The sequence below is a fragment of the Tauraco erythrolophus genome, chromosome 6, assembly GCF_009769465.1.
Source record: "Tauraco erythrolophus isolate bTauEry1 chromosome 6, bTauEry1.pri, whole genome shotgun sequence".
In the NCBI taxonomy this organism is placed as follows: Eukaryota; Metazoa; Chordata; class Aves; order Musophagiformes; family Musophagidae; genus Tauraco; species Tauraco erythrolophus.
Genome location: NC_141470.1, coordinates 28,934,148 through 29,005,086, shown reverse-complemented (window position 1 = coordinate 29,005,086; position 70,939 = coordinate 28,934,148). Strand labels below are relative to the sequence as shown.

The 70,939-nt window shown below is 49.6% G+C and overlaps 1 protein-coding gene across 1 annotated transcript; it reads left to right on the top strand.

Moving 5' to 3' along the window:
- Window positions 1-24,500: 24,500 nt before the first annotated feature.
- On the top strand, window positions 24,501-69,989 carry CREB3L1 (cAMP responsive element binding protein 3 like 1). The gene is given in 14 exon segments (XM_086613713.1): window positions 24,501-24,608; window positions 49,098-49,131; window positions 49,134-49,198; window positions 49,200-49,326; window positions 54,096-54,256; window positions 55,927-56,005; window positions 58,206-58,366; window positions 58,984-59,133; window positions 59,935-59,993; window positions 61,876-61,944; window positions 64,296-64,395; window positions 68,726-68,846; window positions 69,306-69,552; window positions 69,953-69,989. Coding segments are annotated over 14 exon segments (1,518 nt in total).
- Window positions 69,990-70,939: the final 950 nt, after the last annotated feature.

Sequence of the window (70,939 nt, the reverse complement as noted above, 5' to 3'; positions counted from 1 at the left end):
CGTGGCTCGGTGGGCAGAGGGCTGGATGGGCAGCTAATGAGAGCTGGGACTAATCGGACTTGCTGCATGACACTTGGGAAACTGTTTCACCTGTTCCAGTGCCACATCATCTCCAACTATAAAATGAGATAATAAGCCTGACTTTTCCTTATAAATAACTTAAACTAACTTTCCTTATGAATCACTTCCCTTATAAATAACCTGCCTTATAAATAGCTTACATGGCAAATACTACACAGGACATAACAGGCTCTGTGGCATTTTTTGTAATAAACACATTTCAGAACCCAAATAGCTCAGTAAAACAGTTGCAGATGCTATTTTTCTTAAGGGAAACATGTGATTTCAAAATGTGCTGTTAGTATAAAAAAACAATTCATTGAGCTGATTTAAATGTATTAGCCAGCATCTAACCTGCAGTAATTTAATTGCAAAAATTTAATTGCAAAATTAAAACAATTAGCATGGCAGCCCTCAACATTCATGATACTACATCTATTTTACACAGAAATTGATAGTATGTGAAGCATCCTATAAAGTAAACAAAATAATCACTAACAAAAGATGGGTTTTTTTGCAGACCTGTTGGTTTAGAGTTAAAACAAGTAACTTTACTCATTAGTCACAGAGTGGCTGCTTACTTGAGCTGGAAGCCAGTCCATGCCAGCATTCACTGGATCAAAACCACATGCTACAGCCCAGCATAGCAGAGATTCCCCCAAGTGACAGTGACTAACGGAGCAAAGAAGTGTCTTGTGATCCCAGTTAATGTGCATGGAGGGCAAGATCCACACCTTCCAACAGTTAATACGATAAACACAATGAAAGCACAGACAGAGCTGGTTCACCCAAGAAACTGCTTAGCTTAAAAGACCTCGTCCACTCTCCTTTCTTGAAACATTCTCGCCAGTAAGTGGCTTCTCGTATGGTGAGGCGTCCCTTCTACTTGCAGGTTGAAGTTTATACACTGGCCAACGCTTGTTGGTGGCCTCAACACACTGCGACTTGTAGGAGAAGACAGAAAACATTGGATGTTTTACTTTCTGCCCATGCCCAGACCATGGTGATTAGTTGGGGAACGTTTGATTTGGCATTGGCAGCTCAGCGCCTCTTTGCAGGATGGCTGATTTGGGTTTCATCCCGACTTTGGCTAAGGCTTCAGAAACCAAGTTTACGCCATGGCTGGTGGGCCTGGGGCTTTGTTGCCATTGTCTTCCATGAACCGCTTTTCACTTCTGAGAATTACCGAGATTGCCAGCTGAGTTGGTTTCTGGTGGAGCAGGCAGAGTGGATGAACTTGACCTGGTTAGCAGGAAGATACTGATCTTGTCAAATATTTCTGACAAAGTATCCGATAGTTTCACTTCAGTTAGGGTCAAAAAAACTTCACTTCCACAAGGTGAAAATGTCTCATTTAAATTAGCTTAAGGAGGCAACCGGGAAGTTCAGTTCTCCAGCCTTGTCAAAAGAAGGGTGTTCAACCAGACTGCTGCTGGGCCTCCTGGCATCACCATACCGATGGGACTATTTCTCTGTACAGGCAGTTGTTTCTGAAACTCAGTTTAGCCATTTCACAACACTCTCTTAGCACTTTCCAAGAGCCATTAGCACTTAGCACAGTAAGCAATATGTGGCCAAGGAGATGGGAATAGAAGAGGCATATAATCGGGCCAACTGCTGTTTGAGGGAATTTGCTTATTAAAGCAGACAATAATATCAGAAACAGTAATCAGGTACTGTGTTAGACAGGAAAAAAAAAACTTCCAGGACTAAATATCTCCAGACTCTTGTTCTGCCTACTTTTTAACCAAATCAAAATCTGCAGTCACTAGAATCTCAGTGGAATCTAAGTCTTTATTCAATATGTAATTTGTTTGAACTTAGTTGACATCTCTTGAAGAACTGGCTGATCATCCAGATATTTCCCCCTTAAAAGAAGCATGCGTTACATGAGAGAGAGAAAGTACCCACGGAATATCTGGTAAAAGGGATAAGATGTTTGGTGAACTGTTCCAGTATAATAGCTGCTCCTGAGCAGCTTCCTGGTCCTTTTTTTCACATCATCAGCTCACATGTCCATGATTTGGACTTCAGACTGAAATCTTCCATGCCTGATACTCCACTTGCTGCACTTCACTGCAGTCTCAGCAGTGCCTTGTGGCTGGGAAAGCCTGCCCATGCCCTCCATGGGGCAGACAGCTCAGCCCTAGAATGCCTGTTATTATCCTTTACATTTCTGTGCTTTCAGTCCACGGACAATTATTTTCTGTATCATTTCCTACCAAATGCAATACACAAACAGCATGCTCAGCTTTGCTGGCACATTTTGAACCCCTTTATCTAGCAGATCTTTCATAAGTTAGCATCTCTTTATAGATTTTCCACTGATTTCCACTCCTGTTTCTGTGGATGTTCCTTCCTCCGCGTGACCCGGAGACAGCTTGGCAGCCCAAGGCAGCCTAAGGAGCTGCTTCTATGCAGAAACCGCAGGTCCTAGAGTGTGCTGAGCCAACATCAAAGATAAAACATTAAAGATACTGACACAGCAATGGCACTGGCAATCAGCTCTTGCACGTGTGAAGAATCTGTAAGGATGTCCTTCTTCTATCCATCTGATTAAGGTGATCTGCTACTGTTTACATCACTTTGCCAAATGTGTATATGTTTGTCAGTTCAGTCTGCTGTCACCAAGAATATTAAGGTCTGTGAAAGTTTCCATGTTCTTACAATTATTCACTGCCTTTTACAAGTTTGATCACTTCTTGAACATAGATTTTTCCCATTAGTCAAGCGCTATCAACCCCTTATAAATCCTAGTTTTTACAAGGGCACGGAGCTAACCTGGGTTAACTCTGCATTTACCTTTTGTTTCCTAGCTTTGTTTGGATTTAGTTTTAAATACTAGGTGGTTTTGCAAAAGGTAGATATTTGATGCGATTCAGAACATGAATCAAAAAGCTGCAAAAGTGGAAAGAACGAATTCCTCACTTATCCCATGCTTCTGCACTGCAACCCCAGCCTCCTGCAGGGAACGGATGACATGACACTATCAACGTACTGGCACACAGCACACAGGAGCTCTCTCACTGCACAGCCACCTTGCTGCCAGTGCACTGGAGGCAGACTAGAGCCAGCTGCCAGCTCGCAGCTTCTACTAGTATAGCCATAGCTACTGGGGCTTCACTGCCCAGGTCTTTCCCCAGCCTCTCAGCGAGTTTGTAGGTGGCACGCTGCTCACAACATAGGATCAATCACAGAATCATAGAATGGTTTGGATTGGAAGGGACCTTAAAGATCATCTAGTTCCAACCCCCCTGCCATGGGCAGGGACACTTTACACTGCAGCATCAGGCTGCTCAAAGCCTCATCCAACCTGGCCTTGAACACTTCCGGGGATGGGGCATCCACAACTTTTCTGGGCAACCTGTTCCAGTGCCTCACCACCTTCACAGTGAAGAATTTCTTTCTTAGATCTCATCTAAATCTCCCCTCTTTCAGTTTAAAGCCATTGACCCTTGTCCTATCAATACATGCCCTCGTAAGAAGTCCCTCTCCAGCTTTGCTGTAGGCCCTCTTTAAGTACTGGAAGGTTGCAGTAAGATCACCCCGGAGCCTTCTCTTCTCCAGGCTGAACAACCCCAACTCTCTCAGCCTGTCTTCATAGGAGACGTGCTCCAAGCCCTTTGTTGCCTTCTTCTGGACTTGCTCCAACAGCTCCATGTCCTTGTGATGTTGGGGGCCCCAGAGCTGAATGCAGGACTCCAGGTGGGGTCTCACGACATCAGAGAAGAGGGGCAGGATCACCTTGGCTTTCTGGGCTGCAAGTGTGCATTGCTGGCTCATGTTGGGCTTCTTCTCATCAACCAACACCTCCAAGCCCTTTCCTCAGGGCTGCTCTCAATCTGTTATCCACCCAGACTATATGTGTGCTTGGGACTGCCCCGACCCACATGCAGGACCTTGCACTTGGCCTTGTTGAACTTCATGAGGTTCACACAGGCCCACCTTTCAAGCCTGTCAAAGTTCCTCTGGATGGGATCCTTTCCCTCCAGCACGTTGCCCACACCACACAGCTCGGTGTCATCAGCAAACTTGCTGAGAGTGCACTCGATCCCACTGCCCATGTCACCAACAAAGATGTTAGAACAGCACCAGACCCAATACCAACTCCTGAGGAACACTGCTCGTCACTGGCTCCACCTGGACATCAAGCTGTTGGCTGCAACTAACATACTGGTTAGTAGCCAAGCTGTCAGTGAAAACCAGCTATACCATATGAACCGCTGTTACACTTGAGTTATGGTCAGCTTTATTCAGTAGGAAACAGCCAGCTTGGACAGTTAATGTACATCCTCGGTTCTCTCTTCCTTCAAGATCTTCCTCCATGCTCACATCTTGGACCCGTCTGGTCGTTCAGGCGAGGCTGGTGCTCAGATCTCAGTGCAGTGATACAAAGACGTATGGCATCCCCTACGCAAAAAAGACCTCTTGCTACGAGACGCAGCTTTAGCAATCACCTCCGTCCTACGTCCCCCGAGGAAAGTTTCCCTCTTGGATGGCCAATGCTTTTCCAGCTGGAGACCAAGAGCGGGTCTCTAAGCCCGAGTAAGCTTCTGAGGACTTTTCTACAGCACAGCAGTGACGGGAAACCCACCCGACCCCCTTCTCTACCGTAGGAGCGAACACCGAGGACGATGCGGCACCGGCTCATGGCGGCGGCCGCCGGTCCGCCCTCTTCCGCCGTGGCCGCGGCGGCGGCGCCCCCTGGCGCCGCCGCCGCGGCCACGGCGGCAGAGGGCGGACCCGGCGGCCGCCCCGCTCTCGAGTTTGTGAGCACCTCCTGGGTGCTGAATGAAATGACGTTAAATACCAGCAGGTTTGGTGTTTTTGTTTTTTTGTTGTGTTTTTTTTTTTTTTTCTGTAAATTGCGCAAACTTTCAAAAAAAAAAAAAAAATCACCGATATCGTTTGGGGAAACGTGAAATAAATTGGAGGAGGGAATGTTTCGCTTTCCTTTTACAACGCAGGGAAGCGAGCCCTCCGCGCAGGTTTATTTACCGAAACAACCTGGCTCAGCGCCCGCTGCTCGGCGCGGACACGGACACGGACACGGACACGGACGCGGACACGGACGCGGACATGGACGCGGACACGGACGCGGCAGCAGCGCCGCCCGCCCGCCGCCAGGGGGCAGTGCCGGGCGATGCGCGCGCGGCTTCTCCACGCAGCGTCAGCGCGTGAGGGGAGGGGGCGGCGCGTCGCTTCATGGCGGCCCGGCGTGGGGGTGGGGGGGCGGCTGAGGGAGCCGGCGGGAGAGGAAGGTGCCGGCTCTGCGGCGGCTGCGGAGGGGCGGGCGGGGGGTCTTCGGCGAACGGCTCGCTAGAGACGGCCCCCGGCGAGGCGAGGCGGTGAGGAGAAGGGGTGGCGGCCTGGAGCTGCGTCGCGGTGCGCCCGGCGGCGCGCGCTGTCCTCGCTTGCCCCCTGTGATAACTTCCACCCAGCGTAACGCAAATATTTGGCAGGTGGGGCGGGAGGGGTTTGCCCGTTCCCTGGTTTGCACCCCTGGGACGGGGAGAACAGGTGCCTGGTGCGGAGGTGGGCGAGGGCGGCAAGCCAAGATGGATCCTGCCTTCCCTCACCCGAGCGCCCAGACCTGTGAGCTGAGCCTGGCCCTCAGTGCTTGCCTCTGCCAACCTCTCCAGTGGTTGCCTCTGCCAGCATTAGGAGAGCAGCACCATCTGTCTTCTGTTTTCTTTTTTCCAAAACCTAGATGCTTCACAGATTGCCTGCATTCACACACTCCATACAGTGTAATTTGCTTTTTTGTTGTTTTTTTTTTCCTTTTTCCACTGCTGTGTTGCTGTTCTCTCCACTATGAGGAGCAGCAAAGAATGAGTGGAGTTGGGGTCCAAGAGAGAAGATCAGATCACTTCAAAGGGAGGAGGGAGTGAGAAAAAATGTAACTTCTCAGCTCTCTTCCCCATTTTTCATATAAAAAGGTTAATAGATGTAGGATATGCAAGGCTCTGGCCCACACGCTTCACCAGCACAGGAGCTGGCAGGTTTCAGTACTAGAGCAGCCATAAGTAGGTTCCAGCATGGCAAGTTCTGTGTTCCTTTGATTAAGAGATTGGGTGCAAAGGGCCAACCAGCCAGTCGATTTTGGGGAAAAAATGCAGAAACAAAAAGGAATTGAAGCAATGCGTTCCTTTTGGAAGATAAAGGTGAGGTGGCACAAATGTCATCCAAATTGCTGAGCATCTCTATATTGCCTGCGTGACGTTCACAGGTCAAATGCAGTATGAAGGCAATGTGAAAATCTTAACTGCCAAGGCATCTGGGCTGTGTCAGAACGACTTGCTGCTCTCTGCTTTCTTGGAGCTAAAAGAAAATTCAGTATGTTGCTGTGTTGAATGCTTCATCCTCCTCCCTCACAAGCTTCTGGAGGTGACAGATGTTTCCTTGGGGCCTGTTATTTTAGACACGTCCATGATTTATATATCTCTGCAAGCCTGGTGGGTGGAATTGGATGTCACAGGCGAGCTGAAAATAACTCGTATACTCAGCCTCTGATATCTACTGTCCCATGTAGAAAAATTCAATCAAATTGAATCGCATTATATGTGCCTGGCAGATGCATCGAGATGAGCAGATGGAGCAATGGCAGGTTAAAGTGAAGTTAAAATGTTCTGTGGAGAGCACTGGCAAGGACTCTGCAATAACACTGCACAGCAGAACCCCCGTGGCTCATAATTGTTTTGCTAAGATCTGCAGTAGCATACAGTGGAAAACTTCATATTTAGAAAAATATGTTATTCCCTGTGTGATCGTGACGTAGAACTGGACGGAATGCCTTTGGCCTCTGTGTGAGAAGTTCGGGAAGACACCTGGACACATGGCCCTGTAGAGCTGCGCTTGGGTGTGCCCAAAGTAAGGCCAAGGGGCTTCAAACCTGCTTCAGGGTCCTTCTCACTGGAAGCAATACTTGGCGGGAAAATACTGATGCGGGACCTTGGAGTCTCAAGCTTTAATGCTTGAGACTCCAAGGTATTTTGGGATAGTCTAGTGGAAGAGGCAGACAAATAGATACGCTGCATCCACATGTGCCTAGCACTCCGAAAACATAAATTAGGGGGCACTGTGGCACATAGGCAGGTACCAGGTTGAAAGTACAGAGTCAGGGCTAAAATGTAAAGGAATGTTCTCAGGCGAACTTCTCAAAAGCCGAGGTCTCTGTTTCTCTTCATGCGTAGAGCCCAGGGAGTTTCACCCAGCCATTCATTATGGATCCTAGTTTTCCCAAGTGCAGTCTGGCCTCCTTCGGGTACAGCTCAGAACCAGCATTCTCTGGGAGATGATAGTCTTTTCCAAGGCTGGGCCATTCGTTCATGCCAACTTCTGGAGGATGTGGAGAAGCTGTGCAGGAAGGGCCCGGGCACACTCGGTCACACCCTGTAGCCAGCGGTAGGACGTTCACAGCCTGCCAAGGTAAACTTCGTGAGCGGTGCACCTCGATTTACATCCAGATCTCTGGAGCAAAAGCAGTGAGTGAAGAGTGGCAGAACTTTTAACTCCTTGTGAGGAGTTGAAGACAGAACTCGCAGCAGAGGACCCCAAACTTGTGGAGGATGTTCCCACCTCCAGGGAGCACGTATCTCACCGGCTTTCCCATCAGAGTTGCTGCTGCTGTGGCACAGCATTGGCACATGTCATCTGTCCATTTAAAGCCTTCCCTGCTCTCCACGCCCTGCCCCCCCCCACCCATGACCTTCAGGTAATTGTTTTCACTTACCTGAGTGCTTCCCAAACACTGGGTTTAACCTCACTGCTGTCTATAGTCCCCTTTGAGCACTAATGTGTGATGACTCAGATTTCCTGAGGCCTAACCCAGTGCTTTCATCCAGGAATCCTTCAGTCTGCCTCTTTAATTCATTGGAGAATATTTGGCTTCAGCATGTGCTCTTTTCCCTTTCTTCAAGGCTGCGCATGATTTCCCCTCTTTCCTTGCATCTTCCAACCTTTCTGTCCCCATAGTCGTTTGCTATTTCTTTTCCTGCTTGTGAGTCTCTCTGCCACAAAGTGTTGCACAAAGTGATACTTCTGGATGTACAGTGGAGGGGACGGGACATTAATCCTACTCTCAGAGGTTTCTTTAGAAAAAGCATTCTTTAAACACCCACAAAGATTTAAGCCAAAAGATTTTCATTTTTAAGCTGATGAACAAATAATTTGTACAGAGTCAAAATATTGGTGCTGATAATGGTGCCATTCGCTATGGGAATTCATTTGCCTATTTTAAATTACTGGACTTTCCTGCGTGCAGATATCTCAGTCCAGAGATATCCCATGTTGCATCCTGGCCTAAGACTTGCAGCCCTGCTTATGCAGGAGGAAAATGCTGCCTCTTTGGAAAGCTTAGGTGAAATTTTAAGTGGCACTGCAGGTGTAGAGCCCAAGGCCTTCTGCTGGTTCACTGTTAGCCAGCACATTTTGGACGCGTCTGTCCAAAACTTTGGATGATGTCAGTGGGATAAGTGGTATAAAATTGCCGTTCTGTCTGGGAGGATGTTAGATCTGTTTGCTCTCACTGTGTCCTGGTGCGTGTGGCCATACAGCAGTGTGACAGCAACTCCTCTGATCTTCAGCCTATTGTTGTAGTAGAAAAAATAACATAAAAATATCATTTAATTGTGTTTTTTTTAATAGGTGGGGTTTTTTTAAAAAAAAAAAAACCAACAAGGAAAAGGCCTCCCAATTCTCCTGTCACTAGTTGCAGTCCAGGAAACTCTGTGTTTATTAAGCACTGTGTAAATTTGCAGCTCTCTATAAATGTAAAATCAATAACAATGGTAACAGCAGCAAAGTGCTTAGTCCAGCTCTGGTAAGAACCTGAGACTGCTAACTTCTTGATAAGGTCACTTGCTTTACACAGGCACCTCCTCTCCATGTGAAAACTGGGAGCAGGACAGAAGATACTTGTGTTCCCTGACAAGAAAGGAAACACTGAAAACATGTAATTTCCAGCAGGTGATGATGGCAGGCAACAAGCTAAAGGACTCTGTTAAAATCTATTTGAGGGGGCCTTAGCCCACTCACTGAGGGATGCAAACACATAGTTCCCTTCTAGGAAATTAAAATCTTAACAAACATCCTCCTCATTAATGGTGTCCTTTTTTCAGCTCCTGTTCTCACAAATACACAAGAAAGGGGAATCCCCAGTAACCTGACGGAGTGAGCAAAATGGCATTTCGGAGGATGAACAGAGTGACGAGATGATGGCTTCTGTGGCTGACCCCTCTGAGCTCTGCCTCCATCAGTGATACCACCACTCAGCTGCTTTTGGTAGGGCACAGCCTGGGCAGTTTCTGGGTTCACAGCAGGAGTCACCAAGGTGTTTGTTGGGACCATGCTTCCACCTCTGCCTGGGTGTCCTGCAGCTCCACTTCCACCTCTACCTTCCACTGTGGTGATTCCCTTAAGGGTGGAACTGCGGCAGGCAGCTGTGTTTGGCTCCACGCAGTCTGCTCCTCTTCCACCAGGTCCCCTTCAATCTAGTTCAGGGTTCCCAGATGGGTTACTGCCATCCGTCCAGCCTCCACCATGACCTCTCCAAGGAGTTCACTGACAGATGCAAGACCTAGAAGTAATCTCCTCCCTCCTCCCTGCCCACCTCTGCCAGTGAGCCTGGCCTCATCTTGCTCAGTGGTAGGTCTACAGCCAGCTTTGGGCTTTGCCTTTGCCATGCTTCTGCAGTAAATTGAGTCCATCTGCACATCAGTTCCCTTCTGTTTTCTTCTCCCCAGACCTCTGCCTGCTAACCTATCCCTAGCTCCAATGAACTTCAGCGGAGGAAGAATCCTCCTTAAGCGCCTATCCCAAAGGCAACACTCCCACTGTTAAATAATCATCATACAGTAATGATCACCAGAGGGCTGGCAGGGACTTCAGGAAGTCTCTGAAGCCATCCCCCTCCTCTCCGAGGGGGAGTCACCCCGGAGCAGTGCCTGACGCGTGCGTGAAATGCTTCTAGCGATCGGGATGCTGCAGCCTCCCCAGCAGCCCCCTGCGGCCCAGGAGACCTTCCTGGAAGAAAGCACCTTCCTGAGTGCAGCCCAAACCTTTCCTCCTGCAAATCAGGCTGATTTTTTCTTGTTCTTCTGGTGGATCTGGAGAAGAACAGCCTGCGTTTATAGCAACCTTTTATATAATAGCAAGACAGCTTTTAGAGTAACCGAAAAAGAGGCGTTTGCTCACTTGCAAAGTCAGGAAATTCCCTGCCAATGGACATTCTTTGTCGAGGATCCTTTGCCAGCATAGGCCTGAGCGCTAAGCCCCACAATCTGCATTTTCCTTTTGAATGACTCCCACAAAATAAACCAAATATCACATCTAAGTAGATTTATTACATCCCTTCCAAGGGCAAAGCATTCTTCAGCTACATTCCACTTCTGTCTTTTGTGCTTAGGAAAGGGGAAAAAAAATCTCTGTGATGCCTCTGGATCCCACCCCTCGAGGGCTTCTGTCGTTAATAAAGCCGAGCAGCTGGAGCCAGATTTGTCAGACTAGCCCTGAATGGCTGGCTCGCTCCTCCTGCAAGAGCAGCACCAGCGGAGCAGCCCTAGGATTCTGCCTCTGCTAGAAGATTAATAACTTGTGGCACCACGTTTCCTCAGTAAAAACACCTTTTGTTGTTCCCAGTGACACCCTATCCCCGTGGCAGCAGCTGCCAGAGTGGATCTTCTCACTTTCTAGCTGCCCTGGCTTCTCCTGCCTCTGCATGATGCAAGAGTTTGCAATGCTTTTTGGGAGCTCAGACGTGCTCTCGGGGACTCTCTGCTTGAAGCAATTGCTCTCTCCGGGCTTTGCATCGAAGCTTTTATCCAGATGTGTAAAGAAGGATGTGTACACAGGGAGGGCAAGGGGGTAAAACCTCTGTTGTGTTATCTGAGCTTAATTAAGCTTCTCCCTAGGCAGTCGCTAATTGATTGACCCCACGACTGCAAAAGGGAGCAAATTTACTGGAGCTCATTAAAAGAGCAGAGTTTGGAATTTGATTTTTTTTTTTTTCTCCGAGATTAATACCTGTGATGGTGTCTTGCTGACTGATACCAGTGAAACAAATGCTACTCAGCAGACCTTGGTAAGTGAATCTGGCTTTTTAAACTCTAAATGAGAGAAGAGGTGAGTCCTGCTTATCATCATCATCTCCCTTGCCACCATTTATAGCTATCACTTAACTGGAGCTCGATACTACTTTCTACCCCAACCTGGGCTGTGCTAACCAGTCTGTAGTCCTCTTCCAGCAGGTATCAAATCCATTTCAGTTTCACAGGCTTCAAAAAACATTTCACAAAATTGACCGAAAAAACCCTCCTCAAACCAAAAATCAGTTCACCCGCCATAAAACGCAGCCACTGCAGGCATGGGGTGAGGCCAGCTCTGCGACAGCACAGGGCAACACCCCAAACACAACTGCGTAGAATGTGGAAAAAGGGAAAGCATATTGTGTCCAAGGGGAGCTGCAGGAGGAATGAAGGGAAGAGGACCGTCCCCTGCCAAACAACTGGGACATTGAGTTTACCGAAAATGCTGAGATCAGTTCCAGTCTGGTGGTGTTCAGATCTGTTTTACACAATTGAACCCCCACCCAGAGGCACATACAGCGCAGAGCAGGGGTGGGCTCACGCTGAGTGACAGGTGCCTCTTCTCAAATACCTGCAGCTTGGGGCACTGTTTGCAGGTCTCCTCTGCAAGTACTACCCTTAGTGTCTTTTGACATGATGAAAGCTTGCCCTGTCAGGACTGGGACACAGCCAGTGTGCAGGAGAGGCTACGGGAAGTTAAGGTGTGCAGAACAGTGTGGAAGATATGCATGCCTAAAGATGAAGGAGACCATCGCAAGGACAAGGTGGCTGGAGAAGCAGCCACTGGCCAGGTAACATAAGGCTGTTAAAAGACCAGCTTTCACAACTAGCCCAGCCAAAGCTCCTTGTATCACTTGGAGCCAATTCACTGGCTCCAACTTAAGGCTCAAATCAGCCTTAAAACCATTTCAGCTGAGCTTTAAAGCTATTCATAGTATGGAGGGAAAGCTCTAGTGTGTAGCAAACTGACAAAGTTGTGTGAGCACCCTGGATGTGAGATGTTGCTGCAGATTTGAAATTTCTCCTGTCAGCCTGTGAGTTGCTTCTCTTTTTTTTCCTTGCTAGGACAGGCTGGTGTCCTATTCCCTCCTACTCCCCATCCTTGAAAAACATGCTCATTTCTCCTCTTCTGAAGAGGTTTCTGTGCATTCTGTGAAGTTTTGCAGGAATTCGATGGAACTGTCAGCTGAGCAGCAACATGGACAGGTGACACCTACGCTACCTGATTTTCACTGTGAACACGTCTCTGCAGTCAGTCTGCCTATTGCTGTCCTAGGCCTGCTCACCTTTAGGCCCTTCAGAGTGCTTCAAAATTGCCTTTCTGTCTCTTCTGTTTAGATGTTTAACATTGAGTGTTTACAGGAAAGTTGTGATTTTCACACCATGTTTGAAGGACACTGGTTTGTTGGGTCTCTGGGTTCAGGTAGTGGCTGCAAGAGTAAGTGCCTAGGTGTAACTATGAGGAAGAGGGACTGCCACTGCCTCTGCGGTGAAATAACATTTTTCAGCAGCGAGAACTGACCCTCAAGAAGATGATGCTGCTGAGGAAAGAGAGGAAGCCAAGTGTCTTGTCTCTGAAGCACATGGAGACTTCCCTGTCCTGAGGAGGACACTTGTGACCCTTACAACTCTCCTTCCTCCTGCTTTCTCTGTCTGCTTCTTTCTCTTTCTTCTTTTTCTCTTTCCTCAACCACACCCACTATTTAACCATTTAGGTATAAAAATAAAAAATAAAAAAACACCCAACCCACTAGACAGAGGGTTTGCTAAAGAAGGGTAATTTTAAAAGCAAGTCTTTGAGGTCAGTGTGTAATTGTAACATTGGGACTATGTGATCCAAGACAAAATAATTCACTGGGTATCTGGTCAAGCAGGAGAGGACAGCAGCCTGCAGTGAAGGAAGAGTGACTTACATGGAATTGATGAGATGGAAAAAGATCAGGCAAAACTACTCACTGGCACCAGGACTAATATTTGTGCAGGATACTGCAAGAGTTTCTGTCTGTGATGGAACAGACGTGTCTGTCTCTCTCTCAGGGGCTGGTACTGGGTGCTTCCTGGGAATTTAATGGTCTTCTGCAGAAATACAGATATGATGTGAAGTATGGTTATCTATTAACCTGCTCATGAGAAACATTTTTGGTTTGGTCTGGAGTTTAGGGTGCTGAGGCTTTTTAATGGTTCTCCATTTTCAATTCCCTGCTTTGGGTACTTTATAAAAACCTGTCTTCTTCAAAGGGTTCATGGAGCTGCAAGCCATGCCCTTTCCTTGCCGTGGTATAATGGAGGACGTTTTCACCCCTATAAATGTCAGATGCTTTCCTCACAATTCCTTCTCAGTTATATCTGACAGCAATAAGTTATGTGGGTCAATCATGTAATGTATTTCACCAGTATTTCCTCTAGTGAATTTTAAATGAAGAAGTGAGCCTCATAGGTGCCCGAATATCTCTGCTGTCTGCTAGCCCTAAGAGTACAATACAGGGGGTAGGAGGACCATGCCACAGCGCGGGTTTTGTTTATCATTCTGGCGAGAGACAGTGGCAGCCCCCATCACTTGGGAATAATGGTGCTAATTCTTGTACTGGGGCAAAGCACCAGCTGTCCACAGAGGACCGTGATTTTCCTGGCTCCAGAGGCGGCATGGGTAGGACACCAAGCAGCCTTTCATCTCTGTCATTCTAAGAGTGAGTTGCTTTCACGTTTGCTCCCAGATGAAAACACCATACAAATCAGGTTTACTGTGAAAGAAGTTAAGTGTACGAGGAGGAGCATGCCTGGACGTTGATGCCAATGGCTGGGGATATAGAGCCGTACCTGAATTGATGCTGCTTGTGTTTCCATTTCAAGATGTCCAGCCATCAACTCTCCAAGCTTTCACCACAGTTTAGTATTTCCCCTTCTCAAACCACTGTCTGTGCATGAAAGGGATTTATTTTTAATCGGAGGCCAGCACTGGTTGTAGGGGTCTTTACTTTGTGACCATCAATTCTGTTTCTAGGAGGAGACAGTGGGTTTCAGTACCTCCTTGCTGTGGCTGTTTCTGGGTCAGCCCTTCCCAGAACAGATGCCACTGATTCAGGAGGGCTTGCTGCCTCCCCTTTATTTAAGTGCTGGTTACACAGCTCTGCCAGGGCAGTCGTAAACCACGCTCGAGGGATGAGCAATTTAGGGTTTGGAGTCACTGTGGACCAGCCCTTCAGACCTCATGCAATTGTTTTCATCTCTCTTACACCCACGGTTTTGCTAGATTAGAGTTACTGCAGAACCCAGAGAGTTTCTGACTTGAATTCGAGTTGGGAAAGACACACAAAAGAAAGGAATTTGTGTTGTAAATTAGATTTCTCAGATTTCAATGATTTGTCATGGAAATGTGGCTCTATCTATGCAGTCATAAAAACGTTTCACGTATTCAAACTCTTCTCATGCTATTAACTTTCCTGATGTGGCAGAGTACAGTGACTGTAGGAGGTAAGGTTAGTTTCAAATCAGCTGTGGTAGAAAAATGACTTGGCACCCCAGCTGGAGAAGCATTAAACCTACAAAATTATGGTTAACCTAGAAATCGTTCCCCAATCCTAGTGATCTATGTGACAAGACTGGATTCGTGGCTCAAGATGTTTTCTGCCCCTTCCAAAGTGTCCAACGGGGTATATGCTGCCTCTTGGTGCAGCTCAGGTCAGTGGGAGAGCACCCAAGTACCTCTCCGTGCGCGTTGTGCTCCCCTGCAATCCAAAACGAAAACCATAATTCAGAGCTCAGTCAATGGGAGTGGTCTAAAAATAATAGGATTGAAACCAGTAAATGATGGTTTCTTAGGTTTTCCCACCTGTGTCGTTGCCAGAGGGGTGCATTTTCAGCCTGTTCCCTGCAACCATCAGAAGTCATCTAAAACTAAGCAGGCGAGGTGAGAAGCTTTCACGTTCTCAGGACTCCAGGTGCTCAGGCTTTAAGAAAACCACTAAATGCCCCAAGATGCCTGGAGAAGGAAAGATCTGGCAATGCTGTTAGCCCTGTTTACCACACAAACCAGAATCTCTCATTTCTCTGTACATCAATGGACGTTGGAGATGCAAGCGCAGTGCTGCGGGCAGTGAGTTATTGAGCACTTCAAAGAGCCTTTTCCTTAGTGCTGCTGCTTATAGGTATGTTTCATGCTTCATGTTTTGGGCTGCTGCCATACTCAGCCTCTCAATGAATCAAAAGCTGTACAGGACACGGCAGCACCAAAGGGACCATGCTTAGCATGCCAGGGAGACAGGTACTCTGGGACAGAGGATCCAGGGACTCTACTGCCTTGCCTTGCCTTGCCTTGCCAAACTTATCTACCCCCCAGTCAGCTGGAGAAACCACATCTCTCTGCATTTCTGTTTCCTTGCTGGGTATCTATCTAGTGAGCATGAGGGGTTTGCTCAGTGGGGCTTCTGGAAGGCAGCTGATAATTTTTATCTCTTTATTTTGGAGCTTGATCAGTGCGTGAAGAAGGTTGCATTACACGCTTGGCTGCAGCTGTATGAGACTTGTTGACTCAGGAAGTGCCTCTCTTCCTTTCTGCAGGTTGAAAAAGACGCACTAGGGCTTTTCAGTCTGGAAACGCCAATCAGCAAGGAGCTCTGCAAACCCCGCTTCCCAGGGCTTCCCCCAAAGCGGTTCTTGCCCAGCGAGAGGGCAGCTGGCTGGCTCAGGTGATCTCTACTGAGGCTGGGAGAGCAGCAAGGCCAGCACTGGGCTGCTCCCAAACAGTGCGTGCCCAAGTGGCATGGGCAGTGCCAGCTCCGTGCTGCCTTCCTGCTGCCAGGCCTAGCCCCATGCGGTGCTTGGGCAGGGAGAGCCGGGCAGGGGAGTTCACTACTGAGAGGGACATTTCTGCGTGTGCCTGACAGCATCTGTTGCCATGGCAATGCGTATTTGAGCCTGAGCTGAGCTGCATCTTCCCTGAAGTTGTGAATTGAGCTTAGCTTTATTTATTTAAAACCAGCCATAACGAGTGATAGAAAGAGAAGAGACACGTTACAAATCCCCTTGTGCAGGCTGTAGCCAAATGAGTCAGAGGCACTGCAGGCTTTAATCAGCCCACCTGACGTCAAACCTCTCCATCAGAGGAAAGTGCCGCCTGGAAATGTCAACATGCCCAAATGGAAAGGCCAGAAGGTAAATCTTTTCCTGTGCTCACTCACCGAGTAGGAAAGAACAATTAAAATTCAGCTAGCTCCCCAGACACATCTTAATAGCAATCTGATTGAATGCTTTTCTCCTCCCGGTCCTTTCCCCTCCCTGCCGTTAGCTGCCTGGGGACAAGGCCTCTAGGTTTAAAGGATCTTTCCAATGCAGCATCAAACTTCAGATCCTGCAAGAACAAGGTCTTACCACTGGCAGCAAAAATGGGCTCTGCAGGAAAACTCTGCCACTGAAATTTGCTCTCCCATAAACACTGAGCTGATCGTGCCATGATAGTGGTTCCCAGTTTCACATGTGTGAATGCCCGGGGGTAAGAACAGCAGCTTAGCTGGGATCTACATCACTTGCAGACAGAAAGTTGGGATGAGTAAGAAAGCAGCAGGGATGAGGCTGTGTTTGCCAGAGAAGGTGTCAGCCATCTGTGGCAGGTCAACGTCAACCCTGAGAGATGGCCCCAGCAATGGAAACGGTCCTGGGCTGTCACAGGGGAGTGTCCTACTGGGAAGAAAAACCCTTCTTCATCCTTCCTAACAGAGCTCAAACTTTGGGCTCCCATGATACAGATAAGGTGAGAAGGAGCCCCCGGCTTTGGATACAAGAAGCCTGTTCTTTAGCATCTATCCTAATTAGGTGTGCAAAGGGGAGAGGACTCAGCCAAGGACATACAGCTTTATCTGCCCTTCATGGAACATCAAGCTAGGAAGCCTAGGGAAACCATTCCTTCCCAGCCCACTGGTGTTTGCCAGGGCCGACGAAGGGACACACGCAGACATCAGGGGACATGAGCATGTGGAGAAGGAGGAAGGAAGGAATAATGTAAGATGCAAACCGCACCACTTAAAACCAGGGCACCTTTCCAGTTCTTCCAAAGTGCTCCCCACACCCAGCACTGTACAGCAGCCAACCCCGTGGGCTTCTGATCTTCCCAAATCATTTAACACTTCTCCCCCTTTTATTTTTGTCCTAAATGTAAGTGTTTTGCTTTGGTGGCTGATCCTGGCAAAGTGCCTCAGACATTACACTGGGGTTGCTTTTGCTCTAGGAGATAAGCCTGTAATGAAAGTTTCCTCCACCGTGTCTCTCTTTTCCCCTGTAGTGAAAGTCTGTAATTACCAGTGAGGGGCGAGGCAGACAGCACTGAAACAATGTCATTTGAACAGGGGTGAGACATGCCTGAATTGCTGGCTTGTGGTTTTCTCCTCGGCAGGACTGCTTGTGGATCCGGACCTTGCTTTTAACCCTTGGCAGGGCAGGGAACGCTGTCCCCCCACTCTCCTGACCAGCCTGTGTGCGCCAGATCTGCTTGGCTCCAATCGGGGCAGATCCTGTTGAAGGTAGCCAAGATGCGAGTGTCCGACTTCTCTGCCATGCTCGAGTGTCTAAGTGGCACAAACCAGCAGGGATTTGCCCCTAGTTATCATGCAGGTAACTGGGGTTTTGGAGTTGACTCCGTATGGCGCATGCAGTGTGTCAAAGCTGAGCTGTTGCAGTCTCCGTGCCCTGACTTGGCTACTCCTATTCCAGAGGCTCTTCAGCTCCCTCCTGCACCAAAGCCTTCTTCTTCCCCTCCTTGATGCAAGGTATCTTCTTGGGGTAAAATTCAATCAAATGGGGTATGCAGCTATACCCTTCATCCTTCCTGGCAAAAGGTTTGAGATGTAGGAAGTGGTTAAGAGAAATGAGGCAATGTAGCCCCCTCAGAATGACTCTGCAGGTTATTTGCAGTCCCATGAAGGCTGCCTGGGTCCCTTTTGCAAGCTGTCCTTGCAACCATGCAGGCTAGAAGCCTGTTAAAGTAAATAAATGTCAGTGCATCGGAAGCTGAGGTAGCCACCCTCTGCTGTTCTGTAGCTTCTCATTCACCTGAGCTTCCTGACAGGGAGTTATTTACAGTGTCTTAAAATGCTAACAAACTGCTGGAGGGAGATGCACTCATACTGAAGTTACTTTTCATTCAGTTAGTCGCCCTTAAAGTTGTTGGGTTGTCCAGGGGGACTGCCACCAAAAAAAAAAAAAGCAGAGTCTCTGCTCTTTCCCAGGTATAGAGCAGGGAGGGCAGAAAGTGCGTGACAAGGCGAAGAAACATTCTTAGCCCACCATGAAGAAGTGAAGGGAGTACAAGGTGATTTTTCCTGCTTTATCAATTACTTTCAAAGTGGTGAGTTTTCAAAAGATGTTCTCATCTTTTGTTATAGTACCCATTCACTATTTTGGGGCTTCACTCTCCGATGTACCTAATCTTGTTGCAGGCAGCTCAGCCATAGTCCCAGGAGACTGAAGGGGTTTCACAGAGGGACATTGCTAGGGTTGGTGTCTTGTATTCAAGGCTTTCCTTTCCCTAGGTCTCACATTCGCTGCTTCCCTGCCTGCCACTCACTCCTTGTTTGCAAGGCCGATTTAAATCTATCCGAGGGCCCTAAGTTCACCTCAGAAAGAATAATAATTGCAGCACTGAGCTCTGTGGCTTCCCTTTCATTTCCCACATAGCATTAGGGTGCTCATTGAAACCACAGCATTCATGGATCCTTGCCATATGCAAACATGCAATTAATATGCTCTTCACTTTCCCCTCTACTTCCCAAGCAAGAGGGGGAAAAAGCACAAGTCGTGGTATACGTTCCCTTAGCACACGCACGCGTGTGCATCTGCACCTCACTCGAGTGCTCCAGCACAGCTCGCACCTATCTGGACCCAGTGGTTACCGACGAAACGTGTCTGCTTGCAGGCAGACATTGAATTTGATGCAGCACCAGTTCTGGGTAGCTACAGGCAAAGCAACACGCAGAATGTTATAGGTTAATTTCAATAGTTTGGTGAGAAAATGATTCTCAACAGCCAATAACTGTAAAATTAATAGTTAAAATTTATTTAGGGCAAGCAAGCAAAACAGCGCTGGGTGCGCCGGGAGTCTCCGCTCCACCAAGACGCACACCCGCCGTGGCAGTTTTCTTGTATTTATACAAACACACTCATAGCCCCCCCCAAAAGGTCAGTCTCTCCCAGGAAATCATTTCCATAGTCCCCGCCTCAGGATGTGCCTCAGGCTCCTCCTCGACACGCCTCCTGGTGGTCATGGGCAGGGGTCTTCAGGATGAAGGCTGGAGGTCTTCCTCACGTGGGCAGGGGTCTTCAGGATGAAGGCCGGAGGTCTTCCTCACTGTGCACTTTTCACCTCTTCCCTAAAATCCCTGATTTGGCTGAGCTTGCAGAGCCAAACTGGTTCCAGCCTGGTTTGTCCTTGGGTGGGCATCTGATCGCATTACCTGTCACTATCTGAAGACAAATGTTAGTTTTTGTTAGTCCTTGTCTTTCCTTCATGGGCGAGTTTCTGTGCATCCCTTCCTCCCTGCAGAGGTGTGAGACGTGAGTCACAGCCTTGCCGGAGTCCGTCTTATCTGTTTCTTTTCTCACCAGCCTCCTCCTGGGCAGCTTGTATTTTACAGCAGGGACTAGCACTTTACAACTTCTAACATTCTACAGCAATAATCAATACAACAGTTAATGTGACGGTTAGTATTTAAACGATAATTGGTTAGTATTTAATATTTCTATATCTTAGGAACTATACTGAGAGATGGTGGTTTATTTGATTGGCAAATTCTAATATATTACTTATTACACAGAACACAACTCGTTGTCTTTGAGCTGTGGCAGCAGATATGAAGATTTCACAGGTCTTCCCCCACTTTCTCTGGTTTTAGCTAGGAGCTGAGACAGGTGTGATTTCCCAGCTGGCTCCCTCCCTGTCCCACTGCTGCTGGCTGGTGGTGGGAGCAGGTCTGCTGGGTACCTGGGGGAGACAGCACCCGGGAGGAAGGAGGAAATAGAAAGCAGCTGAAGCTGGCTGGAGGGAGAAGTGTGTGTGTGAGAGAGACTAAACCAGCCTCTGGAAGGAAATCAAAAGAGAGCCGGATTTCCCGGATGAGGTGGGGCTGTGGAGCAAAGGGCAGAGAAAGGCCCAGCATCTGCAAGTCCTTCCTCGAAAGTCACCTTTTGCTAGAAGACATTTTGCTGGATTCCTCCCCTCCTATCTTGACTTCTTTATGGGCTTTGAGTTGTTTCCACGAAAACTAAATGAAGAAAAGACAGTCTGTGTGTTGGATGCGTAACTGCTTGTGCCATGGCACGTGGCCTGACTCCTAAGGGACTGATGGGGACTGCAGTGCCTCTTCTTCAACTAGGTCAAAAGTCCCCTCACCTTGTTCTCAGTGGCACTTCAGAAGCAGAGGGGACCTGTGTTGCAGTAGTTGCTCCCTCCGTCTGTGTTCCACAAAACAGTGAGCAAAACCACCATCAAGCAATGAGTCCAGGGAAAAGCCGGAGAGAAATAAAGGCAGGACTGCTATGAAGAGCTACTGAAGGGCCAAAGTATGGAGCCTGCACGGCTCCAGAAAGCCTTCATGGCTAGGAAGATGGCTTGTGGCAAGAACGAGCTATTCCATCCATATGAACACCAAAGCTGGAAAAATAAACAGGACAGATGGTATTTTTCACCAGACTTGCAGTAAAAGCTTTGCTGTGGTGGCAGCCCTAAAAGGCCAGCCTGACCCCCAAAGCAAGCGGCTCTAACAGCGTGAATCATTCCCATGGCAGCTCTCCAGGCTGCAAATGAGGGCAAACCCCAGGCAGATGACCCTTCCTGTAACAACGGAGCCTGCATGCAGCAAACCAAAAATCACTGACATCGGCAATCCGTCCCACATTCCTCAAGAAACACTCATCCTCCATGAGTTTGTGAAACCTCCTGGCTTGGTCTGGAGAGAGGGAACCAAAAACTTCAGCTTTGCAGGCTGCAAAATGGCCTGGATTGCTGTTCATGTGTTCAAGCCCAGGGGCTGCTTGAACTGCTCCCAGGACGGAGCACAGGAGAGCGGGATCCCTTTCTTATGAGAACTGGATTGATGATTCACTTCTCAGCACTGATAAAATGAGCTTGGTCATACACATGCATTTGCAGTATCAGATGTCGTGAGGCTGGGAAGGCTTATCTGCTCCCGGTTTGAGACTTTTTCAATCTAAACCAATACTTGGTTGCTGTTTCGTCTCCTGCTGCGGTCAGATTGCAAATAAATCTAAATAGAACATTAGAGAAAATGATGCTGAAAACGGATTTGAGCGATCATGTGATTCAGCCCCTCCCTCAAGGTTGCCTCCTGATCACCCGTATCTGTGTCCCAAGAGATGGCTGCAGAACTTTGTTTTAAAGATGTTCCAGTGAGGGTGACATTTTACAACTTCCCAGGTACTCATCTGTTACAGATTGTCCCCTCCAGTGTGGCAATGAAGAGCCATTCTTCCTTTCCTATTTCCTGCAGCTCTTTGAATGCTGAAAGACTGTTGGCATGAGAGTCTTCTCTTTAGATCAAAGCAGCCCAATTCCCTCAGTCCTTCTTCAGGGTCTTCTTTTTCTCCAGTCATTCTCACCGCCCTCCAGACCCAGCCCAGTTAGACCCCATATTGCTTGAGGGGTGGCACCCCAGATGGGCACGGCATTTTGGCTAACGCCATGTTCTGCACTGGTCCTCTGCAAAGCAGAAGGGGAACTTCCCGTCATAAAGGTTTTGTACAAGGATTCCACCTTTATATCCCCACGTGGCATTTGCCTTTTTCACAGCCATGTGATGCTGCTAACACTGGTCAAGCGTTGCAAGCGCGGTAGCGGCCAGGCCTCTTGCAGCAGTGCCGCTCAGCCTGTCCTTCCCCCCTCACTGCGGGCATCCTCTGCCAGCTGCAGCAGCGCCTCTGAGGCTTTCCGAATTGCCATCACCTACTCTCACCCCATCAACACTTTCCCAGTCCTCAGGTCTCTTTTGGAGCAGAAAACTGCTCCGTTGCAGAAATATCTCTCCTTTTTGGCTCCAGAGGGTCAGCAGTGACACTCTCTGAACACAGAGGTAACGTTGCATCACCTGCAACAGACTGCACCTGAGTCCGACGTGGGCAGAATGTCTGTTTCAAAGCTCTACACAAGTGCTAGGGACAGATTCCCCATCAGAGCTCTCCAAGATGGGACAGAGCAGATTTGCAGCATGATACCAAAAAGGGAGGTTTGTTATCACCCTTCCTTGCCTACAGAGGTGCAGCAGCAATAGACAGGGGAGCTGCGGCCAGGGCAGTTATGTTCTGTACTGAAAGTATTAAACAGAAGCAGGGTCTCAGAGCGGGTGATTTCATTTTTCTCGAGCTATTCTAATCTTCCAAAGGGACTTCACAATCCCTATCTGAATGTGCCAAAGCATTTTTCCTTCAGAGCGCAGCCAAACAAGGGAGGTTTACTTTGCTTGACCTTTTCTGATGACACTGCCACCCATGCTGTGCAAACAGTCGCTGGAGCCGACACCATCTCAGCTTCCTCGGACTGGCGCTGAAGATAAATACAGCGTGTGTCCTGAGAAGAGGCTTCCTTGTGTTAACTTGGGTGAGGCACTGAACCGGAAACTCTTGGTTTCATTGGAGAGTCTTCACAGTTGGGGAAACGATATCCATGCGTGGTTAGTGGTGGGAGGTGGAAGCTGCCCCTGTTGTGGCTCTGCCTGTGCTCTGTGACCCTGGCCTATCATCCCATGGCTATCGCAGGGTTGGGACCTTCTGCCCCTCGCAGCTGAGAGCCCCACTGACGGGGATGTTAAAGGAAAGACGTTTTTCCCCTTGCTTGGAGATAAAGGTTTGCTTCTTGCTGAAAGGGTCTGGACATATTTCTTCTCCCCATCTTACAGTTGTAAAGTTTCTGTACTCCCTCCTTTAAACCTACTAGCACCCACGTTTACAAAGAGGTTTCTTTACCATTAAGGAAGGAGGAACAGCGTCATGTTCTCAGCACAACTCTGTCCTGGCTGAATTTATGTCTCTGAGCCTTTTACCCAAAGGCTCTTTACACTTGACTGAAATGTAAGGTAAAAGTAAATGTAACTGAAAGAGCCCATTGTGTGTGCAAGTATAAAGGCTTTTGTGTGCAGGAGGTAGCATGCGGCTGCTCGTGCAACACGTAGCCAAGGAGCGCCTGGGGTTGTGTTGTTAGCGCTGAGACCCGCGGGGCGTGGGGAGCAAGAGCCTGTGATGGCCGGATGGGTGGAAACACAATGTTTGCTCCAAACACAGGCTCCAGCCTGCCTCAAATCTGCACTTCCCCACTATGACCCTCACCCATTGGTGACTTTCAGCCAGGTTCCTTCCAGGAGAGATACACCGCTGTCTTTCTTTTTCTTCGTATGTCTGTGACCAAGAAAGCCACTGCCAGGAGCTGGGACTCCAGTCCGTTCCCTGCGGAGCCATGAAAGCAGGGATAGTAATAAAACATCAGGGCTTCTTCAACAGGATTATTATAAGTGGTTTTCCTGAGTGTTGGTTGGAGCAAGGATCAGAGAGGACAGGGATCCATAATCCTATTTATCTGAAGCCATATAATCTTCCTGAAGCTCTTTAATGGTGCCCAACTCTTTAATTACAGAGCAGCCACATGGGCTGCTGCAGCCAGGCCTACCTGCAAGCCCGTGGTGGAGAGCAGGGGCAGGGAGATCTCTGCCGGCTTGCGGCTCTGCTTCGGGAACTGACCCCTCACAAGACCCATCTTTTCCCGGCTCTGCTCCCCAAGGGACGCAGAGGGGCCACCAGAGACTGCCACCGCCTTTCTACCGGCAGGGACGGCTCTGGGGCTGCTGAAGGGAGGGTCTGCTCAGTTCAACAGACCGAAATCGCTCTGCCGGGGATCTGCATCACCCTCGGACCCTCTCCGCAGCCCCGGGAGGAGCGCGGCAGCCCCGGGCAGGCAGCCGGCGCTCGCCCCGTGCCGTGCGTGAGAGGACAGACAAGGAGAGAGGGGGAAGCCTCAGCGGTGCGGGGGGCTGCCCGGGAGACGGGTGCGCTGCCCCTCGCCGCCGCCGCGCTGCCTTAAGGGGGTGTCGGCGAGGGAAGTCCCGCCCCGCCGGCTCCCGGTGCGCGAGCGGGGGCGTGCCGCGGCCGGCGGCGGCGCCGCCTGCCCGGCCCCTCGGCAGCGGGGCACTGACAGCTGCCCCGAGCGGGCACCCGGCGCGGCGCTCCCGTCCCCGGCAGGCGGGCGCTCCCCGCCGCGGCCCCGCTGCCCCATGGACCGCCGCCGCCGGGGGGCGGGCGGGAGCGTGCCGCCGCAGTGAGCCCGGCCGGCGGAGCGCGGGGGGCGGCCGAGCCCCCGCCGCGGGCACCATGGACAGTATCCTGGAGCCCTTCCCCGCCGAGCGGCTCTTCCCCGCCGCCGGCACCGGCTTCCTCGACCTCGTCGACTTCAGCGAGGCGGACTTCCTCAGCAATGTGGTAAGGGACCGCCGGCAGCACCCCCCTCCTCCCCGGCAGCGGGGTGTCGCAGCCCCGGCAGCGGGGGCGGGACGCGCCGGCGGGCTCGCCGCGGCCCTGGGGCTGCGTGTGCCAGGGTCCTGCTCCTGAGAGCGGGGTGCCCCGGGAGTGCAGGTACCCTCGCCGCACACGGGCAGCGCCCCCCGGGACCGGCGCCGCCGCCCGCAGGCGTCCTGCCGCGGGCACCCCCAGGAGACCCCGCTGGGGAATCACAGGTCTTTTCTTCAAATGCGCTTTTTTGAGACTGACGGCTGGGGGAGAAGAATGGGGTCCCAGGCGGCGAGTGCACAACCTGTCGCGGCTCCGCTCAGGCAGCACCGGAGGCACATCGGGAGACCTTTGGGCTGGTGCCTCCGCTCTCGTTTGCTTGTAACTTTCCCCCAGAGTGGCATTTGGGAGGTGAAGCATCTGCCGCTTGGCGTTAAGGCTGGGCTGATTTACTTTGGAGAGAAGGGTGAGGAGGAAGAGTGACTTGTGAGGAAAATGTGTTGCCAGTCCCAAGAAACCAAAGGGGCATTGTTCACCTCGAGGGAAACTGCCCAGCCTCTCTGAGGAGCCATGCGAGTGCCCGGTCCAGCAGCTCCCTGAGCAGCGCGCACAGGCTCTTTGCTGTCCTGCCCGAGCTTTCTGTGGGAGTTTACGCTGCGAACGCTGCAGCCCCTCTGCCAGGGAGGATCCAGCCCTGAGGCAGAAGGGGAAAAGGACCCACTCCAGAGGTGGTTTGGGGCATCATCTGACGCTGGGCAGCAGGGCACTGCTTGCACTCGAGGCTCTGCCGGTCATGGGACAGTGTGCCTGCCCGGACAGAGACATTTTTAGCCATGGCTTTTTACTCCCCTGTCGCAATACCGGCACCTCTCACGTTCCCAGTGTAGCACTGTGAGCATTTCTGAGGACTACTCTTACAGCGGGAGCAGGGCAGATGCCAGCACCACGACACAGAAGGGGGGGACAGGAGGAGGAGGGCCACAGCCATTAAACACCCAATGAATCCACTTCTACTTTGCTGTGCAGAGATAACTAAAGACTTTTATGCTGTCTCCCTTGTGGATGAGACAGTAGAGATGCAGAATTTGCATGAGTGTTAAGTGCACCATACTTGTGTGTGGAGACACACTGGTCTGGGAAGATATTATGCAGGCAGCCTCATCTTGCAAAAATCTCACCAGCTCCTGATTTCCAAGATACAACCATGCCTCAAGGACTGACTCTGGTTGGGCTCTACGGGAGGCAGCAGAGTCCCGCTGTGCTTATGCAGACCTTCCATTGGCACATCACCCCGAGACTGAACGCTCACTTGCACTGTGAGGCCTTGCCTGCTTGTATCGGAGACCTGTCGTTAGGAGTCTTGTGCTTTCCCTAATTCCATATACGTCCAGCACAGATGAAACTGTGCTGATACCAAAAGCTTTATGCCAGGACCGTTTACTCCCTTACCGAAGTGAAAATAGTATGTATTGGCACCAGCCCTTTTACCTAGGTGTAACATGGGCTGCAGTCAGAAGTCATTACTTACCAATATAGGTGGTACCTCTATACAGCTTAAATACAATTCCTGCCTGCAAGCAGACCGTGTGAAAAAGCAGCTTTTGTGTAAGAGTGCCATCTGGTGCCACCTGCCAGGACAGTGTGTTTAAAGTGTGCAGTGGCCATGTGCAGGCTGTCTCAGTTCTGCCTCATTTAAATGGCCTTTTTGCTTGGAAAGCTGCTTCTCAAAGTAGCCGACCCTTGCCTTCACATTCGCTAGGTTATGGTAACTCAGGCATCGTTGTCCTCAGCTTACAAACAGAAAAAGAGATGCTTTTGTCGATTTTTTCCCAACTGCCAGCAGCACAAACTTCCGCTGGAGTGCGAGAATCAAGCTGATACCTTCTCTTTCTGCACATGACAAACATAAGAGATTATGTAGCCACTTCTCGCCTACCAAATCTGTTGGTGATACAAGAGCCAGAACGTAATACATCCCCTCTTTGTTCTCACTCTGCATGACAATATGAGGGGAGAATACACTTACATTTTCTTACTAAATCCAGTAAATCTCCTGGGATCTTGAGATGTGTTGAGAAGTTCTTTTTTACATAGAACTGTGCAAAGCATCACCGTGCACAATAGCTCGCAAAGTTGCCAGTGCCTTTGCTTCAAAGATGGGCAAACTTTTCCAGATATTGTTCAGCAAGCATTTTTTTAGAGCAGGCTAGGAATTTTGGCCATAAAATGCCAGTATGAAACTTTTTCTGAGGATGATTTCTGTTCAGAAAGGAAGCAGAAAGAAAAGATAGATGAACCTTACTGCAGAGGCTGTGCTCTTTTTGGGGCAAGAATTATGTGCCTCTAAACTACTCTCCTATCCTGAATCTTTGCACTCCTGATGAGTCATCTTGGTCTTTAAAAAATTATTCCTTCTATTGTTCATTTAAAGTTGTGACAAAGAAGTAATGAGGGAACATCTGTAGATGCATCTTCAAAAAGGTCTGTGTGCTTGAAACAGAAAAAAAAATAACAATTTGAATAAGTGTGGGGATGCCATTCAGAAGGACCTAGACATGGGAGGACTGGGTCACCAGAAACCTCATGAAATTCAGCAAGGCCAAATACCATGTCCTGCCCCTGGGATGGGTAGACTGACCTCCCAGGGCTCATGGAGCAGTGCTGTGTCCCAGTAGCAAAGGCAGCTAGCAGCTAGCAACAGGAGGGCGGCGGTAGATAAACAGAGGGATGTTATTATCTCCCTTCTCTTGACAATCATAAAACTGCATCTGAAATACAGTGTCCAGTTTTAGACTGCCTTGTACCAGAACAATGTCGATAAATCTGAGTGCCTGGAGGGGATGGTCACCAAGACAGTTTGGGGCTGGAGCACTTCTCCTGTGAGGAGAGGCTGAGGGAGCTGGGCTTGCTCAGCTGGAGGAGAGGCAGCTCCAGCGGGACCTAGCAGCAGCCTGCACTGGTGAGAAAGCTACTGAGAAGATGGAGCCAGGCTCTTTACATAAGTGCATGGCAAGAGGATGAGAATTCACCAATTGGAACGGGGAAGGTTTAGACTGGTTATAAGGAAACAATTTCTCACTGTGGCAACCATTAAGAGTGGATGAGGCTGCCAAGAGACACTGTGGAAGCTCCTTCCTTGGAGGTTTCTGAGACCTATCTGTACAAAGCCCTGAGCAACCTGTTCTGCATTTAGTGTTGGCCCTCTGAGCAGGAAGTGGGATTAGAGACCTCCTGAGCTCCCTCTTAACCTGCATGAGGCTGTGATAAATGATGAGGGTTTTTTTCTTAGAAAATCGTAAGGAGAGTGATGTCTGCTTGGTACTTGCAGGAGAAATCTCCAAGGAACACAAAATGGTTCTTTTTACTTCGCTTGTTAGCTTCTGCTAACAAGACTTACATATGATGACTACTAACAACATTATCAGTCTCCTTTTGCTCAGGAGGCCACCTACTGCCCTTGAACTTAGGCAACTTTGCTCATCTTTTCTGCCAGAAGGACCCACCATAAATGAGGCTAATCCTTCATGCAGTCTCTGCTTATTGATTTCACCCGTCTGTATCCTGCTCAGTCCAGCATTTATGGTCGTTTGTGCGAGCACCCATCTATTCACTATAGTCTATTACAACTGCACTCCCAGAGCTCTTACTTTCTCTCTCAGCTCTTATCAGTTCTGTAAAACTCTTCAAAAGCCTTATCTTTTAAGTCAGATTCACCACTGTGCTTCACTGTGATTGTGACACTCTGGTGTCAGAATGAAGCCAGAATAAACCAGCAAACAGGATGCATGGGTTTCTTTTTAACCCGGTACCCTAGTGGGTCTGTTTCTTCCCTATTTTTCTGTATTTTATAGTATGAAAAAATACCTCCAAAGATGACTTTGAATGTTCATGTAAACACAGCTCCATTTTGACTCTATGCTTTTCAAACCATTTTCCGTATCTCCTTCAAAAAGGAGACATCAAGGCAAGAAAATAGCCTACATACTAGTCAAGGTCTCCACTGTTAGAAGTTGCAAAATGGCTATTCAGGCTGTCTCAGTAGTGCTAACCCAGCTCCTTTGGGGAATGCATGGTAACACGCTTTTTCACTGCATGATCCTATATGCCTGGGCAATGTGACAAGCGGCATCTTCTGGAGCCTACTGGGAGCCCGCAGAACTTGTCCCTGTGGGTTTCTCCTTGAGTGCAAACTAAGTTTTGTTCCTACCGTGTGCTCTTTCCTATAATATTGTCCTGGCCTGCAGAAAGGAGGAAAGTAGCAGGACTGTATGTAGTGAGCAGGCTGAGAGCAGTGCTGGTGTCACTCCTAAGGGGAGCTTTCACCGAAGATGAAGAGAGGCTATTCACCATGGGTGACCATCGCTCTTGCAAGAAGCCTGTACACGCTTCTATTCCTCTTATGCCTACTACAGGGACATAAACAGCATTTAAGTGGTGCTTAGGTCTTGTACTGACCTTTGGTCTGAGTGAGTTTCATGATGTGTAAGCTCCCTCCCACCATCTCCACACGCAGTGAGGATGAAGAGCTCAGACAGATTTGGTCATCCACTTCTCATCCCTTCCAACTGCCAGAGAGGAGAGCTCTGCTGTAATGGGAGGCTGAGTTTCTGGGACTGATGGTAGTCTCTTGTGAGGACACACACAGAAAGCATTTTGGCTCTCTATCCCCATGCCTGGTAAAATCTGGTCGGTTACACATCCCTGGTTAGTCAGCCAAGTAGTGGGCAAGGCAAGATTTTTTTCTTTAAATTTTACTTGGAACTTGTCAGTCAGAGATTCCTGTGGGATCTGGAGCACAGATACAAAGAGACCTGGTGGGGCCATCAGACCTGGCCTGATGGAAATGAATCCTAAAATGATAGTTTCTAGATTTTCCTATTTCATTAGTCTCTTTGGATCCATCTTGTGGTTCCTCCACTTCATGTCCATGCTGCTCCTTATTGTCTCATAGTGGGACTTACAACTGCAGAAGTGCTAGCAGCAGGATGAAACCAGAGCTGAACACAGCAGTTCATGGGTCTCTGAGCCTATGGCGTCAACCAGGAAACATATTTCCATTTTGGTAATGAAGAGGGAGAGAGAGCTGAACTTCCTCTGGAAGACTCTAGGTCAGTACTTTCTCCACAGAGACTGGGGATCATTAGTGTGTCCCTCCTATCTGCCAAGAAACTGATAAACATTTAGGATACTCTTCCTAAATAAAAGCGTTCATCTGTTGGACAACTGCCTACATGTGCTGGGGATCCAGGTGCCTAAACGTTTGTCTCGGCCAAAGTGGGAGAACCCTCTAACTGCGCTGGTACGCCAGAGCGAGGGGACAGGAGTGTAGGAAGGCATGTGTCCAAAACAGAGTTAAACAGTGGAGGAAGAGCTATCATCTTGGTGGGAAGCAGCAGGAAGGACTTCTGTGAAGTGCTTGCAGAGTAAACAAAGGGAGGGCTTGGCAGGGGGTGGAAGCACATCTGTGCACACAGTCCACTCCCACTGAGGGAGGGTGTCAGCAGCACCAGCTGGGAGATGCTGGAGTCATGTATAGCTCAGGCCATATCTGCCAGGTGATCCCCATCCCCTCTGGCATAAGGCAGTCATTCAATGCCACCACTGCTTTCAGAGACAAGAAAACCTAGGGATCTCATCTGTACAGACCAGGCTGTAGAAAGCCTCTGAGACTGTTCCATTGGTCCTCCTTCTGGTACCAGTACAAGTGCCTAAGCATGGTGTCTGGAGGGCTGAATCCCAAGACAAGTGTTGGGTTCATCAATGCAAAGTGCCGTCTGCTGCCCCGGAGCCTATCTGGTGCTGCACTGGTCCCATTCCATGCTGCTCTCATCTGGCATTGGTCTCCTCCAGTGCTGCACTGGTCCCATCTGGCACTGCGCTGGTCTCGCTGAAGCCTGGAATGGAGCTGTCTCAGGTAGAGAGGGGAATTCGGAAAGAAGAGCATTTTCTGAAGCAGCCCCTTAAAGGGAAATTTTAGAAGTAGGGACTTCATAGCCACAGATGCAGCCCTGCTACTCAAAATGTGGCCAGACAGACACTCCTGCAAGGTACTCCTGTGTTCCCTCTGAGAACGATCTACTCCTGGGCTCACTCCTTTTTTTTCTCAGCACTTCCCTGTGGGTTTTCAGACGTAATATTTAATTAGCATTTAGTATGTTACTTATTTACTACTTTAAAAATTCTCAGAGTTGAAGGAAGCGAATGAAAACACTTCAGTGTCTGGAATTGTCGCTGTGATGGCCACGTGGCAGGTCCTCTTCTTATAGCCACAGGTAGGATTGTGCTCAATACGAAGATTTTATTCTCAAGACTGACTTGTACCAGTGCTTTTTAAGGAAGGGATGAGTCAAACCTCTAAAGCCTGTGTGTCCTTGTCCTGTTGTGGACAGTCCACTGCAGGAAACCAAATGGGACACAAAAGCCAGTTGGTGACTGTCCTTGTTGGAGAGTTACAAGGGAACATACAGGGCACCAGGGCTCAAGTGGACCATTACGGCTGAACTAAGAAATGGCCAAGAGCTATTTCTTAGCCTGATTTGGCTGGGAGATTTCCCAGGGAAATTCCAGATCTGTGCTGCAAGGTCAGGTGCAGTCACCAATGCTTCACAGGCAACCTTGTGGCCAGCATTGTTCTTCTTCAGGAGAAGTGTCTGTTGGAGGAGCCAAGCATGTTAGTCATCACTTCCAGGCTAATCAGTCCTGGGATTATTACATCCTACCAATCCTGGTTTTCTGCTGGAGACTGTATTTCTCTTCCTTTGCACATCTGAACTGCTGGGACTTCCTGTCTCCACATGGAGACGAGAAGTGGAACCAAAGCCATGTTTTTCAACTGACCCCCATGCTAGCACTGCAGGTCCTGCTGCAGCTGGTGACTCTGAGCGTGCAACTTTAATGTAGTTTGGTATTCTCTGGCTGAAATCATCAATTCAGCCTGGCAATAGGACAGGGTGGGTGCTTGCATGGAGTCCTTTTCTTACTCTTTCCTGTCTTTGGAGCTCAACGTGTGTTGTGAGTTCTTAGGCGTTTTCTTGGGTTGGTGCCTACATGTTTTGCATTGTCCTTCAGAGCAGAAATAGCTGAAAGTGTGTGAGGTGCTGAGGGCATGCCCAGAACAGCAGGGACTGCAGGTAGTGTGCTGAAAGGCAAGCTGTGTCTTCCTACCCAGTTGCTCCCCACATGTCTGCCATGCAGTGTTTACACCAGTCTAACTTATTCCCAGCTGCTCAAGAAAACAGATTATTTTGCTTCTGCTTTCCTCCAGGGTCACATCATGTAAGTTTTTCCTTTCCTATAGTCTCCTGAGTCGACCTGAACACCCCAGCCTTCCCCTCTCACCCATCCCTTTCTGACTTCTTTACCACCTTCTCTCTCTTCTCTTCTCTTTTCTCTTTCTCTTCTCTTCTTCTCTTCTCTTCTCTTCTCTTCTCTTCTCTTCTCTTCTCTTCTTCTTCTCTTTCTTCTCTCTCTCTCTCTTCTCTTCTTTTCTCTTCTCTTTCTTTCTCTTCTCTTCTCTTCTCTTCTCTTCTCTTCTCTTCTCTTCTTCTTTCTTTCTTTGCATCTCTCCTTTTATTTTCTTAAATCTCTCCAGGGCTGTCTTCCCTTGAAATCATGTGGAGCTGCTTTGGTCTGGTCACTGTCCAAGTGATAGATCTTGACACGTTGTTCTGCCAGAACAAGGTCTCATGAAGTTTGGAACTGCAGATATCCACATACTCTTTCACTCCTTTCTTTCTCTTCCTATTTTATCTTCTCACTTTCTAAGATTGCAGAAATCCCTCGTACAGGCTGGAAGCAATGTGCACGGCTATTCTCCCTGAAACTAGTATGTAATTTAAACCAGTGCTGGGGTAATTAGTACCATCTTTAGGGCTCAAAGGTGATGCTTTATGTGAGGTTCATTATGATCGCTGTCCAGCCTGTTCCAGAGGAAACTCACCCTTGACTACCTCAGCAAAGTTGCTTTTGGCTTCTTTACACTGTGACTTTGTCTTGATTAGGAAAAATGTTCATTCAGGTCAGTCTGGCTGACCCGATTAGCAAAGCCTGCTCAAAACACAGTTAACATTTTTCCTAGAATAGATGCAACGTAACGCGTTCAGCTCAGTGATCTGTGTCAGGAGTTCCCCTGCAACAAAATGTCAGGGCTCCCTTGGGAGGAACCTGGCAGCCAAGGCTGGAGGAGAAATACAGCTTGGGCCTGACACCAAGCATGTTACACAGAAGGAAGCTAGATAGAACATTGGTTTTGGACACTGGAATTGTCAGCATCTCTCCTGCAGGTGAGTTTCCTTAGACTGATGCCCAAAGAACTCTTCACCAGTGTCATAGGAACACTGGCTGCTCCTTCTGATGCCATGGCATGTGCAGGTGGGAGTACTGCAGCTCAAGAACAACACTTCTCTGCTGGCCAAGGCACAGGGGATCTACCTTGCAAATCTGCTCCTGGCTCTGCAGTATTTGCAGCCCCTGCTCTCCTGGGAGAAGAGCTTTTCCCTCCAGAAAGGGTAGCTGAGGTGGAGGGAGACCAGGATGAAGAAGAGGACTCAGGTCCAGAACCTTTATAGTTAATTGTTGCATGTCAGAGCAGCTTGATGTTAAATGAGTCCCATAAATCCATGACAGTTGAGGGAAGGAGCTGGGCAGGTGCTTTTGGCTGAGCTCACTGCTGCCCTGGGGGGGAGGGACTGCAAACCAGGCAGCTCGAGAAGGAGGAAACCAGCTCTGACATTTGTAAAGACTGTTGATGGAAGGCTTCTTTCAAAGCCTTTTCAGTCTCTCAATCTGCCCAGAGAGTGCTGGAAATCTGGTTCTTCTTTCCAAGCAAATGCGGCAGACTCTGAGAGTTGATGAGGTGCTGCTGAGCCACAAATATTGAATTGCCAACTAAATGATGTTGGGTTTGTTTCTGTTGTGTTTTTTTTTCTCCTTATAGACAGTGGTGCAGTGAGGTTGTCAGGAATGAGAGAACTGTATCTTAGTCCCAGCTCTGCCGGTTACTTATCGTGTGATCTTCAGGGTGTCACTTGTAGCGATACTGTCTATAAAGTCCACATCCTTATTCTTACTGGTATGGGCAGTGCCATCAATGGCTGAAGCAGATTAATGAAAAGTTGGACTGGGGTGGGGTTTTGTTAGTAGATACCTGCCAGGAAAGGTCCATAGGAGGTATTACTTTGCTTCCCCATTTAGAGTCTCTTTGAATTATTTTGCAGCTATAGATGATATTTGCAAAGTTTTCCTTTTGGAAGTCCATCCTCCACTGATGTCCCAGCTGTCTTTTGCCCCTCTCCTGTTCATTACACCTGGGGACTGCTCATGTCTAATTCTGACCTCAGATACTTTAAGCTAATCCAGAGTAATCTTTCTCTGTCAGTCTGAATGACTGTGTTGGTCAGCATCAGGATTTAAACTGAAGTACTTGGCCCATGCTGTTGCTGGCCTGGCCTCTTTGGGCCTTTCTGAAAACCAAACAATTTGTGCTTTATAAATCCAGTGAATGAGCTGTACTCATACCTCATCCTCCACTGCACAACCAGATCCTGGCTCAGTCGCAAAACCCAACTTCTCCCTGGGTTTGGCACAACTTGCTGAGAGCACCCCGTTATGTTTCTGCCTGAAATTGCTGCATGGTCAGGGCTGTGCTGAGTTCCCAGGCTCCCAAAGTATGTCTCATCTGATTTGTATCTGAGAAGAAGGTAAGAAGCTGAAAGAACCAATGCGCCAGGGCTTTGTCAGTCCCCTAGTAGGGCATTCAGACCCATGGGTGTTACTCCTGCTGCTCAGCACATGGTTTGGTGCTTTCTCTTTGGAGGTGACTTTTCCCCACAGTAAGTCTGCTTGACCTGTTGTAAAGTTAGAATCACCATCGTCTACTGGGAAGAGCGATGCAAAGTTTGCTTTCCCATTCTCTGACACCTCTCCTGCACTTCAGGATTTGTCAAATATAGTTGGCAGCAGTCCACCAGCTGGATTAGCATTAAATAATGAGCAAATGGCCTGCAGTGTTTTTTCAGACCCAGCAAAGCACACACCTTTCGTTCTTTTCTTACATGTCTTCAAGTCCTGTTTTTATCAGACTCAGAGAATGCTGAGCTCTGGTCAATGCTGGAGACAGAACAGAGGGTGCTGCACTCTTTTCTTTGTCGCTCAGTAGTTGCAGAGTGGTAGCCAGAGGCTGCTAACTGAGAGAGCAAAACTGTTTTCTCCCTGCCCCCATAACTGCAGCCATAGCAAGCCGTTAGTGGCAGCTGTAAGCAGCTGGGGTGAGCTGCAGCAGGGCGGGAGCAATGCTCATTTCTTAATTTTCCTGCCTGCTTCAGGCTCCAGGGGAGCTGCCCAGGCAACCTCCTCCTTTGTAGCCAGGGGCTGAAGTTCCAGGTGAGATGAAGGCACACATTACTATGTCAACCCCAGGAGCTATGCAGTGTGGTGAGGTCACCCAGCAGCCTCGATATCTATGTGTAAGTGTCAGAGACCCAAGTCCAACCAGTGCCCTGTCCACTGGTCTCAGATGCCTTTCTGATACTCGATGAAATTGTGGTTATGTAGAGTCGCCAGAGGATTTATTTATTTATTCTGGGAAAAGGAATAGGAAGAGGCCAGAAGGGATGGAGAATAGGAAAGAAAGAGGGAAGAAAAGCAAAGACAAGAAAGAGGTAGCTATGCAGTTAGCATTCCTGAGCCATCTGGACCTGTTGGCATGGCCCCAGCTGGACGGGCTCACAGGTTTATCCACAGCTGATGTATCACCATCATCCAGCGTTTGATTTTCTCCTTGCACTGGATGCCTCATATCTGGTGCATGTCTGGAGCGGGCATTTTGATTTCCTGTTGCTATTTGTGGACTTTTCCTGGCCAATCCTCAAGAGCAGCTCAGGCGGTTTGCATTCCTCAAGCTGAAGAAGCAATGCCACCCCGCCAGTGTGGAGCAGACGCCAGCCGTGGCAAGCCTGCCAGCCAGGGAGCAGCAGCCCTGCACGGACGACCAGCTGTGGTTTGCACCATGCCACGGCTGGAGACAGGGTGACTTCTCTGCCTCGTGCCTGGGCCAGTAGCTGGGCTAGGAATCAGCTCAGCCTTCAACACCAGCATAGGGAGGGCTGGTGAGAGTCCCCTTCCCAGCCACTCGTGGGGCTTTGGGTCTTGCGGCAGAATGAGGAGAAGGAGAATTTTATTTTGCCCAAGATCTCTTTCTCGCTTTGGTAGATGTGAGTACAAAGTAACTGATGATCTCAGTCCCTCTCCCTTGCTAATGCCAGTACTGGGGAGCACTGGGGCTCTCGGCTACCCTGTGAAGGGCTGGGCTTCCCAGCACGTGGGAAGGGGTGCCTGGGGAGGACGTGGCCAATGCTGCCAAGTGTCCCTCCCTTGTGAGGGGAAGGCCTGTGATCTCCTTTCCTCCATCACTCAGTGCCATTTGCAGGAGGCAGTGCAGTCTAATGGGAAGGATTCAGACTCGCGTATCCTCCGTGGTCTGTGGGAAACAGCCATGCCTCACTGAGACCAGCTATTTCTTTTTTCTTGAGTCCTTCCCAGCACATGAAATGAATAGGGTTTGCACATCCACCTCCATAAAAGCACACTGTTTAAATGTCTTTAAGTCACAGGAGCCACACAGGCGCAAAGCGGTCTTCTTCACTATATATTCAATATGTGGAGGGGTGAAGAGTAGAGCCATAGGTCCCCTCCTGCCTTCAGAAACAGAGCAACTCCCACTCTCCTGCATGGCCAGAAAGGTCTGAGATGCCCAGAGGACAAATATGGGATTTCTCTACAGTGTACCATTGCTGCAAGCAAACCTCAATCCCAGCGATAAGAGGAGCCTTCTTCAGAGTATGCTGTTCTTTGCTCTGAGTCAAGAGATGTGGGTAGCTGTGTGATGAGCCATTAGGCAACGGTTTGACATGAGCACACAGTACTCCCTCCCTCATGATGCCTCATCCTGCCTACATGCTTCGCTTAGCTTTGTCTCCTCCAGGGCCTTGGGAACAAGGAAGTTGAGCGCAGTGACCCCCAAGGAGCAAAACTTTTTTTGGCGGAGAATCCTATTGACTGGTTCAGAAGTTGTCATGGTTGCTCCTGGAGGGAGCAGGACTCTGCTTTCATAATACTCCAGGGATGGACTGTCCACCAGGGATGGACTCACTGGAACCACAGAGCTGAGCTTTTCCACCCGACTCAGCTCTGCTGAGCGAGAGAGTAGCTGAGGAAAACGATGGCCTCTTTATAAACCAACTGGCAAAACTCTTGCATCTCTCCTGGGAGGGCCAGGGATTCTGAGTCACTTCTTAAGTGGGTTGCAGCCAAGGTAGTCTTACCCAAGACATTAAGAGAGAGAGGAGAGATCCACCCAGGAGTGCCAGCAGAAAGAGAAATAGTCATGACCATAATTAATATTATAATAATGAAAAGATTCAGAAACACACTGCCCACTCCAAAATAAAGTCTGAGACAATTCAATGCTGTACGGAAAAGAGAAGAGAGGAAAGAGTTGAGAAGACCGCCCAAAGCCTGCATGTCAGCTGCAATGCAAGGAGTCCCATCCAGCTGGCCTGGGTTCAAAAGAGCTCCTATTGTCCAACAGCATTATCCAAGACACCATTCAAAACTTTCAGAAAATGAACCCAGATGCAGGGTGAGATTTATCGCACAATAAAGGCAGCCAGATGTGTGCACCTTTCGGAGAGAGGAGATGGGAGGAAGGCGATGGAGGAGTGAAGCAGGGGAGAACCAGGCAGCAGAAGCACGAGGGAAGAGGGGTGGCATGAGAAGATCTGGTGCTGTGAGCATCCAGGCAGGAATAAGGGCTGAGTGCGTCTGTGCTGGGACACACACCAGGCACTTGGGAAGGATTTCATATGTACAGAGAACTTCATACCTAAGAAAAGTCACTTGGCATCGGGATTAAGGGACAGAAGAGGAAGATCTCACTGATGCTGGTTCTCTTTTGTTGCACATAAAACCATGATAGATACTAAGAGGTTATTGTTGCTTCTGGTCCTGGATTATATACCTGCATAACAAGGCCATGTCTGAAAGGATGCCAGAAGCCAAACCACTGTAGGTTTTATCTTGATCTGCTAGGGCTCACGCGGCCTTCGTTATCGCTTTGCAGCGCTGGCTACCGTGGCAGGGCTGTAACTTCTTTTGCCACAGGAATCACTCACTTCCACCTGTGATTTGATTTTGTTAAAATCTAGCAATTAATTATACAGAGAGATAATTTAATCTTTGAATCTGCTGCTAACATAGTGTTACATGACCACAACCTGCCATCATTAAATAACTCCTCAAGTTCTCCCTCCCTGCAATGAGACCAGTGTTGTTTCTGCTGTCTGCAAAATAACCCAGTATGGTGGCCATGCCACACCACATTCCACAGATTAAAAGGTGACTTGGTTTTGTTCTCAGGAAGACCTCTGGTAGTAAGGAGTTGTTCATCTAAGAGCAAAAAGCCTGAGAAACACACTTTGGAGGCTTAAGCTAGAGTTCCTCTTTGCAATGACTCATATGTTGGGATTGAAGTTAGCTTCTACAACAGGGTTTTTTTTTAGAAAGGGGGTGGATTTATCTGAAGCCTTTAAACTGAGACATATCTTTCTGTGAAGCTCAGTTGCAGATGATGAGGTTGAAGCGGGAGGCATGAATATAGCTCCTGCACTCGGCTATGCAAGGAACCATATTTGATTACTAGACTTGTTTCTCCAGGCCCTAAAACCCATGAAGCCATCCATTGTCTCCTTGTGCTGCTCCAGGGATGTCCAGAGAATGGATTCCCAAATCCACCGGTTTTCTGCAGACACCCCTCTAATGCTGGGGTGCAGATGCCTGCTTGATCTCAGACATAGAAGCTTCAGGGCAGGTTTCCAGGCCGTAATAGGTTTCTGTCTTCAAAGGAACATGGGATCTTTTCTTCCAGAAGCTTCTGACTTTACTTGAGCAGATGATCCTAGGCATCTTCACATTTCTACTTCTTTTCACTAGCTACAGGCTACTCAGCTGCTGGGTCTTGTTGTGGAGAAGTCCAGTGGAGAAGGGATAGCTGGAGAGCCAGGTGTTGGGAAAGAATTGCACAGGCTGCCTTTCTCCTTCAGCCTTGATTTCATCCCGTGGTTGAAGTGACTGCATTATCTCCTACTAGTCAGATCTCCATCCTGGTGTTTGTAAACACAGGCTTTGACCCTTTGATCGCCAACATCACACCTTCGTTCTCCCCCAGGATGGTGCTAATCCAGGCTTCCCAGTAGTGACGAATGGTCTGAGAGGTGTAACGGCCCTTCGCAGCCTAGGAAGGATTTCCTCATTCTCCAGAGACTCTGATTTCTGCAGCTCCACTGCTGAGGTGAAATGATACCCTCAGCATTGGAGCTGGAGTTTAATTTCCTATCTGCTGCTGAGGGCACAGATTTTCCACTGGGGATATTGGCAGCAGGTCAGATATCTGCATTCCAAGCTGAATTGCTTTGAAAACAGTACTGGTGGCAGGACCCCATTCAGTTTGCTGGTTGCAAAACCCAGCTCTTGCCCAGACTGGCCGCTGAAGAGAGTCCCAGCTCTTGCTCTCTCAAGATTTTGGGTGAAAATCCCTCACATCCTTGAGTCACAAATCAGCTGGTCCAGACTTAGGTTGCTCTGTAATTGCCCTTTACAAGGCCCAAGGAATGAAAGCCACCAGTAATGGTTTGGTATTAGCTGCAAGCCTCAGCTTTTGGACTTGAACAGAGTACAGCTATCTTCCTCTTCCAAGGCATGATTTTCTTTATGGGTCCCAGGGACCTGCCAGGGGACAAAAATGTGAATTATCTCTGATTTCCCTCTCTTGAGCACTAAAGAGAAAACAATTTCAATGAGACAAATGAAGCTGATGGTGAAGATAACGCAGACCTTTCCTCCTGCTCTAGTCATCTCCCAAAGCAGATTTCCCTATCCTCCCAGGGCACCTTCTCATGGCTTAGATTGCCCTTCCTTGCAGGATGAAGAAAAAAGGCCCATAATGGCATGGGGATGACAAGCTGTGTGAGAGCAGAGATCTGCTGACCCTGGTGGCTCCAACCCAGTATTGACAGGGCCAGAAGCTTCCAAGAAAGATGGAAGAAATGGTGGAGTGGCATTTATTCCAGTTTATTTTGGTTGTTGAATGAACTTCTCCATCCCACTGACTGGCGACTGTCTTGAGCAGTTGCACCTCTCTAATTATTTTCAGTTGTATTTAACTCTATCTCATGTCTTTTGGGGATACGGATGAGCTCAGCATCACTGCAGCATGGCAGCATAGTTCACAGACAGCCGAGCAGAGTAAAGCAGTGTTTTCTTTCGTTTGCTCTGCCTGCTGCCTTCGCTGCACTGCGTTTCCCTCTCCATCAGGCAGAATTCTTCCCTACACTGTCCAGGCAGCCATGCCACAGAATTAAATTGATGTGGGCTTTCTCAGGTTAGGTTTTGCTCCTAGATTTGCAGGGCTGGGCCGGAGCTGCACCCCTAGGTTGTGCAAGGGTGCCGCACGCCAACGGGCATGGATGCAGACACTCGGTTGCATTCTGGTTGCTGTGCCTCTGCGGGGACTGAAAGTGATGGATGTGTTGGGCTCTGCAAAGGGTCTGCCTGGGTGGAGGTGGATCAGGGTAACATAGCAGACAGGGCCTTCCCAAAGATGATGGATTATATTTTCACATATGAGATGAAGTCACATAACCACCTCCCCAGAATGCTACAGCAGCTGAAAGAACTCCTGGCCCCCTGTGAGGGTGTGGGTTAGGGTGTCTTGAGACCCCACTGCAAACTCAGCTGAGCTGCCAAGTTAACACAAAGAAGTAATGCATCAGCTCAGACAAGAGGGCAGAGACCTGAGGGGAGTTATGATGATACAGTTTTCTCTCAGAGCTACTGCTTGTGTGAAGTCTCTGCCTACAGACTGTGCTGACCTTGGCTTGGGAAGGGGCAAAGAAGAGGAAGAGACTCCTGCCAGCTTGCCCAGGGGTACCTGCATTCCCACGGAGAACACCTCCCACGCATCTCCATTCAAACGTGGCCCAGCTACCACCACGACGGCTCAGAAATAAAGGCGGCTTTGTTTTGTAGCAAGCAGGTGTCTTCAGTTCTCTAAGCTCGAGAAAGTCCTTGAAGGACAAACTTTTATTTACCTTTCACAGACTGCTAGAAATAGCCCCCAAATCTTCTGCCAAATGAGGTTAAGAACAGATGATTTAAGTGTGTAATCCTGAGAGGGTTGCGTCCACTTCTGCCTATGGTTTAAGTCCCGCTCTAATTTTTTTTATCAGAGTCGGCTGCGAGGGAGTTGAAAGCCAAAGGAAATTTGGGACGTTCGTTGCATATGTAGCATACACGCAGCAAAAGCTCGCTGGAAAGCAGAAGCATTCCTCTTTATCCGCCAGAGTGCTGCTGCTGGGAGGAGAGGTGCTCCTGTCTCTGCAGACTCAGCGAGTCTCGTGCAACAGGCAAAACTGCGTACCGTAGCTGCTTTCCACCCTGGGTTAGTGGAGCTTGGTCTGCCCTAGGGGAGGCTGATGTGTTCCCCCTAGCACACACGTACCTGCTCCCCACCCTGGGATCCACAAGTGGTTTGAGGGCACACAGATGGCCATACCAATGTGGCCACGCCATGATGCCACTTGTCTTTGATTCGACTCACCCTAGGCTCTGCCCTGCTCCACAGTCATTGCCCTTGCAGCGTGCTTCCAGTCCTTTCCACTTTACCACTGCCCTCATTGGCTGCTAATCCCACTTATGCTGAGCACACTAAATCCAGGTGTGGGTACACCAGTGTCTGTGACTCTTCTTCCACTGCAGCAGCAGGTGCCTTCGGTGCCTCCGTCAGGGCTGCTGGGAAACTCAGTCACAGGTTGGCAGATTTCGACTTCCACATACCTTTTCTCTCTTTTATTTTTTTTCTCCTTTCAGAGGCAAACATGTTTAAGTTTAAGACTTAACTCACCCACTGCCCCCGCGCCTGGTGCCTCCCAAGATTCCTCCCCAGTGAATGGCAGGCTCGCGAAGCCTCAGTATTGCGATCGCAGCCACAAAATTTTTTAGGTGGTCTGTATTGCGCGCGTGTTTTTAACAACATCACCCATTCTGTCCGCTGACATTTTTTTTCCCCCCTGCTGGGGTTGCGGGGAGGAAGGGAGAGGGGAACACAAAACCTTATGCCTGCCATGGAGGTTACTGCAAACCGTGGGAGTGATGTGTACCCGAAGGGCTAAATCTCATGGAGAGGCTGGGACGATGTCCTCTGAGGCATTCATTAAGCTATCCCAGGATGTGAAAGAGCCATGACGGGGCAAAGGCGACGCCTCCTCGAGGGGCAGAGTCCGCGGAGGGGGGTGGGGGGGGCGGGGAGGGGGGGCGCAGCCCCCCTCCCGCCCCCCCCCCACCCCCCTCCGCGGACTCTGCCCCTCGAGGAGGCGTCCCCTTCGGCCTCAGTGTCCAGCCGAGCCGGGGAGCCGGGACAGGCCCGCAGCGGGCCCCCGGCGGAGCGGGGTCGTGAGGCGCGACGGGCCGCGGTCCGCTCCGTCCTAACCCTGCACTCCTCCCGCCCGCGCCTCGCGCCGCTCCCGCTGGCAGCCGCCTTCCCCATTGGCCGCCGCTCGGCCCCGCCGGCCAATAGGCGGCCGCCGCTGCCGGGCCGCTGGAAGCGCGCCGCGGCGACCGTCAACCGCCGCCGGCGGGGGAGGGGCGGGCGGTTCTCCGTTAGCCGCCGGCCGCCCTTTCGGACCCGGGAGCGGCGGGGAGGCGCCGGGTGCCCCGCTCCCCACCGGGAGCTTCGGGCTGTTCCGCCTGGCGGGGTGGCTGGGGGCATGGAAAAGGCGACGGGGACCAAGCGGGGACCTCGGCGGCCCAGTTGGCTGCCTTTCCCTCCCCTCAGGGTAGCGCCTTGCCTTGGCGCCGCGCCCTCAGTCGCCTTCCCCTGATTGTGTCTTGAGCCTTCGTTGTCCCTCCGAGGTCCTGTGGCGCCTAGCGCTGCAAATGGTAAATCCAGGCCCTTTGGCACGGATGCACGGTGTGAGGAGGTTTCCACAGCGAGCAGTGCCTGAGCCTTGCTCGGGCTTCGCAAGGCAGCGTTGACATGGCTGTTGCTGCCGAGGAGTAACGACTTGCAGCGCCTTTGGTCTGAGGGCTGATGGCACAGCTGGCCTGTGGGGAAGCAGGCCACCTGCCTTGCTTTCAGTGACCCTAAACTCCCCTCTTTCTGTCATTCTGCGTTCTACAGACAGCAATAAATTCTGGGCCCAGCTTCAGACCAGGTTCAGTCAAGCCCCCCCTGCCGCTTGAGGCTGGCTGCCGGAGAAGTGTTTGTTTGCTATACAGTCCAAGGTCGTGATGCTGAAAATAATCACAGGTGATTTGGGCATTGCCAGCAGTTTCTGAGAAAGACTAAGGGGTACTGCTAGTTTGGCATGCTGTCCTGCTCCTGGAGGGAAATTGCAGTGGGGTTTGCAGAGGGTTTGGCCTGAAGGGCTTCAGCCATGCCATGCACAGAAGTGGGAACAGCAAGGGAGCAGCAGGTCAGTGGCAAGCTATCCAGGCAGACCGGAGGCCTAGGCAGACCAGTCATGGAGGAGCAGGGAGCTGCTGTACTTGAGAGGAGAGACCAAGAGCAATACAGGTCAGGACGGAGGGGCACCAGAGGGGTTTCAGAGAGCCAAGAGGTGGTTGAATGAATCACTTGTGCCCTTTGGGGTGCAGACGCACCGACTAAGCTGTGAGGAGAAGTATGCGCAGCATCTGTCCATTCTGCCTGGATCTAGTTAACACTGTCAAGACCTTCATTTCATAAGGGCTAAAATTCACTGCATTTTAAAGAGAGCAGAAGGACTGTCTGGAGTGTATGGGCCCTTCTTTCCTGGAATGTAAAGGAAACCTCGGCTGTGAAGCTGGAGTGCAGGGGGCTTCATTCCTTAGTGAAAGCAGAGAAGGGAAATGCAGATGTCACAGCTGGGACAAGAGATTTATCTTGGCAAGCAAAGAGGAAAAATACTTTCAAAAAGAAAAGAGAAAACTAAGAAGAAATCCCCTCCCCATCTGCACTGCCTGCCGCACGAGCAGAACCTCCAACCTGCAAGGCCCTTCGTCTCCTGGGCCTGGGCTGCCGCCCAGCGGGATTAGCCCCTCGCCACTTTCTCTTTGGAGCGAGACCATTGGAGTGGGCGCAGGGAAGCTGTGAGAACCAGCTGATCCTGAAGGAGTTGTCTCCAACAACTCAGCTGGAGGTGGGAAAGGGAAAGTCATAGTCAAAAGGATGAAAGCGTGAAAGGGAAAAGGAGGGACAGATGCATTCAGTGTGACCACGGAGAGAAGTGGATCCAGTACAGGAAACTCTCTCCTCCTCAGCCACACGCGTTGTCACTGGGCTACAAGAGTGCACCTTAAGGCATCCATGTGCAACGAGCAGGGAAGAAGGTTAATGCTCAGTCTCTGCTGGGGCCTCCAGAGGTCAGTAACACCAGCTCTGGATGGGGGAAATAGAGAGCTTGCATTTGGATGCCTTACATTAGCTCCCAAGATAACTGTTGTACAACAGGAAAGGGTGTTCGAATGAGAAGTGCACGCACACACATACAGTGAGCTATTTAGACACCCTAAGCATGAAGGTCAGGATGAAAACATGTGGTAGAAATAGTTTGGAAGAGTCAGTGCCTATGTCGGTCACCAGAAGTGGGAGGGAGCAGGAGCCAGCAGCTGACAGATTTCACACTCTCTCCCTGTAGCTGAGATGGCCTCACCTGAGCAGATTCTCCTGTGGCACCAGAGCAGCTTAAGGCTCTCTGTTGGGCCTGGAGGTGTGGTGGTCATTGCCTCCCCCTGCACCTGTGCAGGCTGGCTCATCCCCTTCAGGCACTACCTCCCCATCCTCCAGAACTGCGGGTGGGGGACGTGCAGCCAGAAATCGGGCTTGGATCAGGAAATTCCAGCACATACTCGCCATTGCGTTTCTGTCCCTTGGCTGCCCCCTCCCTGACTGCTCACTGGTAATACAGCTTTGGAAATACATCTCGTGCTATTTCTTGGCTTTGGAGCATAGTTAGAAGGAGAAGGAAGGAGGGTGTGAAAGGGAGGGGAGATAGCAGAGCAAATAATGCAAAACGAGACTGTAGTGTGAGCTTCGTATCCCATCTGGAAGCTGTTTTCCCCCAGTACACTTCACACCCACTCCCTCTGGACCAGGATGGTAAAGATCACGTTTCCCAGTTGACTGGTCCCCTTTGCTCAAGCCAGGCCCATCTGTGTGAAAGCCACTTGAGATACCTTATAGGAGAATCTCAGCAGACTTGCAGAGTCCTTCATCGTCACAATTAGAAGTTCTTGGCCAGTTCCCTGAGGAGTGGGAGCTGGCTGATCTCAGCCTGGCTGGAAAGTACTCTTGAGGACAGAGTCTAGGCCTTGAAGAGGCTGTGAGAGGATGAGCCTGCTCTCATGCATCTTGGTACACTCCTTCATTCACATCTGAGTCCTGTGGACTCTTTCTTGGAGCTTCTACTGACACATGCCTCTGGTCTGCTGCGATCTTCATTGCCACGGCATCATCAAAAGTCCTCTCCAAAGCCCATCACAGTCCAGTTTCATTTAGTGGCACCACATGCAGGCCTTCAGCTGTGTTGGCCCCAGTCTGGAGGAAAGGAGGGCTAGTGGCCACCCAGCACATCCTTTGGCATGTACCTTCCAGCCAGGATAAGAGGTATCATCCGTTTGGTCAGGTGATAAAACTGCTTCTGTTATTGCTCAGAAACTCAGGCACTGACCCTGCCATGCTCTGTCGTGATCCACATAGCCCTGAGACACCACACCCTGGGACCTCAGTTCCCCGGAGCCTGCTGTCTCACACATGTTAAGGAAGAGTATGGCTGAAGCCACCTCTGAGTTTTGCCAGATAGGTGCGCTCCTGCAAGGAGGGCTGGATGTGGACAGAGTTTGCATATTCCAGGTTAGCAGGCTCGATCTAAACTGATTAGCAGTGTTTTTGATGGCATCTATCCAAAACTAAGCTCTGGCGGCTCGTGCTATGCCCATCACAGTTGGATCAGGACAAGAGGACACTTTTCCTGTTACCATGTGGTTGCATGCATGGCTGTCTTTACTAATCCGAATCTGTCCTGAAGTTAACAATACCAGTTGGCATCAGGAAAGAATAGAGCCAACCCAAGAGACACAGTGGGTCTTCCTGGGATGTGGTGTTCTTCAGCTATTGCTTGTCCCGTTGTGGATATAGCCAGCTACAACAGCCATGTCATATCTTTGTTTGCTTTACTCTTCCTTCTTCTGCTTTCCTCTGCGCCTTGCTACCGCCTTTGAGTAACTAGCCATCTCCAGCTCTGTGACAGCTCTGGGTGCTCTCTGTCTTTGAGGGTGTCTGATCCTTGGTGCCCTCTTGATAATAACCATAGTTATTCCAATCTCATAGGCTAGCTCCTTCTCTCCAATCATCTATGTCTGGAGATGCTGGGCTGGTGTATGTATGATTGGCGAGAGCTGAAAGGGGGCTGCTTGATGAGAAGGCTTTGCCAGTGGTTAGTTGTGCTGGAAGATAAGACCCAGTAGCCCAGAGAGGGGTACGTGCCCCAGCATTTCTGGATTCCTATGGAGGGTGTGAGTTTCATTCTCTGCTTATCAGTCATATTTTTCCCATACTGTGCAGTAGATCTCTGTCTCCTGGGAGAGAATGAGCTCTTGGGCCGAACTCCCGCATCTCTGGAGAACAGTGTTGCCTTCATCCTCACCTCCAAGCAGGGAGGTCCTCCAGCAAGCCTGCTGCGTGGTGTCTAAAAGAAGAATCAGAAATTTACTCCTTGCCAATGTTGATTGCTTGTGTTAAAGCTCTGATAACTCTGCCTCTTGCACTTATTACTCATCTCTCACCCCTTAGCCACTGCTGGGAGATTTTTTGGTTTCTGAATAAACCAGAGGCACATCTCCGCCTCTTCCCTCCAGGTAGGTTTGTCCTGCAACAGGAAAACTGTTGACTGACCAAGAGATCGTTGTTCTAAGTGTGGGTGGGATGCGTCTAAAAGGTAGAGTGGAACTACTGCATAAATGCATAAATGCATCTTCTTGACTCTCTTAACTCCCACTTCTGTGGCAGAGTCACAGACAGTTCTCCCTGCAGCTGTCCATCCAGCTCTGCTTCTCTTCCAGGGTACATGGTGGTTCTAGTTTTGATGGTTACAACAGCATATGTGATTTGGGTGCCTTATGTTGGACCCCAGCTCTGCTGTGCTATCGTGGTGTATTGGCAGCCAGAGCTCTGAATCCCTTTGCTTTTCTGTGGTTACATTCTCACCCTTACCGTAAGGCTATCGTGTTCATATCCTGTGTTTGCTCGTGTTGTTTAGAGAAAGCAAGACAAAGAACAGCTGTTACATGAGTGGGCACTCTCTGGGGTTAATGCTCAGGACTCCAAACTCTTTACTCTTCCCTGCTGTAGAATAGGACAAACCTGGTTTTCCAGTGCTTTTCAGATAAATATCTAACCAGTTCCATCTGCTGACTCAGCTCTCTCTGAAGGACGGTTTTGCTCAGCACAGATGGGAGGTGTTTTCCTTGTCGCTTTATTCAAGTGCAGAAATGCTTCTAGGCCACTTGGAAATGACTGGGTAGATTTTACCAAGCTACCTCGCCAACTCGTCTTCCGGTATAGAACAAGTGGAGAAAACTTAAGCCCAGACATCCCAGGGAGGGCCTCAACACTGGGATGTTGTGTGCCGACACTGGGATGGAGTGTGCCTTCTCCACCTTACCTGCACATCAGTGTCTGCCCTCCCAGGGGAGCCTCGGATGGTGGTGTTTCAGGCTGTCACTCCAGGGAGTGGGAGGACAGGACAACTGGGAGAGGACAGGACAACTGGGAAGGAAGTGAGGGAGAGAGAGAGAAACCTTGCTTCAGGCAGAATGCAGGCAGCAGACATGCCCCTCCCCTGCTTCCAGCATGCTCTGTCAGCATCTGATTTTTTAAATTGAGTGGCTGAGGGATGATGTTGGAGGGTGAAGGGCACTGGCATGTTGGAGATTGCTGCAGCTCACCATCTTCCCTCCCAACTTGGTGGGAAGCGTGGGTCTGTTCAACTGAGCCTAGTTTGCTCCCCAGGCTCACCCCAACCCTCTGACAGCCAGCGTAATGTTGACAGAGTGATATTGTGCTCAGGTAAAACAAATATACCTTCCTGTAGGAGCAGGAACTTGCAGGCTCCAGCATCCGGGTCCTCTGGCCAACTTCTTCTCAATTCTAGTGCTGGGGAAAGGACGGACTGCACCCACCTCATGCTCTTCCAGGAGCTGTCTCGTTCCTGAGCTCGGCTCTCACACTGGAATTCATTGGCATTCATGTCTCTGCTCTAGGACTTGCATGCCCTCTCCCACTCTCTCGCATCCATACCCTGTTGCTCTTGGTATTTCAGTATGCTGCTTTCAATGCCTTTCTGCCCACCCAGATGCTTCTCCAGGCAGGGGGGACCCAGTCTGACTCTGCTGAGCTCTCTCCAGTTCATTTAAGTTACACAGTTCCGTCTGTGTAATATAGTCACTTGAATGTATCTGTCTTTTCTTTCCTCTCCCTAAGCCAGAAGCCTCAATCTGCCAACAAATGGGATAATTTTTCAACTAGTGTTTGGCAACCATCATTTTCTCCCTGCCCAACCAATGCTTTGTTGTAGCAAATGGAAAAGTTAGTGATTTGACTTCTGAATAGGAGGATATGCCTCAAAGGAAACAGGTTCCCTGTAGCATTAGGAGCCCAGCGCTGCAGCAGCACTGGCCAGATTTACTGGACTGTTACTGGAATGATTAGTGGAATGATTGTTTGTTGTTAACAGCCCATCTGTAGTGTTTAAACTTCATCGGGAGCAGAATTTCACAGGCGTATCTGGCTGGAGGACAGCCTCATATGGTCCACAGAGGGGCTGTGAAATCCCAGAGGAAATTAAATACAACAGGAGGCCTTCCTGTTATGTTGATCCAACTGATCTTTTTTCTCTGATAGAAATCAGCAGCTGGGTTGATGTTCTCTGGGGCATCAGAGTGCCTATTGCTGCTGGCAGAGAACATGAGAAAGTGTTTGTCACCAAGGACAGGTGCCCCGAGAGTGATTTCTGCCACTCTTGCATTTTGTTATCACAGGGGTTGCTTGCCTTGTACTCTATTCAGCTCGTTGTCACAGTGAGATGATGCTGGGAAGCTGAAGATATTCCCTGCAAAGGAAGGGAGAGATGTGAGAATACAGAAGAGTTTCATGAGTGTTTGTGGCATAGATAAACAGTCGGAGAAGATGCACAGCAACACGGCCCTTTCTGTCTTAATTCAAGGTGTTTTTATCAAACTGATGTAGGCAAGGGATAGGAACTACTTTTTCCATCCAGAAGGGCTGTTGCTGAGGTTTGGCTCTCAGAGCAGGGGAAGGCTCTCGGATCCCTCTTGGAGTTGACAGTAACACTCTCTCCCTTTGACTTTCCTCAGCATTTCTCAGAGAACCTGGATCACTTCTCCGACAACAGGAGGATTTCTCCAACGACCTCTTCAGCAGTTTCTTCGATGACCCAGTACTGGCTGAGAAGAACCCCGCTCCTGGACATGGACCTGGATCCACCCACTCCAGGCATCCAGGCAGAGCACAGCTACTCCCTCAGTGGAGACTCTGCTCCCCAGAGCCCCCTCGTGCCTGTCAAGACTGAAGATAATGCTACCGGTGAGCATGAGATGTGCACACTGCACAGCTTGGGGCACATCTGTTAGCAGAGGCTCTGGCTGGCTTCCATATATAAGGACAAACTGGCTATTCCTTGGGCGTGCGCATGGCTAATCCAGGGAAGAATTTGATCTGCCATTGTCAAATACAGCCCACGTTTTTTCCATCAGTTTGTCCTCTGACAATCACATTGCTCCTTGTTGGGCTAACTTTTTATGAGGATGACAATAGGCGCGAGCTTCTGGCAAGCAGTAGGCAATGTCTCTTTAGGACCCTGCAAACCTGGGTGCGGATGCCCTAGATCCAGGTCTGTTTTGCATCAGGCAGCAGGGATTTGGCTTGAATATAGGAAGCATGAGTCTCTGGCTGCAACCAGTGCTGGTACATGTGGAAAGCTAAGTGCTTCTTTACCAGCGGATCTTTTAACAGGAGACAGAGAGGAACAGTCATTTCAAAAGCTATTTTTAAAACAATTCATTTCAGGATAATTTATGATGGCTGGATATTTTTAGAGCCATCCTGCAGAGAGTCCTGTAATTTGTGGGACTGTGTGGGTGTCCCAACAGCTGACGGACACCAGGCTGCCTGAAAAAGCAGTGCACAGGCTCAGTATACACAGAAGCAAGCCATTCCTTTAAGCGAGAGTGACACTCGAGACAGAGGCTTCCCTCTCATGGCCAGAAATGATCCCAGCTTTCTGGTACAAATGCCAAGGCAGGAGGAGAGGAGCTAGCCTCTGCTGCTTCTTTGGTCCCTGCAAAGGGCGCAGTCATCAATGCTATATTCCTTAGGGGCTGCTCAGAGAGGTGCTGGGAGAGGCTCATGGCAGGCCAAGCAAACTCTACCTTCATATCAAAAAAGCTTTCAATTTACATTTCTTTTTCCTTAACTTTAAGCCCAGTACAGTCTTGGAGGGCACTCAGCCCAAACAGGCAACCAGGCGACTAACAAAAACAAACCAGCATGAGTGCATAGACACATCTTATTTTGCCCGTGCAAATGAATAGGAGGAGATGATGCTTGGGAATGAGAGAAACAAAAAGCATGAATTGTAGAAAGCAATGAATGAATTCTGCCTGCATTAAGTTACCTCAGAGACTCCTCTCTGAGACTCTTGTCACCACTTCTGCTCTCCTCTGTGTCTGGACATGCGCTGCTTTAGCTGCAGTGTCTCCAAGGCAAGATCATGAATCTTCTGAATGAAGTGTGACCACTGATCCTTGGGCAGAGGCCAGCACAGGGTGTACAGCACATAACCCAGAAGAGCTTGAGATGGACCTGAAACTTGCTCTCTTAGAGTGTGTACAGCTCTATACAGGGAGTAAGGCCTAGTATTAATGTGGCAGGTTTAGGGGTATCTATGGACCCAGTTCATGCAGTAGAATAATTCAGCCCATCTTTCCAGGGCTATCTTGGCTCGTAATTGGATGTGAGTCATATTCTAGTGTAGCCCTGAGTCGGGTCCAGTATTTGTAACACTGTGCAGGCCTTTTGGCACAACTCCATCCAGTCTCAGTCCTTTTAGACATTCTCTTCCAATTAATTACCCAGGAATGGCTTTTCTTTAGCATTAAGCAAGCTCTGCTTGGTCTGCAGAGCTCCTCAGGAATGCCTGGGCTCTGTCTAGGCTTGGAGCTGGCTGAGGCTTGCTATTTATTAGCTTTCTCCCAGCTTTTCTGCAGATCTCCAAAACACTTCCAAACTTCCTGCCCCTTCCCACATGGTTCCCACTAACACGGGTCAGCTAGGGCAAGCCACTGGGTGCATTTTGACCCTGCTTATCAGTGGAGTCTGCTTTCCAGATGGTTTGTACATATGGACTGGCTGCTTCGGTTCTCAGTACCAGCCCCCAGTTCTGCAGGGCACGATTTGATGCCAGGAGCAGGGGTAGCCAGGGTTGTGCAGAACAATGGGTGCTGGACCAGCCTCGGACTAGTGCCCGCACTCCTCTACAAGTCCTGCGTCCTCACTGTTCTTTGTTTCACCTCCTCAGCCCAGGGCAGCTATGGGTATCTCTCAGCCATACTTCTTTCCATTAGGTACAGAGTATCTAGAGCAGAGAGAGAATGAGCTTCCTGGCATGCCTCACCCAGCAACATACAGTGACATCTGCAGTGGTTACAGACCGGCCATACCTCTGAAACGTCCTCCCAGGCAGCAGAACATAGATACGTCCCCACAAAGTGCCTTCTCCTCAGTCCCTCATTGACTCTCTGATGGCTTATGGGTTCTGATTCTGTAACCCAATCGCTCCCCAGATAAATCTCCGAGGGTGGGAAAGAGAGCAGGGTCAGAATATAGGCAGGAAATGGGAGGACAGCGAGTACTTATTTGGGTGTCTGCTCCCTGGACTGTCTGGACTGACAGCACTGGGGGCTGCTCTCTCCCTGAGTCAAGTCTGAACAGGGAGAGCCCTTGGTGGTCTGCTCACCCTTGTCTGGTAACTTGCTTTGGCAGCAGCCCTCCCAGACAGAGGATGCCCCACCCCTCTAAGAAAAGAGAAATTCAGAGCTTTGCAACAGAAAGGGAGGATGAGGAAGATGAGGCTTAAAATTACAATAAGTGAACTTCGGATTAGCAGCAGGCAAAACCTTCCCTTAGTGGGCATGGTGAAACCGTAGGAGAGGTTTAATGGGGGAAGCTGTGGACTCTGTCACTTTTCAGAGGAGTAAGATCAAGTGAAAAAACCATCTGTCAGGACTGACATGGGTTTATTTGAACTTCCCTAGAGCAGTGGGATAGACTGGAAGACTTCTCAAAGTCCCTCATCTTTGTGACAGGCTATGATCAGGCAGAAGAATTCAGTCCAAGTTTTCTGACTGCAAACACTTGTGGCTGTGTAACACCTTACCTCCTTCCATCAGAAAGGGCTTGTCTGCTTACCGGGGGTAACTGAGATTTCACTACCAGCGCTGCGGGTTGGCTGTACTTAGCAGGACACAGAAAACACAATTTAGTCTGTGTCCATTCAGCAGCCTCTCCGTTGTCATAGTTGTGCCGTGCACCCCTGTGTGAGATGCTGCCTGACGACATTGGCTTTGCTGCACTGTGGGAAGCTCTAGGAAATGATCCAGCAGCACTGAGAGCAGTGCACAGCTGATATGCACACGAAGCAGCCACAGGAACTCGTGTCTGTGCTTGAAGATGTCCAGTCACACAAGGAGCTGGAAGGAATGAGGCTCTGCTAGAGAGATCTATCTAGGCAGCAAAATAAGAGGTGCTAGACCAAAGACAGGAAGACAACATATTCCACTGGCAAGGCAACACTGTGTTAACTGATAGAATTCCTGCCCAATCTTTAACACCACTGTGTTCATGCAAAAGCCACAGGCAGGATTCTGCCCTGTCTTCTCCTGATGGCAACAGAACCTGTTTTGGCCAAAGATGATGTTAACTACCTTTAAGTTTAGTTCAGATGGCAGCTCCCGTATGAATAGCTGTTTGCTTGTACTCTTATTTGTGTAGGCTTTTCTGGAGCTAAGAAGAAACTTCCTCCCCCTCCACTCTTGCCAGATCATCTTCTAGACCCGCACTGCAGAGCTGCTTTGAGCATCAGACAGCTATAGGCAACATCTGTGGGTCTGTGAGTGCTGCATGCAGAGAGCAGTGCAGAGAGGCTGAGGAGTGAGCCTGACTGTGGCCTCGTGTTCAGCCAACTGGGGCACTATCTGGTGACACACTTAGCAATAGTCTGTCCTTTGCCAAGACAAATGCATTTCTGGTTGTCAGATAAAAACGGGAAGGGAAGGGATGAGGATTAGGGAGGAGGACGCAGGCTCCAAGCCAGCTAGGAGTAGCTTTCTGGCAGGCTGAAGTGTTTGAAGAGCAATGAGGGGACCAAAACTCCATAGCAGAGCCCAAGCAGCTCTCCTGCCTAGCAGTTTTTTTCCCCAAGCTGCAGCTTATCCACCACTGCCTGAATCTTGGCTACCGGGATCTCTGCTTCCAGTGACAAGCCCGGGTGAGGCCACAGACGTGCACAGGACACAGCAGGCAGGGGGCAAGGGGAGCATGCCCACACAGCTCCATTCAGTACTCTTCAGACACTTCCTTTCCCTTGCTGCTGCTTCGTCCCTGCCAGCAATGATAGTGTGGCATGCATGCAGGCAGCAGTCCCCCTGAGCAGCGTGGGGTTGAGGAAGGAGCCTCAGAGGTGAGCCTGAGGGGAGCAGCTGTGGGAGCAGCCTCACAATCAGGTGCCACACTGGACTTCCACAGAAATGGACCTTCCTCCTCTCCTGTCATGCAGAAGCTCTGGTACTTGGCACAACATTGGCAGGAGGCCAAAGCAGCACATACAGCCCCCTGACAGCCTTTCACTGTCATCATGCTTGGCCTCTCACCAGCTCTCTAGCACAGAGATGGCACTATTCTTGGTAACACACCTGGCAGCTCTGTGATGCTCACCATGCTGCCTAAGGAGCAACAGCCCAGCATCCTCCTCACACTGAGCTCGAAATACAAATAAGCTCCAGAGGATGAGACCGAGACATCACTGGGGGAGGAAACCCTGCAGCTGTCCTCCAGCGCTTGGGCTGCACAGTGAGAGCAGAGCAGAGACACGATCCCTCTAGCTCTGTCCTGTCTGTTCCCCACACGCTGGGGGTTTGTTCCCTTCCATACTCTGTTGTGGGCCTGCACATGTTTGTGTGGTGACAGTGCTAAACTTGGAAAGGCAGCCTCCCAGACGGGGGAAGCTGTCTGCATGGCTTTTTTTTTTCTTGTCCTGTTCTTGCTGGAGTTTGACTCTCACGTTGTGCATGTTTCAGAGCTGGAGAATGGAGTGTGGTCGCTGGGGCCCAAGCTCTGCTCCATCATGGTGAAACAGGAACAGAACCTGGCTCTAGACCTGCCTGAGTCCCAGCTAGCTGCCAGCTCCATACCAGTGCTGAACCTCAACCCTCTGCAGAGACTACCAGTCCCCGAGGAGGTGAGCCTGTCTAAGATCCATCGGGAACCTGGGCTCTCACACAACGGCACTCCTGGTGATGTGGACCCAGCCATGTGACTGCAGGGTCCTGCTAGGTGATTTAGCCACTGGACAGTCAGGAAAAGGTGATACAAAGCCCAGATACTGCATTTGTCGTTCTCCTCTTGAAATGGCAGTCAGAGGAGCAGGACACCTGTTGCTAGCTAGCTAGAACTATGTTCTTCATTCCTGCAGTGAAGCTACAAGACAGCTTATCCTTTCAGAGAAAATGATGGAAGGAGGGTTCTCTCCAGCACAGGAGGCTTCACAATCTCCATAAATACAAGTGTGTTTGCTTGGCACAGAAGCCAAAGGCTTTTAAGCTTGCATGTGCTGGAGGCCTGCGCCCTCCAATCTGCCGGTATTTCTATAGCCACTCTTGGCTTATTTTCATTTTCTGGAGAACAGTGTCAATGTGATTCCAGTGACCTTACTATTCCTGAGTACAGACCCCTGCTCTGCCACTGTCTTTTTCATAGCTGTGGGCTTATCGTATGGCCTCTTACTTTTCTCAGCTGCTCACTGGAAATGGAGGTCTCGCTCCAGATCCTGTTTGCTTTTCCTATGAAGCAGCAGGAATTATTATTTCTAAGAAACAAGGGGGCAAGTCTTTTGGTCATATCTAATTTCTTAAGAAGTCTTTTTATCTGAAGGAGGTTCACTTATGCCACTGGTATGTGGATGTAAGTTGAGGGCTCAGTTCGGCAGGCGTTTAGTCCAGCGGTGTTGGATGGGAAGGTCTGACCAGTCTCACACAGACCTTGGCTATCTTGTAGCAGCTCAGTAGATAATAGTAGAGCATCTCTGGGGTTCACTTCCTTTTTTCACTCATGCTGAGCATCTTCCATTTAAACAACCATCCAAAACAAATGGGTACTCCAGCCAAAACTGTGCACAAACTTCCTCCATTATTTACACAGCTTGAACTTGCTGTGCCCTCGAAGCTCTGCTGTGTGTGCTCAGCAGCCCTACCATGATGCTCTCTCAGCTGTGTTTACAGTCTGGAGGAGTTTGCAATGTGTCTGTTTAGTGTAAAAACTCCCCCAGCCTATGGTGGGCTGGGGGCTGGTGAGCCAGAGAGCTGCAGGGCAGCATAGTCCAGATGGGAATATATCTACTCTTTATTTAACTCTCAGTTCCCTCCAATTGGAAACAGCTGCCTAGCGGCCCTGGTGAAAATCATGTGAGCAGGACAGGGGGTTTGTTCTGTTTCTGTTTCTGTACAACCTCTATACTCACATTTCTAATGAAGGCAGATCAAAGAGAGACTTCCCATAGTAATGCACAGGTTGATTTAAATTGCACTGTCTGGGTCTAGCAAGGGACAGATTGCCAAGGATAAAAGTCATCTCCCTTTTGGAGATGATTGGCAGCATGTCCCCCTGCCACTGCCTCTTCCTCTGCAAACATGTGTTTGTGCTCTCTGTGCCCAGTGACACAGACATCGGGGGGCATCTTATGTTTGGACTCCTGGCTTCTGTTATTTGTGGTGAGAAGCTGCTTTGGGGCGGAGCGGTGAGATGGGGCAGTACAGAGAGCTGAGGAGCGGTGGCTATGAACAGAACTGATGGGATCCCTCTGGGCAGGGGTGGTGGCAGTGTCCAAGAGCTCTTTCTGCTTCTCTTCCACAGACTCCAATAGAAATGACTCCAGCATCTGTGATCAAAGCTGAACCCAAAGAGGTGAACCAGTTTCTAAATGTACCTGCAGGTAAGTAGATGGAATTTGCTGGTCGACTTACATCCCTCCATATTACTCAGATGTAGATCATTACTATACAGGGAGGAAAGACAATACCCAAGAGGAGAGACATGCATACAAGATAATACTGGGGCACAGAACAATAGAGGAGTGAGTGCTGCACTGTTCCAACTCAGATCAGCGTCTGGACCAGCAGCTACACACAGAATTGTTCAGACAGGGACTCCCAGGCAAAACAGGCTACCTCAGAGTTGGAAATATGCAAGACTGCCTTTAAAATCCTCAGAGGGGCTGTAGCGTTATCCAAAAACAACCATCTGAAAGTCAGGAAATTCAGGATCCAGTTTAATTTGAAAGAAACCCAAGCATCTGAAAATCTGCCGATGCACAAATGAAAGCTCTATAGGAACTCCCACTGCCGCAGAGAGACTTTCCTTAGGCATATTCCCACCTCCATTAAGGCCCCCAGGGCTCTCCAGTACAAAGTGGGGACAGTTTTGAAGTGCTTGGCAACCAACTGAGTGACCAGAGCCCCTTTGGATCAAGTGTGCTGGCAAGTGCGTGAGCCCTGCGGTGCTTTTGGAAGAGCTCTTCTCTTACAGAGTTTCCTGTACTTGTGAACAGGCTACGGAGCAAAACATCACAGGCTTTGTACTCCATTTTTGTTGACACTAGAGTACCTTACTGCTTTGTAAATACCTTCAGTGTCTTGGCAAAGGCCCTGCCAGCTCTCTGACTCCTGCAGTTCCTAGTTTAGCACATTTGAGGTCAGCCTCATCTCTGTCTTGGGCAGTGCTCAGTCCAGCCTTGTTCTCAGACCCACCCCGTCTTGTGAGACTGTCGTGGTTTAGCCCAGACGGCAGCTAAACTACCAGGCAGCTGCTTGCTCACTCCTTCCTTGCATTGGGGTGGAGAGGAAAAAAATTAACAAAAGGCCTGAGGATCAAAATAAGAACAGGGAGGGATTGCCCTCCAGCCATGGCCCGGGGCAAAACCGGCTTGGGGACAAACCAATTTAATTCGTTAACAGTTACTTCAGAGAAGATAACGAGAAATAAAGATCTTAAAAACACCTTCCCTCCACCCCTCCCTTCTTCCCAGCTCTACCTCCTGCCCCTCAGCGGTGCAGGAGGACAGGGTCAGTTCATCATATTGTTTCTGGCACTTCTTCCTTAAAGGAGGAGGACTCCTTACAAACTTCCCCTGCTCCAACGTGGGGTCCCTTCCCACAGGGGAGAGATCTCCACAAACTTTTCCAACATGAGTTCTTCCTGCAGGATGCAATCTTTACCCATCAAATTGCTCCAGCACGGGCTTTTCCCACAGAGTCACGGCTTCTTAGGGTGCAGCCACCTGCTCCAGCATGGGGTCTCTTCCCACAGACTACAGATGCATCTCAGCTCCACCGACAATCTCCAGCAGTGTGAGGTCCTTTCCCATAGGAGATAGTCTTCTAAGAACTCCTTTGGGCACAGGCATCTCTGCTCCAGCGTGGGGGTCCTCTCCCATGAGCTGCAGGTGGATCTTCTGCTAGATGCTCCACCATTTCTCTCATGCATTGCAGGGGGACATCCTGCTGTCTCACCACAGGTTACAGGGGAATCTCAGCTCCGGCACACCTCCTCCCGTTACATCTTCACTGACCTTGGTGTCTGTGTAGCTGTTTCTCTCAGGTCTCAGACCTCTCTCTGCTCCAGCTATGCTGAGCCTAACTGGCCCAACAAACCTCGGCAGTCCTGGCAGGATGAACTCCGCCCAGTGGGTGCCCCAGGAGCAGGGTGCTTTGGAGCACTCTAAGCCACGCCGCTGCAGCCATCACCAGTTGAGTGGCAGCTGCCCACTCAGGAGGCTGGGGGCCAGGCCCCCTACCACCCCCCTCTCTTCACTGCAGGTCCCACATGGCATGGGTTCCTTTGTCCCCTTCTTAAATATGGCATTCACAGAGGTGCTGATTGGCTCAACCCTGGCTAGAGGCAGATCCGACCTGGCCAGAGACCGGTCCAATCGGTTTTGGAGCCAGGGAAGCTTCTCGCAGCCTTTACAGTAGGCTACCAAAACCCTACCACATAAACGCAGCACGGAAACTCATCACCCTCTCCTTTCGGTACAGTGTTATGTCAGTGCCTTTTCCTGTTGCTACTCAGGGTCCTATGCCTGTATCAACAGGCTGAAATGAGGAGCCATTGACTTGATCTCCTTATTTTCTCAGCAGATGACCTGGTGCAGATGCCTCCAACTCCACCCAGCAGCCATGGCAGTGATAGCGATGGATCCCAGAGCCCCCGGTCTCTGCCTCCCTCCAGCCCAGCCCGACCTGCTGCTCGCTCTTCTACTGCCATCTCCTCCTCACCTCTCCTCACAGCACCACACGTAAGGAGGCAGCAGGTCATCACTGGGACACAGGGCTTCTTGGTGCTCAGCGGGGGCTGGAGGCTTTTCGAGGCTCATGTAGGGGATCCTGCCCTTGTTAACGTCTCCAAGCTGAAATGCTCTGGCAAGGCAATGTGATGTCCTAGCACAGGGGTGTGGTGATAGGATGATGTTCACAGGGGTGAGGAGAGGCACAATGACTCTTGCACAACACCTACCAGCAACTATCTTGTTTTAACAAGCACTGTCTATCACCCCGTACTTTGGGAAGTGGTCTGTGCACTGCAGGACTTTCTGAAGAGGTTAATGGAAGAGGAATGAATAACTGAGAATTCCCATAACCAGACTTTTTTAACCATCACCCAAAAGTTCATTGGCAGGGTCGCGCAGTGCAAGCCACCCCATGAAGCCAGCCCCACCATGAAGGAGCAGCTGCCTTTCCAAGTAAAGAGGAAGGCAGCTGTTGAGCTATGGCTCCAGGATCAGCCTGAGAGCAGGAAAGACCACTGCCCTGCACCTATTTGTACTAAGCCTCTATCTGCTCTGCAAGGCTTTAAAGAGGACCACTGGGATAGGACTCCTTGCTGATGCCGGTAGCTGCTCTCTGTGTGTTTCAGAAGTTACAAGGGACCTCTGGCCCGCTGCTGTTGACTGAAGAGGAGAAACGCACCTTGATTGCTGAGGGCTACCCCATTCCTACCAAGCTGCCCCTCACCAAAGCAGAGGAGAAGGCACTGAAGAGGGTCAGGAGGAAAATCAAGAACAAGGTAGCTGTTTGCAAAAACCATAACCATACAGTTCCCATGATTCCAGAGCATCCTTGGCTGACCAGTGCTGTAGTTACCCCTGCCTCCTCAGCTGCAGTGCAGCTCAGAAGAGGTGGGATCCTGCCTTTAGTGCACTGGCACAAGCTTCCCAACCCACAGAAATGGTGCCATGGGGCTTCTCTGTATGAATGTTGTGCATGCAGCTGTATCTGAGGAGTGTGGCTTCCAGCTTAGCTCCTGGGAGTGCATGGCCTGGGATGAGGCCCACAAGCTAAGGCATCACGGATCAGAGAAACCAACCTGGTCAGGCCTTGCTGTGGAGACAGGGAAACAAGAGCCATTGCATGGTGCAGGACGGGTGATGCACAGAGCTCATTAGCCAGGCAGAAGCTGTGAGACTAGACTGTGATTAGAAGCCATCCCGTGGGAGAAATGATGAGACCTGAATTAGTCACCCAGTGACTCAGAAGTGGTCTGGGGCAGAATCTGCCCAGATGGCAACAGCAACCCGTGTGAGTCAGAGGAGTTCAAAGCAACCCTAAAGATGCTCTCTGCAGCGAGGGGTCAGGCATACTGCAACAGATGGTTGTGGCCTACAGGCCAATGAAGGCTGCATACCTAGAGCATCCATCTCTCCCAGTTTTGGCCTTGAGACCCGTAGGAATGGCAGATTGGAAGGTGACTTTCTCATTTACCTTTAGGGTGCTGTGTGTGAAGGGAGCAGACAAGATGAGGGAGCCACAAAGAAATGTCTAGAGGCTTATGATACTGACTCCTTTCTGATGGCTGCTCCCCTCACAGATCTCTGCTCAGGAGAGTCGCAGGAAGAAGAAAGAATATGTGGAGTGTCTAGAGAAAAAGTAAGTTTTTTCTTCTAAGCCTTACCTTTTAAAAAGAAGCCCTGTTCAGGCACAGCCCCCCTTTCCAGTGCTTTTGTCTCTGAATTGCTCGAAGAATATGATTCCTTGCAAGGCTGGCTGCACAGAAGTTTGGTTTGGGATCCTGCCTCTACTCCCTTCCCTACTAGAAATCCTCTTGCCAGATAAAGATTGCTCCAGAAACCATGTGTTTCCAACTGCTTAGTTTGGCTGATCCCCTGCAGAACACAGGCCATTCTGGCTGCCAACAAGGTGGGATTTTGGATAAGAGTCGTATTTCTCCAGCAGAAGTTGCTTGTATTTTGTCTGTCCCATAAGCTGCAGGCCCTCCGAGGGCACTGACCATGACTTTCCCCACTCTCTTCCCATGAGGGTGGACACACAAGCATTTGATAGCAAGAAAAACCTCGCACTACAGTTATTCCCCACAGTTCCTCCCCTTCCAGTGTTCCCTGCAAGAGCTTTGTTTTTCTCCTTGCAACCCTGAGGTCCTGCACGTGTGGCAGGCATAGCCTAAGGTGACATCACATGACACTGATGGTAGAAAATGACCCCTGAGGGCTTGATCCTGTGATCTGCTTTGTACTAGCAGCCCTTGATGGGCATTCCCAGGCAAAAAAGAATGCTGGGATCCAGGTCAAACTCACATTTCTGTTTAAATACCATCTCCTTCCTGTTATTAACACCACCTGAGATCAGCAAAATGGAAAAAAAAACCCACAACCAACCTTAGTTAATCCTTCTCCCTGATACTATTTGTTTATCTTCTCTAAGTGCACAGAAATGCTGAATGAAAACACATGACTCAAGGCACGTTCGAGTTCTCATGCCCTTCTATAAGCAGCACCTTGGTATGCATGTGTGTGTCCAGGCATCAGAACCTCCAGCTAGTGTCCCACCTTGACACCCAGATCCTTCAAGCTGGGGCTGAGGAGTTGACTGGCCTCGCTCAAATGGCAGGTCCAGGGCTTTCTGGGCTGGGCCTCTTCCCCAGACACAGCTGTGGTGCCGGTCTGTACTCAGCGGTTTGTTACGCTAATGCATTGCTGTGACAGATGGCTTTCAGACACTGCCAGGTTTAAATGTGAACCGAAAGCAGCATTCAGTGATTTTTTTTAATGCAACAAGTCTTTGGTTGGCTTGGCTTTCTGTAAGAGCTGGTTTGTCAAAACCTGTACTTGGGCCCTTCACCATTCGATTTGACACCTTTGCTGCAAGCCCAGTTTTTGCACGGAACGCCTGGTTCAGAAGCTGTGCTGGAAACCTCCAGCAGAATCGGGCTGTGTCCCTGTCCTGCCTTCCTCCGGGCCTGGAGACATTACCCTTCCCTCGTCCCGAGAGTAGCCTAAGCACTTTCCCTTCCGAAGCTGTGGGAAGGAGCCTGCAGGTTCTCTGCTGCCCTCAAGTGCCTGCAGCCGGAGCTGGCCCAGCGTTTGCGTAGAACTGCCTGGTTTTCATAAGCAAGGCGCACAGCCAGGGCAGGTTCTCGGCCTGAGTGGGAGAGGTTTGAATTTGTCCCCTGTTCCTTTTCCACGCTCCTTAGAGGGGTTTGGAAGTGATGGAAGTGCCTTCATAACTTTGGGTCTTGTCCTGACTTGACCTGCCTGTAAGCAGGTGCTACTGACTCTCCCAGCCCTCAGGAAAGCCTGAACTGGGAACTGTCACACGTAACTGTCCACCTGCAATCTCATCCATGGCACGTTGGGGCTGGCTGCAGCCAGACAGGCAAGGGACATCTGGCTCCAGGACCATGTCTGCATATGATAGTTGGTGCCACTGAGCCACCACACCCCGAGAGAGGCAAGGACTGCATTTGTTTTATCTGTCCGGCTTTTGTAACTAACTATGGGTTTTATTCCCACAGGGTTGAGACGTACACAACAGAAAATAATGAACTCTGGAAAAAAGTGGAGACCTTAGAAAACGCAAACAGGTGAGAGGGGCTAGACCTGATCCTCTGTGGGTTGGGCAGGGTGGGCAGGAAGGGGAGCCAGGTGAGCGCTGAGGCAGAGGGGCGAGAAGACAAAGACGGGGTCCCCCAGCTGCTGGCAGGACAGTCGCTGCTCAGTGAGGCACTGGTTTTCAGCCTGTGGCAGCAGTGAGGCAGCTGGGTTTGGTTAGCGAGCCTGGAATGTTTGTGTTGGGACGGCCAGGCTGCGCTGCAGCGAGGGGAGGCAGGGAGGCACATTTCTTATATCTCTTCCTCCTTCTCCCTGCAGCCCTTCGGGCTCATGCTGCCCTCTCCATTGCCCTCCAGGCCTCTGCTGTCTCCAGGGCAACTGCACTGAGGAAGGTGCCTCGCACCAGCCTCTCAGACCCACTGTTTCTGCTCTTGGGTTCTTTGGAGGAATGCAAGGACCTGGGCATAATGTGGCTGTTTCAGGTTTCTCTTGAGAAAGAGCTTAACAGACTTGGTGAATACAGGGAAAGACCATTCCTCTAATAAAGGTAGAGATTCCAGCTCCCACCAAATCCAGGGCAAATCCCTGTCATGTGGTACTCCAGCCCTTGCCCTGGCTTTTTGCCTTGCAAAGCAAGCCTGAAGGATCTCCCTGCCATCTGCTGCCACTGCTGCTCACCTGAAAGAAGCAAGCTGCTCCCACAGCCCCACATCAGGCCCCTGGCCCCTTCACCCAAGAACCTGCTGAGCGCTTGTGCTCATAATACACAGAGCTGGCCAACTGATCACTGGGGCAGTTTACTTCCTTGGAAGCAAATAACCAAGACTCCCACCCCTGCAGTGGGGTTGGACAGCAGGACTGCTCCCTCTTACTGCACGCAATAGGTGTGAGCAAGGGCAGGGTCAGCTGCAGGGCTGGTGAGGGGAAAGCTCCTTTCTATAGCCCCTTTTCTATCATCTCCAGCTCAAACTGAGAGAGGAGAACCACAGCCAGAGAGCCAGTTCCCCTACCCACTCCTCTGCTGGCACTACAGCTCGTGGAGTACTCCTTGAGGCTCTGCCACAGTCCTTCCTTCCATCAATGACACAAGTGCCTTGGCTTCCAGGCCAGCCACTGGTGCTGGGACCAGAGACTGTAAGGCATGGTCTGGCTGAGGTGTGCAAGTGACTGAAGCCTCTTATCTGCCAGAGACATGGCTGCCCAGCCTTGCTGGCAGTGTAGGCAGCCGGTACTGCTGAAAAAGCATGAACCCCACCCTGCAAATTCAGGAGGTCAGCCTAAAAGCCAGGAGATTTTTCTTTTTCAAAATACACATTGTGTTCTTTCTAATTGGGCTTGGGTTTTGAGCACTGCCAGTGGGACACTCTGTGCTTCTCTCCACATGTACAAGGAGCAGAAGAGGATTTGGAAAGAGATAAAGCTGGGATTCTCCTGCAATCTCCTGGCTCCAGGACCTGGCACTTTATAAAAGCTCAAACATATTTGTGTAAAACAGTCAGTGCTCCCAGGGGGAAACACTCCGTAGTCTACATTTCAGTAATATGTAGCCCTTGAGAACTGTGTGCTCTGTAGTCTCCCTCATTGCAGGTTTCTCCACCAGCCCAGTGAAGGGCTCAGTGGCTCTTAGTAACACACCTACCACTGTTCTGTGCTTCTGTGTGCCAATGCCCATGTTCAGTTAAATGGGGCAGAGAGACCTTAGCACGTGTTCCAGCCAGGGCAGCCAGAGAATGAATTCATTGCTGAACTCAAGATTTGGCTTTGCCCACATCCCTCAGCAGAGTTTTCCAAGACTGAAGAAGTTAGAGGGGATCAAAACTGGTTTTTGTTTCTCTCTCCACCATATGGTTTGGGGCACAGGTCGAGCTGCAGAGCATGTGTATCTGAGTGAAGTGGAGCAGGCAGGCCTGTGTTCAATGTCTGACCTGACTACAAAGTTCAGTCACTGTCCCAGAGCTTGATTTTCATGGTAGCCCACCTCTCCATTGCTTTGGGAGATGACTGGCTAGGCTTTGAGGCACCCAGGACTCCTAAATGAGTGGAACATTCATAATGGTGGGTAGTTGCAGTGAAGGTTGTGGTGGATCTACTGGTGAGGAGACGGACAGAGGGTGCTGCAGGGGTTACCACAGCATAATGGCACCTTGGGGCTGTGCCTCCCACAGTTCTTGCAGACTTTATATCTGAAACTCACCGTTTTTTGTTTTGTGCTTCCCAAGCTTGTTTGGTCAGAGAACTTGGACGAGATACAGCAAGGGAGAGAGATTTGTTTTCACAAGAAGGGAAAATTGGGTAAAATATGAAAGGGGTAGTGATATTCTTGCATCACTTACTGGCTGTTGCCTCCTTATCAAGTTTTGATTTGGGTCGTTTCCTATCCTAGGACTCTGCTTCAGCAGTTACAGAAGCTGCAGGCTCTGGTAGCTGGGAAAGTCTCCAGACCTTACAAAATGGCTTCCACGCAGACTGGGACCTGTCTAATGGTATGAGCTTTACTTCCATCTTCCTTATTCCTTCCCCAGACAGCTTTGTCGATTGCCTGTCTCTGCCCTCTTCCCTGCTGCCCAGCTCTGTTGCCGGTTACATCTGCTCTCTCCTTTTGTGTTAGAGTCACCAGAACTGGGCCCTGTGTCATGCATACATCAGTAGTGCCAGGTGTTCATGCAACCTGCATTTTCACGGTCTTGTTTTTTGGGCAAAACAGCACTTTCTTTGCCTTTCATTAGCTATCGACCACTCAGCAAAAATCTTCAATGAGCTTCCATCGTAATGGGTAGAGTTTTCTTTTGCTGACCTGGTAATGCTTAATGTTTAACTCAGCAGGGCAGACGAACAGTTCAAGAATTCCTCCCAGTGGGCATTACCTTGTATTTATCAGCAAGAAATGGCATCTGTTCTTGCTATAGGCAGGCACATCAGGCTTCTTAAATCCAGCTGGGATACTCTTCGTTTGCCCTTTTGACTAACCAGAATGATTTGGGGTTGTCTGTTGGTTTCAGTAATCCCTGTTTGCCTCTCATTTCTCATGGTGGAAGATAATAGTTAAGTGATATTGGCTTCACTGTGGAGCTTTGGGGCATGCCTGTGTTTGGCCATAAATAGAGTCAATTGCTTATTCTTTGTCTCATTTTTTTTGCTGGGGGAAATTTTCTGATCCATGATAAAAATATAACCTTCAACCCTGTGATGTCTTTGCAGGATTGTTGCAGTAGCTGCTTGAGACAAGTTTGTTAAGAGTTAGTTATCTATATCTAGTTATCACTTCCGTACTGTTAACAGTCATGAAATACAAACAGATGGTGAGGTGCTTGCCCCGCTATCTCAGCACCCTCAGTGTCCTGAGTTGTTGTTTTCCACTCTTGGTGCAATCCATTTCCTTGGTTCCAGAGCCCCTGCTCTGTAATTTCCAGTACTTTCTCCTTTCAAAATCTGTTCAAACCTTTGCTACTCTTTGCTGCCCCCATGTCAGACCAGATTTTAATTACTGACCGTCTTTTCTGTTGGCTGCTCTGTGGCTTCATTCCTAAGTTTTTTCCACTATTTCGGGTGTAACCCAGCTGGGCCCGGTGACTCACTGCTCCTTAATGCAGCAGCTCGTCAGAGCACCCCTGGCTCCAGCAATTCTTCATTGCTGCTACCTGGAATGCGCAAGTCCAGGAAAGGTGCCTTCCAGACATCCCCTGTGCTACAAACTGATAAAGTGCCTGATTTGGCTTCCCAACAATGTCTTATCTATCCTTGCCGCTCCCTTCATTCCATGGCATCCCAGCCCACACACCAACTCTCTCAGGCTTCTTAGCTTTGAAGCATTTCAAGAATTTGTAATTTGCTTTTCATTCTTTGGCCAGTTCCTCTCATAAGTACCCAAGTTCCCATTTTCCATTTTCAAATACAGGACTTCTTTTCATGACAGATAGGTAGAATCATCATGCCTTGCAGCATGGGACTGGAGCAGAGTATCCTTCTTTTTTAGCCTTGTGTCATTCCTGTTGGATATTTGTCCAGCCAGTTCTTGAAGGCCTCCAGTGATGAGCAGTCCTCAGCCTCCTCAGGCAAACTGCTCCAGTGCTTTGTTATCTGTCCCAGATAAAGCTTTCTTGCTATCTCATCTCAATCTTCCTTGCAACAGCTTAAGCCTATTACAACTTCTTCTGCCCGCTGTAAGCAAGATCAGTTTACTCTCCCTTTGCGCAGCTGCATTTTATATATTTGAAAACTATTGTTTTCAAGCAACTCCCTTCAGTCTGCTCTGCTAAATCACCACGATTTTTTCAGTCTTCCCTGGTAGGCTGAGTTACTGAATCTTTTTGGAAGTACAGGGCCCAAGCTGAACACAGCATTCCACCTGAAGGCCGGTACCGAGCCAGCCAGCCAGCCAGCAAACCTGTTCATACTGCCTGGGTTGAGATTTTCGCTTTGCGAAGTGACACCAACTGATGCCCACCTTAGGCTTCATTTTAACTCCCAGATCCTCTTCTGTAGGACAGCTGCCTGGCCACGTAGTCGCTGACGTGTTTCCTCTGTTGTTCAGTTCTACCACCTCGTGGGTCTCAGCAGGTCTCGGCATTTGTCTGTATGGATCTGCCTGCTGTTCTCTTGGACCACTTCTTCCCATGGTCAAGATCATTCTGAATTTGAATCCTGATCAAAAGCCAGTCTGCTTGTAGTCTCTCCTATCTGCAGGTTTGATATAGTCCATCATCTAAGTCAAGCTTAAAAATGTTGAATCTTGCCAGAGCTATAACGGATCTCTCTGCTACTCCATCTGTTACTTCCTCCCAGTTTGACAGCGAACCATTTGATAACTACGCTCTTAGGATGTCTTTTTTTTGATTAATTTTGCCTTCACCTTTCCAACTGGTTTTGCAGTAGTTTTCTCTGGCTTAGTTTCCCTCACTTTTAAGAGGTCAAAATGGTGAGATGGTCAAAAGCTGTGAGATGAATGGTACTCAGAGTCAAACCAAGAGTTCCTGTTGTGAAATGTTACAGAGCTTGAACTGGAACCGAATCAGAGCATCAGTCAGAGTTAACCTGAAACAAAATGGAGTAAAACAATGCTGGTTTGCAAAGCCCCAGTTGAAAGCCATGTTAAAGCAAGACGCTAAGTATACTGCTCTTTCCCAGCCCATAAAGCCTGTTTTGTTTTAGAAGAGAACAGGCTTCACAGGGCTGGCTCCCCTTTCTGTCAATTGTGTGTTTTGCTGTGATAATTCCAAGCAACACCTATTCAAAATTTATTTTTTCCCTTGTTTTGTGAAATAAGGATTCTAAATGCCTTGTGTGCCTGATATGATGTGCTTAGACAGCATCTATGCTGTCCACAGTTGATTTCCTTACTTTAAAACCCGCCATGAAGAGTGTGACAATTAAAATCCCTCTTTACATAGTGTAGTATCCCAGTGTTATTATTTGATCTTCCACAACTCCTGGAATCCACTGGTGGTCAAAATTACCTTGATGTAAGAGCTTCTGTGCATTACTTAGGTATGGCTATTCCGAATTAGGTGGCTGCTCTGAAGAACAGTCAAGCAATACAAATACTTGAGAAGGGATGGTGGGGAGGTGGGGAAAGGGCTCTTTACATTAGTGATGGTGATAGGACAAGAGGAAATGGGTATAGCTTAGTCAGGGGAGATTGAGGTTGGATGTTAGAAAGTAATTCTTCTCTGAAAGGGTTGTCAGCCACTGGAATAGTCTGCCCGGGGAGGTGGTTGAGTCCCCATCCCTGGATGTGTTTAAGAAAAGGGTGGATGAACTACTTAAGGATATGGTTTAATGGGAGATTAGGGACGGTTGGACTGGATGATCTCTAAGGTCTTTTCCAACCTAGAAAATCTATGAATCTATGAATCTATGAATTGCTGGCTGTCCCCACAGGTCAAACTTAGCTAGTTTATACATAGCTAGTAGAAATCATCAACAGATGCATTGCCTCTTGGACATGCTCAGTCTGAGCACTGAGCTGGCAGCAGCTAGTTATATGCCACCCATGGCACATGGGTATTCAGGTAATACGGATTTGGCTCTGTGTCATTTCCCATGTGTCCTCTCTTGGTCTGTACTGGTAGTCCCCTAAACTCTGTAGAGTCCCTTACGATCAGCACTGACATCTCACTCAGAAGCTTTACTATTATGGCAGAATTTACAGACAGATGCAGACCTACCAGAGAGGGATTTCCAGGGAGCTTTCATCTGCCTCTCTCCTTCTATAACTGCCCAGTAGCTCTAACTGGTCTGCCTGACAGCAGAAGGCATAGACATATGGTCCTGCATACGTGCATGTCAAGCACAAATTTAACCCTTTCCTTGGACCCTCTCTCCTTGCTATCAGGTATTAGGCATCTGCAGTTCTGCTGTAATTTCTGTCCTCACATGGGCAGTAGCTTCACTTTGCTATCTGCTGGGGTACCTCACAGATTTCTCCCATTGAGCTTGTTTTCTTATAGCCCACTACAGCTCATACTGAGCCAATGGTCAGGTTCCCTTTGGTCAAGGCAGAGTTCATCCCTCCTATTGGGTCTCCTTCTTTCTCAACTTGTTCCCCAGCTATGCCTCCCTCCATCTCTCATCAAGTGGATGGGCAAGTTCTCACAACTGAACCAGAAATACTTCACATAAAGTAACATGAGGAAGCTTCCAACTTCCCTTCTTAGATTTGCAGCAGAGATTATCAGGGTTATTCTTGCTGGACAACCACAGCAACCCAGTTGTCAGCCTGACCACATGTTCTCACGCAGCCTCTTGTTTGTGTGCTGAGGGGGGAGTGTTTCGTCATGGCTAGCGGCACTAACTCTGTGCTGATCTTCTCTCTAGGTGCTGGCACTCTGCTTTGTTCTGATCCTGGGATCCCTGATGCCCTGTCTCCCTGAGTTCTCTTCAGCATCACAGACAGTGAAAGATACACCAGCACCAGACATTTACACAACTAGTAAGAGTGAGTCTAATGTGATTCCTCCATTTCACCCTGTGAAACCATTTCCAGCTCTTCTCTCGACACTCCTGGTTCATGGGTAGTGTCCTTCCCTCAGTGCCTACCCCATATGCTGGGGCTCTGGCAAGGGGATATTCCTGGACTGTCAGTGGTGCAAACTCTGATAACAGCACCTCATTTGGGCCTGTTGTCATTCTCTGCTAGCCATTGTCCCAAAACATGACAAGTGTCAAAGAAGGGAACATAAGGGAAAAGTCCCAGGGCAGACTGATTGTCTTCTGAAGAGGCTGTGTGTCCAGGGGCGCATTTGCCTCCTGAAGCTGGGGGAAGGTGGGCATTCTGCAGAGCATACCTCCTGCATAGTTACACATGGACAAGGCTATAGCTGGGTGTGCATGTGCTGAAATGACCCACACAAGAGACCTTGTCCTCATTATTAACTCATGCTCTCCTTTTTTCCAGTTCAGTCACGGAGCCTCCTTTTCTACGATGAGGGTGCTGGCTCCTTAGAAGAGAGCTATAGCTCCTTCCTAACCATGGACCATCCTGAGGGGTGGGAGGCCAAAAAAGGGCAATCTGAGGAGGGAAGGCCTCATCTGGCCAGGACACATGAGACAGCGAAATATCTGAGCAAATCCCAGCTGGAGAGTCCTGACCAGAACCGAACTGACCCAACTCTTGCCCACCTCAAAGAGCAATTCCATGAGAGGTAAGCAGGTGGGGGCCACCCTCCAAGCCTCAAAACATAGCATGGTGTCTGCGAGTGAGCAGCAGGCCTGTCCGCTCTACTGCAAGCTAAGGACAGCTGAGCTGCCTGGGACAGGCAATCAGCTAAAGAGCAGTGGCTGGAGAAGCCAATGCTAGCAGAGAGCGTAAAACCAAGTTTATTTTTTAGAGTAAGCATTTGGGACTCCATAAAGCAGTGTCCTACTGGCGTAGAGCTGAGGAGGACTGGGTGATTCAGGTGGTCCCAGGCTTCCTAGACATTCAGTGCCCTGGAGAAGGGCTCTATGCTGGTCAGAAAAAACCAGCCAGTCACACAGAGAGATGAATTTGCATAGGAGACTGCAATGAACCTTAACTGATGCCTTGTCTTTTCTTTTCCTCAGGGAGACAAGCTCCAGTGAGACAGCTGAATACTTGTAGCAGCTGCTGGACCTCAAGGCCTCATCTGTCTGATTGCAGGATTCCCTCCTCACTGAGCAACTGAGGGGACTTGGCGGAGAGGATGCTGCGTTCAGACACTCCTAAACTGGCCTTGGGTTCAGCTCCACCCTTTCCCCATGCCCCTGCCGCCCCCCGTTAGTACTGATCTCTCTGAGGGGAGTCACAGGACTGCCAGAACCAGCAATAAACATCTGGTGAAGCCCTGAGACACCCTCTTCTTCTGGCCTTACCTCCTGCTTAAATGAGCACTACCCTATGGGTGTGGGCTCACCTTGGAGTGGAGGGAGATCAGGGGAAGCCCTCAAATTATTCAGCTCACTCTCCAAAGCCTCCAGATCAAGGGGGCTGTCCCCAGGCGTGTACCCTTTGACTACATCAGATGCACCTGAAGGAGAGAGAGAGAGAGAGTGTTGGATTTACTGTCCTGCCTGGAGGGTTTAGAAGTGGGTGATGCTAGTGCTGATGAGATGGCTCTGGAGAGTTTGAGCTCGTTCCTTCCCCTCCATCTGCTAGTATACTTCTGCTTCCGTTGAGAGAAAACCTAGTTCTTCCTTGCTCTAGTTTTCTCTTGATGGACATGCCTACATAACTTCCACACCAACTATCTGCAAAGATCTGCACACAACGGAGTGGGGGAGACAGATCCCAGACAGATAAACCACCGTAAAATTAGCGAGCAGCTTCTGGGGAACCAGAGCTCTGAAATAGAGAACAATTTTTCTCCACAACCCACTACTCCCAGCCCTCGGCACCCTTGCTTTGGCAGGGGTGGCATTTCCCTTTCTGTTCCCAGCTTGGGCCCTACAGTACAGTGCTAAGCAGGTCAGTGGCCTCCTCACTTTCCATTCTGCAGGCCTCCCCTTTTGAGAGTGGGTGAGAGAAACCTGCTCCCATAACCTGATCCCTGTCCCAGCTTTCCATCCCCAATT